We start from the raw sequence: 72,089 nt of genomic DNA on the forward strand, positions 1-72,089 counted from the left end.
CTTACATTGACAGAAAATGTACAAAAACTTGACCTGATTGAGCGAAATGAGATACATTTTTAAATTCAGATTGCAAAAAGCATATAAGAACCGTTGAGAAAACCTCGACCTCTGAAATGACGCAGACCAGTGTAATGAATCGATTAGAAAAATGGTTTTCCCTGATGTTTAATTCGACAGGACTATCAAACTATTACAAAATTAGGGCGTGAGGTCAGTGGAGAAAGCAAGTGAAATAATAACTACATTCAATGCACACAAATGAAACAATAATCACAAAAAATATATATAATTCCTCATGTTAATACACATCGATATTGTTTAACAAATCCACACTACAATTTATTTGTACGATCACAAAACAACCCCTTATTAGTAAATGGACTAACTCATGCACACGGTGGAACGGTGAGGTTTTCAAAATTAGAAATGTGTCAAAACACCTGTCCCATGCAAGGATGAAACAAAACTACTCCACTAATGCTAAAAAACAGAAAATAGCTCAACAGAAGGCAAAAACGATTGAAAAAAAAAAAATCACCTGAAATTAACTTTCTCGTTACACAAATGGCAGATCCAGAAAAGCATCTTTGGTCCAGCACTTATGGGGTGTGTCCCCTTACCAATCACCTTGGAGAGTGCTCACCAAGTGGCTTAAGCACTTAAGCAAGCATTCCAACAAAACAGTTAAGGAACGTCTGGCTTGGAAAGCTGATTGGTAATGGAACACCTTAACACGGCATTTTTTCCTAAGGGTGGGGGCAAGATCATAAGACATGGAAATTCCTCCAGATTTTGTGCTGTCCAGTCGAAAGCAACTTCGGCTAAGTGAGTGCGGGAATAACACCGAGTCCTCTTTTTGGGGAAAATACCACGGAGACCTCATGTTTGGGGGAAAAATAACACGGGAGTCGTTTTGAGGGGGGGGGGGAATAACACGCGAGTCCTTTTTTGGGGAGAAAATAGCACGGGAGTCCTTTTGGGGGTGGGGGGGGGGGGTTAACATGGAAGTCATTTTTTGGGGGGAGGGGGAATAACACGGGCATCCTTTTAGGGGAGCGGGGGGGGGGGACAGTTGAACTTTGTGCTTTTTGGGTGTTTTTGGCCCGAAAGGTTTTTTTTTGTGCCCAGGGCCCTAAGGAATCTTGATCAGCCTCTAATGGTGGCAACTTCCTGTTCTTCTGCTCATTGTTCTGCAATTCATTGTTCTAATCGACAGTCCAAAATCCCTCATTAATCATACTTCAGGTTCCCAAAGAACAAGGAATGGTCTAGATCTATACAATGTTATTATTATGTTTATACCTTACACCAAGCTCAGATCGAAAAGAAAACCAGACTCCCCTGATTTGCAACAAAGTGACCTTGACCTTCAAAATTTTATGCGCTGAAAGGGACCTCTATAGGCCTCTGATATGCGAAGTTACAAAAATTTCCAAGGATAACTGTGCTCTGCAGAGTGATTTATACATGATTACAGACAAAAAAAAACAAAAAAAACATATGAAGGTCAAGGCCGATCGCCACCAAAAATTAATCAGCTGAGCGCCAGACCATGAACTATATTACCATGAAGTTTGAAGACGATCCGATCAAAATTACTCAAAAAATAAGGGTTTCATCGACTCCCCTGATTTGCGACAAAGTGACCTTGACCTTTGACCATGACCTTCAAAATTTTATGCGCTGAAAGGGACCTCTATCGGCCTCTGATATGCGAAGTTACAAAAATTTCCAATGATAACTGTGCTCTGCAGAATTTTTTATCCGTGATTACAGACCAACAACAACAACAAAAAAAAAGAACATACAAGCTGACTAACATATCTTGCAAAAACTTTGTTTTGGCAAGATAAAAACAGTGAGATCACGCAGGAATGCTTATGTGGGATTGCGAGTGTGATCAAACTATGGGCATGACACAACAGACCCGATATATACAATTGTGGGCGTCCGCAGGGGAGGGCACGGTGGGGGGTCTCTGGCTCCACTGGACCTCTCCCCCTTTTCCTTTGCACTAAATGATGAAAAATAAAGATAGCAGGTCGTTTGGACCGACTTTTGCGTGTCACACAGTCCACTTTGAAACGCGATTTCAGTGTAAAATCTCACAAAATAATTGTGCAAGTTCCTTCTTATATACTTTAGTAAGCACCAATTAACTGAATTGTGGATTGCTGGTTACCTGTGTTGCAGAATTCTCAATAGATATGAATTGCTGTCATAGTGTCTGGTTTGTAGAAAGGCTCTTCCAAGAAGTGATGCTAAACACAACCAACATGTCCACCAAGTTTCTTCCAAATCCATCCATAACTTTTTGAGATATTATGCTTAATATCATTTTGACACTATCTCTCAATGGTCAAGAATCACTTGAAAAGTTCTCAGATCAGGATCCGGATTCAGATCTTCACCATAATTAAGCATTGCTGTCCTTGGCCGAACATACATAAAATATTTTTCAAAATGATTGCTTGAAAACTGTGGCCAAAAATTGTGACAGACAGACAGACCAACACACTTGGGGAAAAAAATTTTTTCGCCAAGCAAGAATACATGATCAACCAATACACTTGAAAAACCTTCAATTTTGGCAAGTAATAATGGAGCAGAATAACATGCTTGGCAAAACAAAATTTTGCCAAGTAATAAATAAGAAAGATGTCATGCAGAGCACGATACTCGCAAAGTCCATCAAACAAATTCGACCTTAAAAAATAATTAGTGGTTGAATTCAGTGACGTGAGATGCAAATCCTCTTCAAATTTCAATTCAATCAGATGAAAGTTGATGAATTTAGAAATACCACCCTTCGTTGTTGACCTCTGGACTATGTTGACCTCAAACAAAATTGATTGTTGAAGTCAATGACCTGAGATGCAAATAATCTTCAAATTTCAACTCAATCATATGAAAGTTGATGAATTTAGAAATTTGACAAAATGAATCGGCTTCTTGCCTACGACCAACTCTACCATTTTGTGAAGTTTCGTGAAGATCGGTTTCAAAATGTGACCTGTTGGTGATTGACATACAGACAAACAAACAAACAAACAAACAGACAGAACATCTAACCAAACAGATCAACATACTTTGTAAAGAAAAGTTTTTGCCAAATAACAAACAGACACGGGTGTTAGAATAGTCTCGCAACCCCTTTTTTGACTTACAAGTTTTTCAAAAAAAGTGGGGGTGGGGAAAAAAGCAGGACATAGGGGTGGTGCAGGGAGAGCGCAGGATTGCGAGGGGTGGGGGGGATGCGTACAGGGAGGTTGCAGGCACTGCAGCGGGTGCAGGATGGGGCGGATGCAGGACGTGGGGGGATGTGGGTAGGTAGGACGTGGGGGTGTGTGGGGAGAGCAAGATGCAGGGGATGCAGTGGAGGGTAGTGTGTGAGGCATGCAGGGAAAAGGGGCATGGGATGGAAGGACACTGAATTGGAGGACAAAGAGAAGGGGTCGGGGTTGGCATTTGCAAGATGGATACGTTTGGAAAATAAACTGTGTGAAGACGAGAAAGACAGCTTGATGAAAAATATGTGGGAGTAGTGTTCATGATAGAGAGAGATATGGAAAAGAAAGCATTTTAAAATTTAACGAGCGAAGTCGATCACGCGCCATCGCAAATCCCCACACTTCCCACCTTAAGGCCCCGTCACACCTTGACGTTTTAGCCAGCGTATGCCGACGTATGAAAAAATTGGCGAATACGCTGGCACACGTCGAATAAGTTATGGGTAAGTTTTGTATACGTTAAGAGCACGCTGAAGCACGCTGGCATACGTCATAGTATGCCGAGCTCGTCGACAAATTTTAAGCATGCTCAAAATTTTTGCGACGTATGCCAGTGAATGACTCATACGTTCCGCATACGCTGGCCATAAGTTGTAGGCACGTTATGCGATCGTTGACACATGTCGACACACGTTACTTGTAAGTTACTCATAAGTCAAAATACGTCGAGGTAATGTTTAGCGTGCCCGAAACTTATTTCTAACCTATGAGTAACGTGCTTTGAACCTATGTGTAACGTATCTGGTATGCATATTGACATATTTGACGTCTTCTGGACGCCCACAGAACTTACTGAACGTGTTTCTAACTTACAGCTACCGTATAATGGCGTATTGGCAGCGTTTAGGGGAATTGGTATATAAAAATGGGCTTCACAGGAGGAACCTGTCAGTGTTCCAGACTCCATGGTTTTTATTATTATTTTTTTTTTTATTCGGCATGACGGTGATGTTGACACTTCGATTTCTAGTGCGGTTATGATTTAAATCGTTGAGCGGCAGCCTATTAATAGGCTACGCCACGTGATCGTCGGCGATACGCTGCCACGCGCTATGCATAAGTTAGACTATCGTTGGGCATAGGCTGTGAACGCTGACAACACACGAAGCATTCGTTGGTATAAGTTATCTATAAGTTATCGAAACGTTCTGTGTACGTTACTAATGCATTATGCATACGTCCAACTTGTGATGAATACACCCAAAACTGAAAAAAAACATCAATAGTTCAGCATATGCCAGCGTTTTACATACATTTTGATACGTTGCCATACGCTGGCTAAAACGTCAAGGTGTGACAGGGCCCTTAAGCAAAGTTGAAAGATGGCAAAAACGTTTCACCAGGAATGACTCGATATCAAATGTTGAGTTTAAAAAAGTTCCATTTTGTACCGTGACCACAAGTCTCCACTTCCTGTGGCATGAACCAGGGGTAAAATCCCCCCCCCCCCCACAAAAACATTACATATTTCATGCATCCCCAATCTTGAATGTATATACAGTTTCATTAAGGGAAAAAATGTTTTAAAACGCTCCTGTAATTGTATGCTTTGGTATTTGACCTTTTGGCCCCACCATAGGGGGCGGGGCTAAAAATTATTCTGCTCTTGTACCTTTGTGCCATGTGGTAATCATGACCACCAAGTTTGGTGAATTTCTGCACAACCGTTTCGGAGATAACATGACGGATGGACAGACGGCGCCGATTAAAATATCTCCACATTTTTTTTTTCAAAAAGCTGGGGATAATTGAAAGCTTTTATTATAGGAAACAAATTATGTCATTTAGGAGGTATTGTAAATGGAAGGAATAAAGAATGAATGAAGGAAGGAAATCAATGATTTTTCTTTGGAGCTAATTTTTTTTTTTTTAGATATTAAACTCAAAAAAAAAATTCTAAAAAGGTTTTGCTTTTTTGAAGTGAAGAAAGTAAAATAAAACGGAACATTAAGAACTGTGGAAGGAGAACAATTTGGAGAAAAATCGAATGCAGCACATGTCAGATCAGAGACAGAATGGGCATGCTCACTATAACTGAGGCCTTGGAAGGGGGCATGCCACAAACACACAAGGCCACCAATTCGATAACACCCCAACAAGGTGTGGTTAAGACCCAGAAGTTGGACTGAAACACAATTAACAACACAGGGATTCTTCTTTGTTCGTATGCAGCACAAGGCTGCAGTGTAGCATAATTGGCTGAGGGTGTGGCTGTGCCACTGATGTGGTATCCTCTGTTGGTTAGGGCAGGAATTTGGAATTTGATCAGGGTGTTGGTGATGGCTCGCCTACTCTTCAAAAAAGACACCGTGGTATCTTTAACGTCTACCAGCTAATGCTAGCAGATGAGATTCCCGTTTAACGTCCATCTGAGGGACAGAACACATTGATGAATCACCCTGTCTGTGAAACACCAGGAAGACAGTTTATAGCCGAATCGGGATTCAAACCCAGACTAGACAGCCTAGAGGGGAGTATGCGTACCTATAGGCCACCTTGTCAGCGCAACACAGGGATGAAATGACAATATAAAGACGGATCCTATGCGGAAAACTCAGCTTTAATGATCTTCAAGGAAGCAGGTACGAATCAACATTCAACACACTCAGACCAGGAACTGGAAGTTTGGTGATAGGTCCATTATCCCCTTTGAGACAGGACTCCCAAAAACCGTATGCTCTGTGGCTGCACTCTCAATTCCAAACGCAGCAAAGTTTTGTGTTTATGATGTTAAAATTACCTTTAAATGCAAAAACATGCTTCAATCCTGCTATGTTTGTCTCCAATGCATCGGAAAATTCAACCATTTACCCACCGTCAGTTTGTTGGCCTTTTAACTTCCGCTAAACCACTCTTCCATGAGCCTCAATCTTGAATAGATGGGGGGGGGGGCGGGGGGGGACCAAAAAAAAAAACCCACTCCAAATATTTTACAAAAATATTATTAAACACAAACTGCATCTTACAACTGTTCCACCAATTGGACTACGCAAACCCACACCATTGCCAGACTCGAACAATACACATCAAAGAAACAATGAAAAAAAAATATATATATATATATATATATATATATATATATATATATATATATATATATATATATATATATATATATATATATATATATATATATATATATATATATATATATATGGGAATAAAACCATCATGCACATCTTACAAGTCTGAAACAAGATCTCCTCAAACCAGGACGATGCAGCTTCGGGTCAGACATTTCAACTTGAATACGGTAATCAAATGGAAATTTTCATACAGATTCAATCATAGTAGGCAATAAGGCGATCACAGAAATGGTACGTACACAAGACTTGTCTACAAAAGCAGTGAATGTGTCAAAAATTTGCACAATGAGCGTCTTGAGGAATGGCGAAAACAACATTCGTTTTTTTTTCTGGTTAAAACTACTTAAAGCGAATAACATTTAGTCACCCAGCTGGGGCCGAGGTTCAGGTATACTGTGGGTTTAATATCTATGTGAAGTGGAACACCTTTCCCTGGAGTGAAGAGCGAGGGGGTCTCAGTACTAGTCACTGAAACTTCCCGAAAGCTTTCCCAGTACACACGTTCATTGAGCTGATCACTGTACATTTCAAAATGGCCATGGGGTGACGTTTGTAGCACTACTTCTGCACTTCATCGAAGTCAAAAATAAAAAAAAGCAAGGCGCCTCTGTTTGTGAGCTTACAAAATGGATTCTGTAGAGATTATAAATTACTGACAAATCAAAAAAAAAAAATCACAAAAACAAACAAACAACTAAACGACACAATAAATCAAAACATACAGTTGTACTTTTATTCGAGTAAACAGTACTATAAACTCTGACTAAAATAAACTTGGAAGTTAGATTGTAAAATGCTAACTCACTGCAAATTATATAGTTACGACAGGAGCCCACTTGATGTCGACATCGTTCAGTCATCCGACTCTTCAGCCTAAAATGGCTCTACAATTTGGCTCTCATGGAAATTCAACGTTTCACTACAACGCACAAGGTTTATTGCGAATTGCTTTAAGTGATAAACTCTCCACAGCAATTACTTCCTCACCACAAATTTGGAATTGGCGTTGTTATTCATGAGTGGAAACATTGCTGCAGCATGCTTGCTTTCATGACATGTACGTGCGCAGAGTGCCTCGAACCAGGGATCGACAAATGGGACATTTCCGCAGGGAAGGCGATGACGCACAATCAAAGCAAACGACCAAATGTCCGCACGGGATGAAAACGACAGAAACTTCCTGGTCCATGCAAACCTTGCACATTCTTTCATCCTGGAGGCGCCTGAGCTCTTCCTCGGTGGACGAAGCTGTTGGAAAACAGAAAAAAAAAAAAAACATCAGTCTGGCAAAAGCAACAGCACCACTTTAGCAGAGAAATTCATGCCAGGTCATAATATGCTGTTCAGTATTTCGAGACAAATGCACAAAATGTTTAAAACACGTACAACAATCGTTGTTTTTTGAAGTCCTTGCTAGTGTATTCACCAGGCTCTGTTCTGCTTCTGAAGGAGAAAGGGTGCAACAAATAAACTAAATAAATGAATGAATGAGCGAATTGAAATAGAAACAATGAAATTATAATCGTCTGGCATAACAATCAGTATTGCATAGGGCAATGTCATCGCCGTGCAACACATGGCTGCAGGTTAGCAACGGTTCATGCAGTGGCAGAGCTGTGCTGCTGATGTAGGTTAGAGCAGAGATTTGGAATTTGTTGAGGGTGCTCGCGATAGCTCGCCTAATCTTTGTGAAGGACACCGTGGGATCTTTAACATTCACCAACTAATACTGGCAGATGGGTCCTCCAGTTTAATGTCCAACCGAGGAAAGGCACACATTGCTGTCCCACCCTGCCTGCGAATCACCAGTGTGACAGTTTCAAATGCAGGCTGAACAGCTCGGAGGTGAGTGCAGATTCCTCGAAGCTATTGTGCCAGCTGGAATACACAATCCATTTCATGTAACAGCTCCGAAGCTGGGAGGTCAGTTTGTGCAGCAGGATAGAAACATAAGATACACTTTGGTCCTTGATGTTTTTCAACAAAGAGCAGAGGCCAAAATAAGATGTTTTTCACTCCATCATAGTCACTCCCACAGCATTCATGAAGTGTGGCCCAAAAGTTTATCGGAAAAAAAACAAAAATGTTTTTAACCCTTACTTTCATTTTGATGATCAGTGACATTCATATCCTCCTCGGCAGCAATTAGGTCATTGATAAGCTCCTCCAGTGACGTGTATACAATGCCGGTGAGCAGGAACTTGCTATGGACCGTGGAATGCACAAAGTTGCGATCAAAGCCCATCTCCAACACACACTTCACCAGCGTGCTCTTCATGAGCTGTTCCGGTTGATCTACAGGACAAGGATATCCAATTACTACAACGGTGTCCTTATGCAACTGAATATCTTTTTTGTATAAAGAGTCAAGGTTCGTGGAAGAGCTTGTACAATGAACAGATTGGGATGCAACAGGAAAAAAGGTATAGGGGTGGAGGGGGAGGGGGAAAACACCAACAGTGCCGTAGAAGGACAAAATGGAGGAAGACTTGACAAACAATGGGTGTGGGGAGGAATGGGGTGGACATGATTGATGCAGAAGGAAACTCTCAGGAAGGAAAAATTGGAACTCATGAAGAAGGGGGGATTGAGGGGGTGTGTGTGTGTGGGGGGAGGAGGAGGGGGGGAGGGTTTAATGTGGATATAAAAGATCATGGTTTCAAATTGGGGACGATCTGAGATGGCAGTGAATAGCTGTTTTGAAGAATGAAATTGAAGAGGATGTGGCAGTTGATTCCACAGGCATGGCAAAAAAAAAGACGAAACAAATGAGGGGAGATGAGCAGTGATCCTGGATTTAGGTAATTTTACCAGAGGAAGGTTGATGCTGGACTGTGTGAGCCATGCAGAAACCTAGGGGTTGGGGGTGTGGGGGGGGGAGGGGGGACAAAGCACGGAAAGAGCAGAGGGTGCAAGACCAGAAAGGAGGCGGTAGAAATCAGAGACCACCAACTTGTCTGCGGTGGCAAAGTGATAGGCCCAGAGACGCAGCTTCAACATGTGAGATTCCAATGATCTTGAAGGTCTTGGTTTCCACGGTGTCAAGCTGAGCAAGATGTGAGGCAGGGAAGTCAGCCCAGAGGGGAAAGCAGTACTCCCTCAAGCTGCGGATGAAGGCTTGTAGGTGGATAGGAATTCAGGTCTGCCAAGGAAGCACATTGTATGACAGAGGATGCCCAGTGAGCGATTGGCTTTGGAGGCCAACTTTGAAATCTGGTTTGCCCAAGAAAGGTTCTAGCTGATAGTGAGACCCAGGAGTTTGAACATCCTGAAACTCCTGAAAAGGATTGTTAAGAAAGTGGATCGGAGGGTTTGCTAGACGGACCTTTCAGAGAGAGATCGTGAGAGTGTGTGGTTCATCAGGATTGAAAGACATACTCCAAGTGTTTTACGAGCTTATGATTTTGTCAAGGTCTGAAGAGAGGGAAGGGGCTGCAGCCTGCCTGTCTGAAGGATGAGGGATGTCCATGGCAGAGGGTGGAGTCATCAGCAAAAAGGAAAAAAGGGGATTTTGCAGATTCAGAGAGATAATTTATGAAGATCAGGAATAGGACTGGGCCCATAACACTAACTTTGGGCACTCCAGCCTTGACAGGGAGAGGAGATGAAAGGATTCCATTCAGAGCCACACGATGGCTACGAGAGTTCAGGAAATCAATATGCCATGCGTGGGGTTGTCCTTGGATGCCATAGGCAGACAGTTTGGAGAGCAAGACAGGATGCCAGACTGTGTTGAAAGCATGAAATGTCAGAGGGACAGCCCTGACGTGTCATTGAGGATCTCCATCCATTGTTGGGTGAGTAGAAGCAGCATGTCCAAGGTAAAGTAACCTGTTCTGATTCCAAATTGGTGATTCGAGATGAACCTGTTGGAGAAAAGGAAGTATTTCATATCAGCTGCGATGATGGATTCCATGATCTTGTTGATGACAAAGTAAGCTGAGAAGTCTGTAGTTAAGAAGATCAGTTTTTGCACCCTTTTTATATCATGCAGTGATGGTGGCAGATTTCCAAGCAGATGGTTTATGGCTTTATGCCTTATGGCCTAGGACAAATGATAGGGTGAAAAGGGAAAAGAGGGAATATGCACGAGCAGCAAAGCAGGTTTTTAGGACACTTGAGGTGATGCCGTCCAGTCTAGCAGCAGAATCAGTCGTAGGTTGACAGAACCTTATCTATCTTCTCGGGTGTAAAAGACACAGGGTCCAGGAGGAGTTGGGTGTGACTGGGAAGGATGGGCACCGAGAGTGAGGGGCTGGAGACACAAGATTTGGAAGCAAACACAAAATTGAGGCATTTGGCCTCATCACATGTGGAATCAGCTGTGGTACCAATTGAAGAGAGGGAAGGGCTGGAAGGGGAGCATACTCCCGACAGACTTAACAAGGTGCCACCATGTTTGAAAGGAGGGAGACAAGTTTGAAAGTTCATTCTTGAGGTCGGACAGATGTAGTTTCCTGGCTCTCCTGAGAGTAGAAATACACTTGTCGATATTTTGGAATGCACCAAGATTGCCTTCGGTCAGATTTGCCTTCCAGGAAGAGAAGGCAAGTTGTTTCAGAGCAACTGCCTCACCACAGGATTCAGCGTACCAATTGGCAGGAAGAAGGGTAGGATTATTGAAGATGAGATGGGATGAATCTGTGCATGAGAGACAGCATAAGAGAGTTTGTCATCAAAGGTTATGATGACACAGTGGGAAATGGGAAATGCCCCGGGGGTTGGTGAGATTGAAAAAAAATTGAATCTATACAGCCATGCATGGACATATCCCTGTGTCGTAAGAGGCGACCAGGGTTGCGTCAGGAAGGGCATCCGGCGTAAAACATGTGCCAAATCACGATGCGGATCATGCGGATGATTCGCTGTGGCGATCCCTAAAGGGAGCAGCCGAAAGAAGAAGAAAGACAGCCATGCATGGACAGACTATTCGATCAGCAAATGAATAACTGGGAGGTAATCTGGTTTCGAATAGATCAGATAATTGGGATTTGAGTGTGGCTGCAGCAGAGGGCACTCTTACCCATTGTTTGAAAAGAAATGGAAAGGTACGAACAGGAGTAGAAGTAGAAGTAGTTGAGGTAGAAGTAGTCTAAGTCTAAGTCTAAGTCTCAGTAGAAGAAGTAGTAGTAGAGGAAGAAGAAAAGGCGCTCTTACCAAGCGTAAGAGAAAGAACGAGCAAGAAAAAGAAGACTATTACCAATAGTAGGAACACTCTAAGATGAAAAGTTCTTACCCGCAGAGGTTGTGGCTTGGTGTCGAGTGCTTTGATCCCTTCCCATGCTTGCTGCCGAGTTCGCTTGAGACTGCAAACAACGAGTGACATTTCAATGTATGATACCAAAGAAAAATTTCATCACAATACGTGTGAATGTTCTCTGTACAAAAATCACTACAAAAGCAAGTTGCGTAAAAAAATAAAAATAAAAATAAAAACACCACAAGCAAAAGAGAAAAGTGAAAAAGGCAGATCTTGCAATAAAAGTGGAAGCAAAATGGCCTGAAAGCAATCACGCTCGGGTCTTACCAAAACTCGCATGAGGTTGGGGTATCTGCTCTGGACAGTCCTCACGTACGCCTGACCTTTCTCCTGTAGCACGAAACCACACCTGTAAAGGTATTAGGAAAGATCCAAATGTTAACAACAAAGTGAACCAGGAAATGATGAACTCCCTTAAAAAGGCACCGTGAACGAATCTCTTAAAGAATCTTCGTCTTAACTCCACGGTGATGATCCTTTTGGGCCGACACTGACAGGATGACCGAGAGCGATGCACATTCATCTCTAGGCCGTCTAGCATGGATTTGAATCCAGATCCAGGTCTAAACTGCTATGCCGGTGTTTCGCAAGCAGGGCGATTCATTGAGCCGTCCCTCCAAGAGTCATTAAATGCGTGTCCAGTCTGCCGGCATTAGTTAGTTGACGTTATGACCCCACGGTGTCCTTCATGAATAGTGGGCGAGTTATCGCTGGCACCATCAAAAACATTACAAATTCCTGCTGCATCTACTGCTGGGAAGGCAATGGCAAACCACTCGATATAACCCTTGCCAAGAAATTGCTTCGCTAGCACCGACACTCCGTAACAGAGCAAGATACATCAGAATCAGAAGTAGTATAATTTTGGTTCTGGTTCTGGTAAACTGGTTCATGAAGTACGAAAAGGAGTCGAGTATGCATACAAACATGACGACAATTCCATAAAACCAATCATGGAGATCGAGAGCTTTCCCAAAACTCGCCCACTCTATTAGCACAGAGTCGTGATAAATGTCTCGATTGCGGATGTAGATCTTCCCATGCCACGACCAAACCAAGGAATGACAATGGTACAAAACCATGCTCGTGAGGAAACTCCAACGGCACTGATCAAAGCGCGTTCAAAAAGAAGGGGAACTAACACACTGCGCAGGTGGGAGCATGGTCTAATACATTAATACGTCGTGCAGGTCCGCCGTCCATGTCCTGCATTTAACACATGTATGAGCTCATCAATGAGCCTTGGAGAGTTAAAAAAAAAAAAACATTTGGCACATTCACCTAATTGAGAGTGGTGTGTCAAAACGATTTAATCTTATTGAAATCATCTTTAAATACGAGTCGACTAACTGTACACCATTGTTTCTCTTCTTATTGGAAACTAGCAAAAGTATCTGTCCCCAGTGATGGGAAAAGTTTAATCTATCAATTTAAATTATTTCATGGACTTTAAAAAGGTTAATTGTGTTGCACTCCAAAAAAAATATTAAAAAATCCATCTTTTTCAATCAGACAAATTGGTCATCCTGTTTGCCAAAAATTGTTATATTGGTCACTTTGGCCTCACTTTGCAGCCTCCAAGGCCATGGCCACCATCGAACTAGAAGGCACTCTGTGCTCGTCATCCTCCACATGTTTTGATTTACCCGCTGATCACATCACGTGCCTTCTGGTTGAATGGTTTGCATTAGCGGGAACAATCATCTGGGTGGCAGATGGATGGTTGTACTTTGCGGATTATGCGGTTTTACCGTATGAGACGCAATCCATGGTGATGCTCACCATAAGTCAGGAGGTACGCCTGATGTATAAACGATGAATGTGGTCATCATTTGGTTGGATATTTATCGGTAAGCCATCCTGATGAGGACAAATAAGTCCGAAATGCGGATAGACGGCTCCGTTTGATGTTTAATTGATGTTGACCATGTAATCTTTGTCTGTTTGACAGAGCTGCCGGGCCGAGGCTACTGGGTTGGAGGTGATTCTTTGGTGTAGGACTATGTCCAATGGCAATTGGGGGAGTGCTCGTCACACTCCACATGTTTCGAGATATATATATATATATATATATATATATATATATATATATATATATATATATATATATATATATATATATATATATATATACATACTGTATATTAGACTCCTCCCATGGTATTCCAGCTGAAGAAGCTGCATAAAGCAACCATGAAAGGCTACCGAAGGTAAGCCCTCTGCTGTTTCAAACCCTTCCCAGAGTTCCTCCATAGCTGTAAAGACATGTATGCACTACTGATGAATGACTGTCTTTACATGTATGCACTATTTGTGTCTTTACATGTCTGTACTACTTGTGAACGTCTTTACAGCTGTGGAGAAACTCCCAGAAGGGTTTGAAACAGTAAAGGGCTTACCTTGTGTCATCTTTCATGGTTGCTTTATGCAGCTTTCTTCGGCTAGAAGAGCATGGGAGGAGTCAATTTATATGTACTGGCAGAGTACCCGCCGGAAGGGCGATCTTGTTCCAAGCATAAGTGTTCTTGTGACATATACCTTGATGTGGGCAGTGTATAGGCAACTGACAGCTCTGTGTTGGCGAAAAAAAAATAACCCGGTTACGTGCATGAAGCAAAAAATACCTACTTCGTATAATTCAAAATACCTCACTGCACTTGAAAACGTGTAGACAGGAATACTGTACTGTAAATGTTGGACTCTTGTAATACCCTCAACTCCCACCTGGAGGTGGTGCTACACGACACACATTTACATAGAGAATTTGCACCTGATGTATAAACGTTATGACCTTCATGAATAGTGGGCGAGTTATCGCAGGCTACCCAAGGTATCGCTGGCTGTAGAATTTGCACCGACACGAGATTATATATATATATATATATATATATATATATATATATATATATATATATATATATATATATATATATATATATATATATATATATATATAAAAATCAATGAACAGGAAACAAACATTTTCAATACATGTGGAAAGTTTATGGACCCAGACAGGGAATCACACCCAGGGTGTGGGCCCGTAATTTTTCCACATTAATAAATAAATATATATGCACTGCAGTGTTAATTTATAATACAATAGTTATTTGAATTTCAGTTGGTGTGGGGACCAAAAACACAAATATTATACAATCCAGGAATGCGCCAGCTTATCATCTTCAAATCACATTCCCCTTAAAAGAACCGCCTTGCTCATGCTGTTGAGGCCGCTCACCTTGGAAACCACTTTGTGTGTTCATGCCATGGGTCATCGCCAATTTCCCAATTCCTCAAACCCCCATCACAGAAGAAACATTTCACGTTGTCTGCAACACCTACCAAGGTAGAGACAAATAACAAAGGCTTAAAAAAAAATGTTCAAGTGCTCAGTCGCTGAACAAAAGGCCAGACTGCAATATTGGATATCTGAAGAGGAAATTCACATTTAAATTATTGCTTTCTACCATGGGGATCAAATCAACCAAGAGGATTGTGCAGAATGTGATATCCTTTGTGAGGCTGTCACTGGCCTTGGCAAATCACAATCACACACTTCGTTTTCTCTGGCTATTCACCGCAAGGTCGCACCATCGAAACTGAGGATGGATGGATGGTAATTGTAGCTACACAAAGACATCGTTCGTACCAGGTATAGAACAAGAGCTAGCAGCAGGAGGTGGTAAATATCACATTGAAGGCCAAATGGTTTGGTGCCAGATTCAGACAGAAATGTATCGAGTGAAAAGAAACAAAAAATAAACAAAAAAATAAACAAAAAAAACCACCTTTGTGTATCCTCCTGGGCAAGAGCTCGAAATAAAGTCTCAAAGAAAAACACCAACCCCCCCTCCCCCCCCACCCCATCCTTGAACCTTCCATCAAATATACTGCATTTATGACTTCACATCATACATCCAGTCCAACATTGTAGATTACAATAATTATTTACTATTTTTTTTGTACCGCGAACAAAGGAAAATAACATCAGATGTTCAAAGAAATAAAATTGGAATTGTTTACGAGCAATATTTGGTGATTTGCTCTCTTATAAGTTGTACCTCAAAATGATAAACATCAACATGATAAAGTAGGCATTTCAGGAAGCAAGGAGAAGTTGTTACAACAGATGGCATAACACAATCAACGAGAGAAACCGTTTTATTAACTCCACCAAGGAAGTTGGATGGAGGTTATGTATTCACCCCTGTCTATCTGTTTGTCTGTCTTTCTCTCTGAGCAGGATATCTGAAAAAGAAATGGATGGATTTAGACAAAATTTGGAGGACAGGTTTGGTGTGTGACAAGGACAAATTGATGAGATTTTGGTGACGATCCGAATACGGACCCAGCGACGAGAATTTTTTAATTTTAAAAAGGATTCTTCATAATTGAGAAATAGGGCCAAAGGTGTATATATATATATATGTATATATATATATATATATATATATACATATATATATATATATATATATATATATATATATATATATATATATATATATATATATATATATATATATATATATATATATATATATATAGCACAATATTTCAAAAAGATATGTACGGGTTATGACAAAACTTGATGGATTAATTGGGTTAGTGACAAGAACAAGCCGATTACATTTTGATTAAGGTCTGGATTCAGATCCGGCCTATCAGTGGATACAAAACGTAAACGGTTTACTTCCAATCATCAGCAAGGTCATGTAAGCCTTACTTTTCTCCAACAACCTAATCTCAGATCACCAATTTCACTTCAGACCAGGTCACTCCACCTTGGGCATGCTGCTTCTCCTCTCCCAACAATGGATGGAGGCCCTCAATGTCAGACATGAGATCAGAGCCGTCTCTGAACATATATCGAGCTTTTGATACAGTCTGGCATCCTGACTTGCTCTCCAAACTCTCTGCCTATGGCATCCAAGGCCAACTCTACACTTGGCTGATTGACTTCCTCTGCTCTCGTCACCAACGTGTGGCACTCAATGGAATCCTTTCATCTCCTATCTCTGGAGTGCCCCAAGGCAGTGTTCTGGGCCCAGTCCTATTCTTGATCTTCATGAGTGACCTCACTGACTCTGGAAAATCCTCTTTATCTATTTGCTGATGACTCCACCCTCCGCCGTGAAATCCCTCATCCATAAGACAGGCAGGCTTTAGCCTCTTCCCACTCTTCATACCTTAAGAAAATCACAAGATGGTCAAACACATTGAATTTGTCTTTCAATCCTGACAAATCTCACATTTTCACTCACTCTCTCTGGAAGGACCATCCTCCTATATACTCTCTCAACAATCCTTTTGAGGAAGTTTAGTGATAATTATAAATTCAAACTCCTAGGTCTCACTGTCAGCCATAATCTCTCTTGGGTAAATCACATTTCAAAGTTGGCCTCCAAAGCCAACCATCGACTGGGCATCCTTCCTTCGTACAAAGTACTTCCTTCCATTTTGCACACCTAAACTCCTTTTCACCTTCAAGGCTTTCATCCGCAGCTTGATGGAGTACTGCTCTTCCCCCTGTACTGGCTCCACCACCTCACATCTTGCTCAACTTGATGCTGTGGAAACTAAGTTCTTTAAGATTATTGGAATCTCCCATGATGAAGTTGAGTCTATGGGCCATTCAATTCACCATTGCAGACAGGTCAGTGATCTCTCCGCCTTCTACCACCTCCATTCTCATCTTGCACCCTCTGCTCTTTCCATGCTTTGTCTCCCCCCCCCCAAGTTTTCTGCAGTGCAGACACGGCCAATCATTAACCCCCTTCTAATTGAAACTCCTAAAATACAGAATCAATACCCACCTCCACTCATTTGTTCCCCGTTCCCACCCCCCCCAACCTGCAGAACAAACTTCCACATTCTATTCAATCTTATTCTTCCCTCAATATCTTCAAGACAGATGTTCACCACCATCTCAGATAGTCTCCAATCCAAAATCATGATCTTTCCTACCCTCGTTAACCCTCCCTCCCCACCCCACCCCACCCCAATGCCTCCACCTTAAAAATTTTCAGTTTTCTCTCCTGAGTTTCCTTCTGTGTCCATCTTGTCCTCTCCTGCCCCCCTCCCCATTGTTTGTCCAAGTCTGCCTCGATCTTGGCCTTCAACTCTGTTTAATATGGAGATAGGCAAACAAACAAACAAAAAAATTTGTTTAACACATTACAGCTACCCTCACGAGAAATTTTCTGCAGTCTGCAGACCCATACCAGGCATCAAGTTTGTTACTGTGACTTCAAATGAAACCTCCATTCGGCCATGTACCATTTCCCTCACTGTCAGGGTCTCCACACACCGGGTGGGGTGTGTTCCAAACACCAGATAAATTCCTGTTTTATAAAAACGGACAAGGGAAACGGCATTGTCTGCTGTTTCAGGGAGAAAACGCAGCTGTGCCAAATAAATGATGTGTTCAAGGTTATTTATAGATTTACCAGTGGGCCCGTTGGTCCATTGGACCAAATTGTCATTGGTCTTCATGGCCTTGTAGCATACCTGCCTGCTGTACTGCTTGAGCATCAACTTGCCTTGACACCAAGCCCAGATGAGCTTGGGCTAGGGTGGAGATGATATGTTCGTTATTATTATTACCGAATGATACTATTATTGTTCATATTATTAGCGCTAATTAATATTTGCTTTGTTATAATATTTTCATTATTATTTTTGTAATTAGAATGCCATGGCGTGGAAGGACATATTAAACTGCTCAATACACCTTGCTTAACATGGCGTGTTTAAAACATGGGAATTCTTCCAGGTTCTTTGTAGCTAATTAGCCTAATCAACTCAGGAGATGATGACGATCATTTGGTGCATCACATTCTACATCAGAACGCTCTAATATAACTCAACAAAAAACATCTCACTCACAAACACAAACACAAAAACACCTCATCAATTTATAATAGAAGACAAATAGAGATGTGCGCAAAGTAATCCAGGTAAGAAGGCCAACAGCAGACACTTCAAACACCTTTAACGATGGCAGCGTATCGAACAGATGAGTAGTGTGCATCACAACACAAACTCATGATCAGAATATAAAAGCTAGACATGTCAACTCGGGATTTGGCACAAAACTACCGAACTCCTCCTTTTGTTACGGCAAATGTCATGGCGAGCCGACGGATGCAGAACCGTCACATGTCGCAAAGAAGCAATGTGTGGATTGCATGGTTATACATAGCATTCCGGGTGGCAAGCAAAGCATGGAAATGTGAGGAGGAACCTGTGGTCTTGACTTTTGTTGTGGACAGAAATAGATTCTCGCGGAGGAATTAGTCGACAGAGGGTTCACAAACTGGGGATAAAAGCGGAACAGGAAGACAAACACATGGTTTATGAGTGGAGAGTGGCAGGAAGGAATGGAGAGTGGGGGTAGGGTGTGGGCACGAGGAAATGATGGCCTGTACTCTTGAAGGAATGAAGAGAGGAGCATGAGACACATGGAGCCCGCTCTACAAAAGAGAGAGGAAATGGATGAAGGAATGAGATGAGTGTTCAGCACATTCAACAATTATCCGAGCTTTTAAATGTCAATTGGGGAGGATAACCGGGTGCGGGATTCTGGATGATTCCACAACCATGGCTGGATGGGGGAGGACGGAGAGACGAGAGGGCAAAAGAAGCTAGACCAGAAGTGATGCGACATAAAACAGAATCCATCAATGTGCTTGCGGTGGGTGAGAAGAAAACCTTGGGACTCGGCCTGGTATTGCTTCCACTTATGAAGCAGATCAGAACACTTGTTGTAAACATTTCTCGGCTCATGAAGGAGCATGCCAATGCTTTCGCAAGAGATTAAGTAAATTAACAAACAAACAAAACACCGTTTCTGAACCTTACCCAAAGCAAACCATGGAAAATCATGGATATGGTTTGAAATGCACACATGTATGTTTTCCACTTTTATCCCAAATGATCTTCATGATTCTAGCTTTAGGTCTGGCGGATAGCTTAGAGGTATGCACACTCGTTCATGAGCTGTCTGGCCTGGATTTGAATCCTGATGCAGATATGAACTCCCATCCTGTTGTTCCATGAGCAGGGTGAGGCAACAGTGAGTACCCCATCCCAAGGAAGGACGTAAAACTCAGTGTCTCGTTAACCGGCATAAGCTGCTGGATGTTAAACATCCAGCAGAGTCTGTCGTGAAGAGGAGGCGAACCGTCACCGGCACCCTGAACAAATTACAAATTCGAGGGAATATTGCATCAGCAGAGCAACCACACTCCCAGAAATGATGAAAAACCACAGTCACGTGCTGCATACAAAATGAGGATTGTACATTGTGTGATAAGACCTCAGTCACATTTGCTCTACGGCGAGGATAAGGCAGCCGTACGCCCTCTGAATTGACAGAAACGTGCGGCGGCCGCAGAGAAACTGAGGTGGCCTTAGGGTGGCCCTATGCCGTTTGGCTATATTTTACAGGCCGTAGGGGCGCCGTGGAATAAAATCGCGGAGTTATAACTTTTTTCATTTCTATGCTCGCCGTAGCAATTAGACAAGCCAAGCTATGACGTAGATGCGTTCCACGTCGACCGTACGTAGGGCATGCGGTGGGCTTGCGTTTTCCGTGCGGCTGCCGTAAGCTCTTCTCAATGAAAAATGAATTTTCCAACCCCCAAAAAATTACGGCGGCCGCACTATTTACACGGTCGCCGTACGGTGGCCTTGCGGTCTGTGTGACTACCTGTGGGCAACTCAAGGTCGACGCACGGTTCCCTTACACCCGCCGTGCACCTACGTACGGCCTCCGTGGCAGTCTGCGTCGACCGTGCGTCCACCGTGCGCTACCGCTAGAGATCGGAGTATAGGTGTCTGCCTATACACAGTGGTGCCCCTAGAATCCGAATTTAATTCGTTCCAGGAGGCTGTTCGGATTGCGAAAAGTTCGGATTCAAAAAATATTTTCCCAATAAGAAATAATGGAAAGTGAATTAATCCGTTCGTGGACCCAAAGAAAACCCACTTTCAAGACACTTTAAACTGAAATTCCCCATGTTTAAGGTAAAATAGGATGAGTAAATGACCTTCGGTGGCGGTGTATTGTATGTAAACTGGTACAATCGCCACATCCAAAGGCCCACACAGGCTTGAGCTCCGGCCTGGGTTTCGATCGCTCGCGCACTCTGCGAGAGCGCTGCCCCCAGGGCAGCTCATCAAACATGATGCCCCCAGAACCACAATCACTTTCATCAAACGCATCGGGCTGATGTAATCATGGATATTCCAAATTACAACCGGTTTTGCTGTGAAATTCAATCCTTGCCCGACAGTCCGTCACACCACGTGATCGGATTGCTTATGTTGTTAATAATTAAATCACAAGAAGATTAAAAAAAAAATGAAGGTGAAAACACGAGGTAAGGCCTAAGTCAGATCTGGCTCGGCGCCCGGAGGGTCTACAAAATGTACGGACACTCGCAATTATAAAGTGGCAGCAGTATTTCTACGGTCACACAATGTAGCAGTCACACATGTTTTTATTTTTCGGGTAGCCGCACGGCGTGTTTATAAATTGTGGAGACCGAAAACGTGGGGGTGCCGTAATTTTTTGGGGGTTGGGAAAATTCATTTTTCATTAAGAAGAGCTTACGGCAGCCGCAAGGAAAACGCAAGCCCACCGTACGCCCAACATACGGTCAACGTGGAACACATCTACGTCATAGCTTGGCTTTGTCGAATTGCTACGGCGAGCGTAGAAAAGAAAAAAGTTATAACTCCGCAGTTATAATTCCACAGCACCTCTTCTTCTTCTTCTTCTTCTTTCGGTTGCTCCCGTGAGGGGTCGCCACAGCGGATCATCCGTATGATCCGCATAGTGATTTGGCACATGTTTTATGCCGGATGCCCTTCCTGACGCAACCCTGGTCGCCTCTTACGACACAGGGATATGGTACACCTATTTTAACCGGGGTATACACCGGCCCAGTATACTGGTACTCATTTCGCCGACCTCGGAAGGATGACAGGCTGAGTCAACCCCCTGGTGTATTAATTCAGTGGCCCAACGGGGCTTGAACTCAGGACCTCTTGGATCCCAAGCCGCTGCCCTAACCACTGCGCCAACACCAGGCTACATAATTCCACAGCGCCTCTACGGCCTGTAAAATATAGCCAAATGGCGTAGGGCCACCCTAAGGCCACCTCAGTTTCTCTGCGGCCGCCGCACGTTTCTGTCAATTCAGAGGGCGTACGGCCGCCTTATCCTCGTCGTAGAGCAAATGTGACTGAGTACTTCCACCAACGAACTGAATGAACAAAGCGCGAAGATGCGGGTCGAACAGGTGGGGGAGAGACGTAAACAAACATGAACGCTACGTTGTGTTCGGTTTTTTTAAATGTATTGGGTTTTTAGGGCCAAACTTTCTCGAAAAAAAATTGTTCGGATTCCAATTTGTTCAAACAGCTTGGCCATTAGGATTCTGTGGGACCACGGTATATTATAGTTATAGTATATTCAGTTATATATACTGGTATATTTTTATTTCAGTAAAAAAAAGGACTGGTATATATACCCACTCATTACCGTCCGTCTGGCCGCACTTTCGCCTTAGGCCCCCCCTGCGGTCGCCTTGCGGGCACCTTGAGGTCTCCTTGCATCTGCTTTGAAAATTATATTGCCGCCGCAGGGATGCCCTAAGGTCACCGTGCGAAATCAAATCAAAGACCGTACGGCACCCCACAATTTATAAACACGCCGTGTGGCTACCCGAATACTAAAAACATATGTGACTGCTACATTGTGAGACCGTGGAAATATTGCGGCCGCCGTAGAATTGCTAGTGGCCGCATATTTTGGAGACCCCACGTCAGCCGTGGCAAATGTGACCTAGGCCTAAGCAATATACAATATGCATACATACGTACCCACATCATGAGACTACTCAAATGTCTTCAGAGGTTCTGGAAGGTTTTAAAATCACTCTCGCTCAATCTACACACTGCACTCCACTACTTCCGTTGCAATGATTTGCATGTTTCCTACAGACCAAAAATGTGCATCTCAGACCACATGAGTCAAATGACACTGTTTGAATAAAAGTGACCTCAACATTCAAATGAGATTAAAGCTGAAATTTGTGCCTTTTCAGAACGCATTATGGTAGCATGTGATGATGATGTACAAATTACATACAAAGAGAATCAAATTGGGGAACCTTTCAGCCTACTCTTCAATCTTCGCTCAATTATCTCCTTTTTCTCCGATCCTCCACATCTACCTTTCCCCCCACCCCCGCCCTACCTGCACCATAACTATCTTTTTCTTCCCCTTCATTAGATCCCACCCCCCACCCATCACATGCGATCTTCCTGCAAAAATTAATTTTCTCTTCCATCTTCCCCTTTTCTGTTCCTTTCTTTGATTAATTTTTTTTAAATAAAGATTTGTTAAAATAATCCTCTCCCCTTGAATGGTTGAATTTGATTAATTTCCTTATTAAACGCACAAGTATTTATTAAATAGTTGATTATTTTGTCATTTGCACATGTTACCAAGTTTCAGCATTTCTTCCTTGTTTATGTTGTTCACCAATGTCTAGGAAGCTGTAAACGTTTGTGACTTTCATTGTACCCAGTTGTTCACAAATACCTTCTCTCCAGTATAATGGAGTCATCAGTGGATTTGGCATTAGTCCGTTACCGACCAAACCAAATTCGAACTCCAGAGCCCATCGCTGCCTCCAGACCTATCAACACACGATCCAATGATGAATCCTTGACGCACTCCGGTGGACCTCGGCGCCACCCCCGACGCACTCCGGTGGACCTCGGCGCCACCCTCGACGCACTCCGGTGGACCTCGGCGCCACCCTCGACGCACTCCGGTGGACCTCGGCGCCACCCTCGACGCACTCCGGTGGACCTCGGCGCCACCCTCGACGCACTCCGGTGGACCTCGGCGCCACCCTCGACGCACTCCGGTGGACCTCGGCGCCACCCTCGACGCACTCCGGTGGACCTCGGCGCCACCCTCGACGCACTCCGGTGGACCTCGGCGCCACCCTCGACGCACTCCGGTGGACCTCGGCGCCACCCTCGACGCACTCCGGTGGACCTCGGCGCCACCCTCGACGCACTCCGGTGGACCTCGGCGCCACCCTCGACGCACTCCGGTGGACCTCGGCGCCACCCTCGACGCACTCCGGTGGACCTCGGCGCCACCCTCGACGCACTCCGGTGGACCTCGGCGCCACCCTCGACGCACTCCGGTGGACCTCGGCGCCACCCTCGACGCACTCCGGTGGACCTCGGCGCCACCCTCGACGCACTCCGGTGGACCTCGGCGCCACCCTCGACGCACTCCGGTGGACCTCGGCGCCACCCTCGACGCACTCCGGTGGACCTCGGCGCCACCCTCGACGCACTCCGGTGGACCTCGGCGCCACCCTCGACGCACTCCGGTGGACCTCGGCGCCACCCTCGACGCACTCCGGTGGACCTCGGCGCCACCCTCGACGCACTCCGGTGGACCTCGGCTCCACCCTCGACGCACTTCGGTGGACCTCGGCTCCACCCTCGACGCACTTCGGTGGACCTCGGCGCCATCCGGTGGACCTCGGCGCGGACCTCGGCGCCATCCGGTGGACCTCGGCGCCATCCTCGGCGCCATCCGGTGGACCTCGGCGCCATCCTCGGCGCCATCCGGTGGACCTCGGCGCCATCCTCGGCGCCATCCGGTGGACCTCGGCGCCATCCTCGGCGCCATCCGGTGGACCTCGGCGCCATCCTCGGCGCCATCCGGTGGACCTCGGCGCCATCCTCGTCGCCATCCGGTGGACCTCGGCGCCATCCTCGTCGCCATCCGGTGGACCTCGGCGCCATCCTCGTCGCCATCCGGTGGACCTCGGCGCCATCCTCGTCGCCATCCGGTGGACCTCGGCGCCATCCTCGTCGCCATCCGGTGGACCTCGGCGCCATCCTCGTCGCCATCCGGTGGACCTCGGCGCCATCCTCGTCGCCATCCGGTGGACCTCGGCGCCATCCTCGTCGCCATCCGGTGGACCTCGGCGCCATCCTCGGCGCCATCCGGTGGACCTCGGCGCCATCCTCGGCGCCATCCGGTGGACCTCGGCGCCATCCTCGGCGCCATCCGGTGGACCTCGGCGCCATCCTCGGCGCCATCCGGTGGACCTCGGCGCCATCCTCGACGCCATCCGGTGGACCTCGGCGCCATCCTCGACGCCATCCGGTGGACCTCGGCGCCATCCTCGACGCACTTCGGTGGACCTCGGCGCCATCCTCGACGCACTTCGGTGGACCTCGGCGCCATCCTCGACGCACTTCGGTGGACCTCGGCGCCATCCTCGACGCACTTCGGTGGACCTCGGCGCCATCCTCGACGCACTTCGGTGGACCTCGGCGCCATCCTCGACGCACTTCGGTGGACCTCGGCGCCATCCTCGACGCACTTCGGTGGACCTCGGCGCCATCCTCGACGCACTTCGGTGGACCTCGGCGCCATCCTCGACGCACTTCGGTGGACCTCGGCGCCATCCTCGACGCACTTCGGTGGACCTCGGCGCCATCCTCGACGCACTTCGGTGGACCTCGGCGCCATCCTCGACGCACTTCGGTGGACCTCGGCGCCATCCTCGACGCACTTCGGTGGACCTCGGCGCCATCCTCGACGCACTTCGGTGGACCTCGGCGCCATCCTCGACGCACTTCGGTGGACCTCGGCGCCATCCTCGACGCACTTCGGTGGACCTCGGCGCCATCCTCGACGCACTTCGGTGGACCTCGGCGCCATCCTCGACGCACTTCGGTGGACCTCGGCGCCATCCTCGACGCACTTCGGTGGACCTCGGCGCCATCCTCGACGCACTTCGGTGGACCTCGGCGCCATCCTCGACGCACTTCGGTGGACCTCGACGCACTTCGGTGGACCTCGGCGCCATCCTCGACGCACTTCGGTGGACCTCGGCGCCATCCTCGACGCACTTCGGTGGACCTCGGCGCCATCCTCGACGCACTTCGGTGGACCTCGGCGCCATCCTCGACGCACTTCGGTGGACCTCGGCGCCATCCTCGACGCACTTCGGTGGACCTCGGCGCCATCCTCGACGCACTTCGGTGGACCTCGGCGCCATCCTCGACGCACTTCGGTGGACCTCGGCGCCATCCTCGACGCACTTCGGTGGACCTCGGTCCTTCTTTATTGCAAGTTTGCTTTGTGCAACTCTTGAACACATTAAATCCACACAGCATTCTATATATTTAAAAGAGTCAAACAATTGCTTACAATTATAGCCCTATAAAAATTTCACTCAAAACATATAAATTCCAACCTTGGAAATTGCTCGTACAGTGTTCAAAAGAAAAACTGTTTCTTCTATTAACAGTGAAACCAAACTACATTATCACCAGACTTGGTAGTGTTATGGTAAGAGCATCCGCACCAAGTCTGGGAGGTCGGCGGTTCAAACCCCGGCCGAGTCATACCAAAGACGAAAAATGGTACATGCTGCTTTCCGATTCCAGATCCTGGCACAAGCCACAGTCCCATCCTCAACTTCAACCCAATCCTACCTCTGTTCCCAACTCCCAACCTAACTGTAACCAGGTTCTTCTCCAAGTTCATGGATCCCCAAGGCAATTGTCTACTCTTTCCTGCCCTTAACCAGGACCATGGGTGTTTTGCCTGTGGTACAGAGTCTGCATTTTGTGTATATGACACTGCTCCGCTGAAGGGGAAAGAAGGGCAAAATGTTGCAGACGGAGGAATTGGACAAATAGAAATGCTCTTCACGTGCAATTATCTTGCTCTCGTGGGAAGTGGGAGGTGACCAAACTTTCCCACAAACAAAAGTGTCATGATATGGGATGATCTCAAAAAGAAGACAGTCATCAGGCTCCAGTTTTCTAACGAGGTGAAGGCAGTGAGGTTGAGACATGACAGGATTATGGACATCTTCGATTCTTTGATAAAAGTCTTCATCATCAGTAAAAATAAACACCAGCTGTATGTATGTGAACATTGAGAAATCCCAATCGTCCTCAGGACAGCATCTCAGATCATCCCCCATCCAAATCTATGACCTTTTCTACCCCCACCCCTACCCCAAGCCCACCTCCATCAAAATTTCTTTCCTGAGACTTTGCTTCTCCATCCATCTTTTCCACCCCATTTGTCCTTCCCCACCCCTCTTTCCTCCCCATACCCACTATTTGTCCAACTCTCCCTCTATTTTGCCCTTCAACTCTGCTGTTTGTGTCCCCCCCCCCCTCTCTCTCTACTGTTCCTGTTGTTCTGTTGCACCCTGATCTGTTCAGTGCACTACTACTAGCTCTTCCATAAGCCTGGACCTTGTATTCCAAAAAAAATTCTCCTTGGTTGACATCAATGCGGAGGAGGAAATTCCTCCTTGGGAATTGGAAAATGCCCCACCGAGTACGGTGAGAAAGGTGGGGCCATTATTGTGACGTCATTAGTACATGACTGCACGTCCCACAAGCTCAGTGGCTGTGTTTGTCTCATCTAATAATCTTGCGTTGTGTCATCGGTATGTCCATGTGCGTGCATGTGGTATAGCTCCACGATGAGCCTTCGATCCTGTAAATAATGAAGTAAATTTAAAAAATGGGACCTTACTTTTCTCAGATGTGAACAACTCAATAGAGATCAACACTAAAGTACACCAAGTGATTTAATTACCATACCTGTGTAATAGAATCCAGCGGAAGCGAGAGAGGAAGCTGAGATGTTGGCCTTTTTGGACCAACTAACAAAAGTGGCCAAGCGGACGTCAAACTGCTGCTTGTCTGGAGCATGAGGCTGATGGATACCCAGATGCAGGTCATCTGCACCAGCCCGTACCCTGTTGCCCGCACCTCTAGAATCCTGAAACAAACAAACAACAACAACAACAAAAAAAAAAAAAAATATATATATATATATATATATATATATATATATATATATATATATATATATATATAAAACACGTGACTCATAATGTATAAACATTAACAATTAATAAATTGCCTTTGTTAAAAACTTCAATGCACAAAGGCTCGTAATGTTTTCATTAAAAAGAGACAGAGCATTTCACAAAGAAATACGTGAAGTGCAATAACGAGGAGAGATCGCAGACCAGGCTTGAACTTGAACAGATATGATTACAAGGTTTATAGGATCGCAGGTTGCGAGACTAAGACAAGTACATGCAAATGTAACATTTCAGGTTAGACACCACGGGGATGTACATCGGTCAACCTTGACAAAGTCTCCTACAGTGAAACCACAAAGGACATGAGTTTTTCCATTAAAAACAGAATTAGTTACTTCCTGAACTTGCTTATCTTCCACTCACAGCAAAACCAAACAAAATGCCAGGAATTTTAGAAAGTATTAAAGGGGAAACTGCAATTCCAAACATTAACTGTGCGCAGATTCCAAGAGTTGACAATTAATTTCCAAGTGAATGCCCTCAAGGGGATTACCTATTAGGCAATGAATCATTAAATTGGAACACATGAGAAAAGAAAACAAGGTTCTAAAAAGTTGATAAAGATATTATTGCCCAATCAAAATGAACCGAGTGAGAAATCATCCAAAGAAAGGCTGCATAAGCATCCAAATCCAAAATGGCCTTCAATACTATTGCGAGCAAATAAAAAGAAACATAAACCTTTTAAAATCTCTAGTGTTGTTAACGACTAAAGAAATGGAAAACACACAAAGGACAGAAAATTCAGAAAAATGCTTCTTTTATTTAAATGGCTGCAGGTGGCATAATTTGCTGGGCATGCGGCTGTGCTTGCTGCAGGTAGTTTAACCCCAGGCCAGACAGCCAGAGGCGAGTCTTCGTACCTCTAGGCGATCTTACGAGCCCGTGAAAATGCTGTTTATCTTGCACTATTTACTGCAAACTGCAAAACGGAGTGGTGAGACATGGTAGAGACGTGAAGGAAGAAGTAGCTTCAGATAACGCGATCAAGTTTCCACCTGCACAGGTCCTCAGGTGAAGGACAAGCCACTGTTGAGCCACATATTGTTGGATAACAAGCGTTATTTATTAACAGTGATCTTGTGCTTTACTGTCCTGCACCTGATACACCAATGCGATCACCTAGTTTAGGACATATGTGCAAGAATAATGCATGGGCCCCTATAATAAGAGATTTGAAAGTAAGTGGCATCTTGAGTTTAAACTATACAGTAATATCTTGCTTAACGCTGCCCCATAGAATGCGGATTCATTAGAGAGTTCTTTTTCCTGGAGAAAATTTTAATAAAAAAATAACAATAATTAAATTAAATTAAGAAAATACATCACACACAGCTGCCACAATTGCTAGTACCATATGCACCTGCTCTGAGCTAATCAGCACTGTTTACTCCATCTTGGTTTTGCAGCAGGATGAACCTCCGGCTACATCGTCTCCCACCGCTGTCATGTTGGAAGAGTAGCAGAGTAGGAGTGACAGTAATTCTTGTTTTTATTGATGTTTGTACATGTTTTATAATTTGTTAATACTTACTGATGTTATTCTTATAATAATAATAATAATAATAATAATAATAATAATAAAATTGTTTCTACAATAATATTTACCATCTGTATTATAATTATTATTATTATTATTACCTCCGCCACCGAAGGTGAAGGATGTTATGTTTTCACCCCTTTCTGTCTGTTTGTTACTTGCAAAATCGAAGATTTTTCAAGTATATTGGTTACTGTCTTTGTCTGTCTGTCTGTCGCCTACAGGTTGTAATTTTAAACCGATCTTCACGAAACTTCACCACATGATAGAGTTTGTCAAAAGGAAGAAGCCGATTGTTTTTTTAGGTCAAAAGGTCACCATAGGCTAAAGGTCAACAACTTCGGTCAGATTTATAAAATCCTCCATTTTCATCTGATTGACTTGAAATTTGAAGAGGATTTATTTCAGGTCACTGAATTCAACCAGCCAAATATTTTTGAGGTCAACATCGACCAAAAGGTCAACATAGGACGAATTTCTAAAATTGTCAATTTTCATCTGATTGAATTGAAATTTGAAGAAGAGTTGCACATTTGGTCATTGAATTCAACCACTAATTATTTTTGAGGTCAAATTCGTTTTATGGATTTTGCAAGTATCGTGCTCTGCATGTCGTCTTCTTCTTGTTTGGTTATCTGTTTGTTTGTTTGTGTGCAAAGTATCTCAAAAAGCTGTGGACTGATCCGGATGAAATTTTGGACAGGTTGGGTGTGTGACAAGTAAGAATAGATTCGATTTTGGTGAAGAACCGGATCCAGATCTGAACACGGGAATTATTTAATTTTAAAAGTGATTCTTCACGATTGAGAGACAGGGCAAAAAACGATATAGTACTGTATAGCATGGAATTTCAAAAATGCATTGGGCCCAATATGTTCTCATGGATCAGGCATTACGTGGCAGAGGTACGCACTCTTCTGAATGCCCTTCTAGTTACGAGTGCTATTACCGATACCCCAATGAAACCCTGAAAGAAAGGGGAGAGGTCATCGATGCTCATATTTCATATGCACATTAAGTCTTGAACATCCCACCCCCTAATTTCCGACTGAAAAAGGAACAGTTTGAACCCCCCATCCCTGCTACTTACTCCGACCCGCTTCTCCCGACATTGTTGCACATGTACAAGGCAGGGAATTCCAAAACATCACTCACACCCCATTCAAGAAAGAAAGAAAAAAAATTCATATTGGGCACTTACAAGAGGAATGTTCCCAACATCAAGTCCACGAACAAATCTACAGCTTGGAAAACATCGACGATGCTCATCGATGGGACAGTCTGAGGGGTTCCAAGCCCTGAGGATTCCTTTGCAGACGAAACACTGTGTCCGATCATCCGTACCGACGTAGTAAAGTCCAGCAGTGGCCAGCTCCTCGATTGTGGGTTTGCCTTGTCTAGGCCATGACACAAAAGTTTTGAGGCGCGCTTCCTCACTGCACATTCCCGTATTTTCTGTTGGTATTCCACTCACTGGGTCAAACACTCGCTGACAACTGTTCTGCAGAAGCACCCGTTCCCTGGGCGGTTCGGTCAACACTTTTTGTTCCTGACTGGTACAATGGACACGACTCACGAAGCTGCATGTCGGTGATGCCTGCTTGTGCCTTTCCAAGATTTCGTCGTTATCTTTCAAGTTACCAATCTCGCAACCACAAGAAAAGCACTTCACGGTGTCATTGACACCCGTGGGGTAAAAGCCAGCACGCACGAGGTTCCTTATGAATAGCGGAGATTTTTTAGGGTAGCTCACAAATCGTCCCAACCGATAAATCTCCTGTGATAGATCTTCAGGAGGAACGACAGACATCATGCAACAGCCTGCAATGACATGAAGAAACCGTTTTACAAAAGCAAACAAACATGATGTATCATTCAAACTTTGCCAAGTAAATATCTAACTAAAAGCAGCCCCTTCAATGTTGGCTTTAAAATCTGTAATTTATCATGTAGGAAATAAGTCTGCAATCAAACCTGGCATTGTGAGTGGGTTATGGACTGAAGTTCACCAGAGGCACTCGACTCGAAGAAGTTAGACTGAGGAAGCACTTCCTTGTGGAAGCTGGATTTAAAACTGCCACAAATACGAACTGACTAAATTCTCATAACTAAACGATTACTCACTTGGCCCAAATTCTTTAAATACTTCTCATTTTGTAAGAATCACGAGTTTATTTTTGTTGGACATGCAATGGGAAACTGAAACAAGACCCACCGACGCACGGAAATTCTAACGAAATTTTGTGATTTATGGAAACATTTATCGATAATGGAAAAACCCATCACACTTTAACAAATCTCCCCTATTATGACACACTGAAATGCGCCAACATTTTAATACAACTGACCATCATTAACGATATTCAGAATCATACACCAAAACAAACTGCTCAACACACTTGTAAAACACTATCAGAAACCACAAAAAGCCACGTTCTTTATTCTAAGAATCTAAGGCAAGAAAAATATACCTCTCAGTCTAAAACACTCCTTACTGTACACACTCACAATTCAGGGTGTACTTCTATTTCACAATGATTCATGGTTAAAACATTCACGCATGTATGTGAAACACGCACAATTCACATTGTGTGGTGAAAACACAATGTGCTCATTCATGGCCAAAATATCACATAATGTCACTGGTAAGAAATGTGTAAGATTCCTGACGAGGTTCAACTTTAGTTGCTCCCAGTCATATTTTTTGTTTGTTTTACATCAATAGTAACCTGTGTTTTTTTTTGCTTTTTTATAAGAGGGGGTTTTCAGGGTCCAGTTTCCTCCACAGGCAGATCCAATTCTTCCTGCTCTGAGAGAGCAACCTCCAAAGCTAAGGATACATACAGTTCCAGATTCATCTCCTCTGACAGATATAAAAACCAAAGTTACTTATTTTTTATTTTAAAATTTAATTTAAAAAAAAGTACATTTATTTTTTATTTTAAAAAGAGGAGAAACGGTGTGGTGGGGTGGGAGTGGGAAAAAGTGAGATGAGGGAGGGGATGGTGGGATGGGAAGAGGGAGGGGAAGGGGTGGGTGGGAGGCCACAGAGAGGGGGGGGAGGAGTGGGGTGGGAGTCTGGGGGGAGGAGTGTGGTAAGAGGACGGAGGGAGTAGGTTGGGAGAAGGGAAAGGAAGGGAAGGGGTGGTAGGAGGTACTGCCGTTGCCGGGCAACGCCGGGTACCTTTGCTAGTAATCAATATAAAGAAGAAAATGTTTGTTTGTGTATTTATTTGCTTGTTTATGCATTTGAACCCTGCAGGAACCAATGTAACCAAACCTTGCATGACCTCTTCTTTCATCCAGAGGAAGGTCAAGGGCTATGTTTGGATAAAAATAAATAAATTTGAAAACGGATAATTGGCCTTCAGGCCTCGATTGGTCTTGTGCGAATACACTACCTGCGTTTTTTTTTTTTTTTTCTTGGAAGCAATCGAGTAAAACTTATTGTGAAGATCATGTTGAGGTTGTAGTGATTTGTCGGCAACAACAAAAATTTAATTATCATAGTGTTTACATGTGCGCTTGTTATTAAAAAGATTGCTTTACACAGGTTTATTATAACACTTCTATGTTCAGGCCTCGAGCGAATACGTTGCTTAGAGACTGCCGCAAATCAAGCAATACGTGTTGTGAAAATCATGTTGAGGTCAAATTATGTATCTTAGGGTCCTGAGCTCGAGCCCTGTTGGCCACCGAGTTAACACCAGGTGGGGTAGATTCAGCCCGTCATCCTTCCGAGGTCGGTAAAATGAGTGCCAGCTTGCTGGTATACTGTGTCGGAGTGGTGACCCGTCCAGGAATGTGCCCAATAGCCAAGGATGGATATCATGTATGCAAGCTAACAATGGAAACTGTGTATTCCCTTGGTACGTTTCTCTCTGACCTTTAATCCTCCCCAACTCTGTATGATCCATCTGTTGCTTTTTTAAACTTTAATCAACACACGATGAAGGATCAACACACAAACGTGCAAGATGAGCAGCCTCCAGGTCAGATGAAACTACAGAGCAGACGCGGGCTTAAGTTGAGGATAAACGTGCAAGACAAGCAGCCTCCAGGGCAGCATGTTGGGAATCCTTGTGAAGTATTCTGATACAAGTCCAAGATTGGAAATTCATACAAAACTATACGGCCAACATTCCCTAATTTGTCATCCAGGAAATACTTCAATACATATTGCATTGAATTTCCCTGGGCAACGCCAAGTACTTCAGCTAGTAATCAATATCTCCTGAACACTGTGATCCTCTCAACTTCAGGCCGGTAAACTTGCTTCTATAAAGTACGGTCATAGAATCCAATGTCACAGACAACAGTGAGCCTTTCATTTTCTTAAATGGCCTGATCTCTGACCATCAGTTTGGATTCAGTCCGAACTAACCAGTTTTTGATATGCTGGTCCTTCCTCTCAACAAAAGATGGAGGCGCCGGATCTCAAGCAAGAGGTCAGGCCGTATCTTGACATGCCATGCATCTGCTTGGAGAATACTAGAGCCACACTCTTCCTTTGTCCTACTGTTTTCTCATCACACCTCTTTTCCTGGCTTGTCGATTTCCTCCATTCATGCAATGAGCAGGTAGCTCTCAATGGAATAATTAACCTCCACCATTATCTCATATTGAGTGCTTCAAGGCAGCGTCTTGGGCCCAGTTATGTTCAAAGTATATATTAGTGACCTCCCCGACTTTACGCATGACTCCACATCATATCGTCCAGTTACACATCTTACTGACAAACCGGCAGCAGTGACCTACCTCTCTGCTTACTTAGAACACATCAGATTCAAAACTTGCATTCTTACCGTCTCTCTGGAAGAATCCTCAAAATAACACACCGAACAATTCCCACAATCAACCAGTTATTTTTCATGACAAATCTCTTTCATGAGTCTCTCAAATTTTCATGGCATCAGTTAAGACCTCTCCTTGGCAGACACATAGAGGTTGGACAAAAAAAAAATTGGAAACCTGTAAAAACGTGATATATTCATTAAGAGTAAGGAACCCCCCCCTCCCCCCACCCCCGCTTGCAGACAAGGCAGCATCAATCCGATACATGATGGACTGGTACGGGTTCTGTACATCCAATAGGAGTATTACACCATTCCTCAATCAGAAAAGCTTCAAGTTATTTGAGGTTGATTGGGGGAAGAAATCCGCTCCTGGCTTGTTCTCAAGAATTGACCAAAATGAATCAATTCTATTTAATCCTGGTGATTGAGCAAGCTGGGAAAGATGTTTTCCTTCACTCTCACTGTGTATTGGAGCATTATCATCTTGGAAAATGGCACCTCCTTCAGGAAACAAAGTTTGTATCATGGGATGCAATTGATCATCAAATATGGCATCATAGTCATTAGCAGCTACTCTCTCATGTTTTGGAATAATCAGGCCTAAGGATTTCCATGAGATTGCTGTCCAATTAGAGCCGACTCTATGCACAACTGCTGGTAGAAAGTTGTCGGGGATGTTGGCGTCCCTGGTCTGTCGCCAAAACATAGACACCACCATTTGATGGGATTAGGGTAAAGGAGTACTCATCTCACATTTCTCCACTGCTCCAAAGTCCAGTCCTCGTGTTCCCCGCACCACTTTTTGCGGGATAACGTATTTATTTTTATAATCAAGTATTTGTGTACGACCGCTCTCCCAGGAAACTCCATGTTGAGTAACTCACATCGAGTTGTTCTGATAGACGTCCGTTGGGTTAGTTTTGGATTCAGTTCTGCAGCCACTTTTTGTACCTGTTGTCCTGAGATTTTTAGTGATGTCAGGATGTCAGGTCAGGTTTAGGGTTTCAGCACCGACAGGCTTATCGCTGGACTTGGTATTCCAATGCTGATGGTGTGACAAAGGAGATTGACCATGTGCTCGTTGATGGTCGCTGGAGGATGATCCAGAACTGCATGGTCTACCGGAGTACTCAGTTCCTCAATACTGACCACAGGCTTGTTGTAGCAACTCTGAAGTTGCAGCATAAATCCAGGAGAATGTGACCATCGCAGCCGAGGCTGGATGTTGGCAAGCTCAAGGATGAGAGGGTAGCTGAGGAGTTTGTGAACAGGCTGAGGGAAGATTTGGGGAATCCTGAAGAGTTGTAGAGTGCCTTCAAGACCACCGTCCTTGATGATGCCAGTGGATGTCTTAGAACTCACCATAGGGTGAAGAAGAATTTTAACTCTCAGGAGACACTGGATATCATTGACCAGAATCACAGGACCAGGCTGAATGGCAGAGCTGAGCTGTTCAGGCAGCTGATGTGTAAAACCTGTATGTGCACTAATGGCGGACAAGGAGGCCTGTGTGCGAGGAATCTGTGAGGTGGTAGAGCATCACCAATGGTCAGGTGATTCTCATTCTGCTTACAGGAAAATTTGTGCATTGCGTTCCTCCAAGCCCATCCCACGGTGTACTGCAGTGAGAGCAGAGGGTGGTAGGCTCTTGACAGAGGAGTCCGAAGTGAAGGCCCGCTCAGCTGGTTACTTTGAGCGGCTGTACCAGCCTGATCCACCAGCTGTCGAATTGGATGCAAGGGGTGTTACAATCCCTGTTGCTGACCCTCTAATCAACTGTGGTGCACCTTCGTTTGTGGAAACACAGGCTGCGGTGAACCGGTTGAAATGGGATAAAGCTCCTGGGATCTGTGGCATCCCTGCTGAATCTCTCAAAGCTGGTGGAAATGCTGTACTCATGTCTTTGCATGCAGTTCTGTGCTCTGCCTGGAACACAGGCATCATCCCAACTGACTGGAAGAGAGTCCTTGTTGTCCCTCTCTGGAAAGGGAAGGGTGATCGTTAAGACGCTGCTCTCAGTGCTGGGCAAGGGCGTTGCTCAGATAATTCTTGATCAGGTTCGTCACCATCTGCTTGACCACCAGCATCCACAGCAGTCAGGCTTTACACCAAAGAGGTCAACGATTGACCATATCCTTGCTCTTCAGGTCCTCACCGAACGCAGATGAGAGTTTCGGCAGGGGCTGCTTGCAGCCTATGGTGATCTCTGCAAAGCGTTTCATTCAGTGAATCGGTAATCCCTCTGGAGGATTCTTGGTCTTCGTGGGGTGCCACCAAAACTGATCAATCTGATGTCTGAACTATACTCTGGTACTGAGCGTGCTGTGAAATGTCATGGTTCCATCTCTGACTTATTTCCAGTTGTTACTGGAGTACTTCAGGGGTGTGAACTGGCCCCCACACTTTTCAACACTTGTATGGACTGGATTCTGGGGAGGATGTCTGAGAGATCAAACTGCGGTGCATCGTTTGGGAATGTCAAGATCTCTGACCTTGATTTCATAGATGATGCCTTCATCTTTACGGACACTCTGAATATCCTTTTGGGGGCCCTCGAGGTGCTGAATGAGGAGTCACAGCTGCTGGGATTGCGTGTTTCCTGGGTCAAAACTAAGATCCAGGCTTTCATTGACATCTTGGCTGCTGCTATCCTGTCTGTACCTGTTTGTGGTGAGGATGTTGAGGCCACTGAGAGATTCACTTCCCTTGGCAGTGATATTCATGACTCTGCTGGCTGTGAGCCAGAGGTCAACAGACATCTGGGTCGGGCCTGGGGTGTCATGGATTCACTGGATCATAGGGTGTGGCGCTGCCGGTGCCTGTGTGGGAGGACGAAAGTCCGGGTCTTCAGGTCCTTGGTGCTTCCAGTCTTGCTCTATGGATGTGAGACGGAGACTTACTTACTTTGGTACCAGGTCTCTTCGGAGAATCCCTGGCTATCGCTGGTCAGACTTTGTGTCCAACGAGCGGTTGCTGAGAGAGACCCAAATGAGATTTGTTACCTTCATAGTCCGTGAGCATCAGCTGTGGCTGTATGGACATGTTGCTTGTTTTCCTGACGTTGATCCTGCTCACGAGATTCTCTCCACAAGGGAGCCTCGTGAGTGGAGGAGGCCAATGGGCCGACCACATCCCTTGTTGTTGCAGCAGGTCGATCAGCATCTCAAGGAGATGGGGATGGGCCAGGCATCTCCCTGGGGGATGGCCAGACGGAGGGCCCTGGGGTAACGGCAGAAAGTGGACGCAGCCACGCATCGCTCCGTCGCATGCTCCCATACCTGACCTGATTGTTAGTCGCAATTCTTAACACACATTTGTCCTGATTATACGGCTTACACTTGGGATCAATGTTAGAATTGAGTGGAGATGTTTTTCATTCTTTTTCCCACACCTTCAATGCTTTGGAGATTGTTCATCTCGATACCTTATGAGAGGTTTTGAAGCTTCAGTCACAGAACAACCAGGTCTGCAAACACCAACAACCTGTCCCTTGTCAAAGTCAGACAGGCCTCTCAATTTGGCAAATTCTATCTCGACAACTCCACAACAGAAAAAGGGCATTTATTATGTATAAAATCTCAAAAAAATTTTAAATAAGAATAAACATTATTATGTGGAATAATCGATCCACAAAAACCTCAAACATAAATCAGAAATTACATGCCATTTTTTCATGTGTTGCTTCTAATTTTCCAACTTCTGCATGTCAAAGCTTGTCTCCAAAGCCAGCCACAGACTGGGCATCTGCTGCCATGCAGTTCTTGGTAAATCTGAACCTTTCACAACCTAGAAGGCCTGTGTCTGCAGCTCAATGAAATACGTCCTGTTTTATGGGCTGACCCTGAAATTCATACCTGTCACTCCAAGTCATTGTGGAAAACAAATCTATCAACATAATTGGCATGTTCAACAAAGAAGCAGAAGGGGGACTAATCACAATATATATATATATATATATATATATATATATATATATATATATATATATATATATATATATATATATATATATATATATATAGATATATATTTTTTGTATACCTTGTCGAGGCTCGTGTAAAGCTAACACACAACGCACAGCAAGGTGGGCATGAGACAAGAGTGGCGGGAGTGGGAAGGACAAAACAGTGGGGAACAGAGACATGAGGAGATCTGTGGAAGGGAGAGGGATGGGGCGGGAACATGGGGAATACAAGATGGACATTACAGGGACTTTCAGGAAGTAAAGCAGGGAATTTGAAGGAGGTGGGCTAGGGTGGATTATCGGGGGTAGAAAAGATCAAGGATTTGGATGGGGGATGATAAGAGGTGGTGGTGAACAGCTGTTTTGAAGGCCTGGAGGGAAGAATGGGATTGAATAGAGTGAGGGAGTTTATGCCAAAGGTGGGGGAAAAAAGAGGAATGAAAGAGTGAAGGTGAGCAGTGATTCATGATTTTGGTAGTTTTACCAGAAGGGGGTTGTTGGCGGACCTTGAGCACCCTGCGGAAATGTGGTGGGGACACATCACAGAGAGAGCAGGGGGGCGAGGCTGGAGAGGAGACGGTAGAAGACAGAAAGACCACCGGCCAGCCTGCAGTGAGAGAGTGAGAGGCCCAAAGACTCAGCCTCATTGTGGGAGATGCCAATGATCCGAAATGCCTTGGTTTCCATAGCATGAAGCCAAGAAAGGTGGGAGGCAGGAGCACCAGCCCAGAGGGGATAGCAGTACTCCATCAGGCTGCGGATGAAAGCTTTGTAAGTGGTCAGGAGCTCAGGTGGGCCGAGGAAGGACTTTGCACGACGGACGATTCCCAGTCGGCGACTGGCTTTGGAGACAAGGTTTGAAATGTGGCTCCCCCAGGAAAGGTCATGGCAGATAGTGAGACCCAGAAGCTTGACAAAAAGAACTTCTTCCAGAGGATTGTTGAGAAAGTGGATGGGGGGGGGTCTAAACAGTCCTTTCGGAGAGACATAGTGAGAGTGTGAGATTTGTCTGGTTTGAAAGACATGTGCCACGTGTTGGACCAGTTTGTGATATTATCCAGATCTGCAGTGAGCGAAGAAGCTGCTGCTTGCTGGTCTGAGGGATGACCAATGGTACGGCAGAGGGTGGAGTCATCAGCAAAGAGATATAGAGGATTTTCCATAGAGTCGGAGAGATCATTGATGAAAATCAGAAAAAGAACAGGGCCCAGAACGCGCTACCTTGAGGAACTCCAGCCTGGGCAGGAAGAGGGGACGAAAGAACTCCATTTAGGGCCACACGTTGACTGCGACAGGAGAGGAAGTCTGCGAGCCATGAGTGGAGATGGCCTTGGATACGATAGGAAGAGAGTTTGGTGAGCAGGGCAGGTTGCCAAACCATGTTAAAAGCACGTGATATGTCCAGGGATACAGCTCGGATTTCCTGTCTGGCATTGAGGACCTCCATCCATTGTTGCGAGAGCAGAAGTAACATACCCAGGGTAGAGTGACGTGGTCTGAAACCAAATCGATGATCAGAAATCAAGCCATTGGAGAAGAGGAAGGATTTAATGTCTGAAGCGATGATGGATTCCATAACCTTGCTGATGATTGGGAGAAGGCTGATTGGTCTATAATTGCAGAGATGCCAACTTTTGGAAATCAGAATTAGGGAGGATTTGCAACCGACACCAAATAATGTGCGCGAAGCGCACATCTCGAGCGCGGAGCGCTTGACCCTTGCGGCGGGGTCCAGGGCCCGCCTTAGGGCCCTGGAAGCTCTGGGGTTCTAGACGCTCTCTAGTGCCCTCTGAGCCCTATTTTGGAGCATTTAACATGTTAAGAATTCCCACTTTTTGAACAAAAAAAGGGGAAAATTGTGCACTTTTTAATGTTACATGTATGTTAATATTAGTAAGTTAGGGGACAATCAAAGATTAACAAAAAGCTCAAAAGAAGCAATATTTTTCTTACCTTACTGGCTGGTACTACTGCTGCTTGCTTTTTCCATGGCAGCTTTGCTGAGTGACAGCTGTGTGGCTCTTTTAGCCCTTCTGATTATGTCTTTGCTGTATTCTCTCTGGTAGCAAGGGGTGTTATGAGCTAGTTTTTCAATTAAGAGAGCTTCGAGGGTTTTGACGCTCAAATTGGGACGAAATTCAGTATGATTCTTCCGTACAAGACTGAGTGCCCGCTCACATGATGCGTTCGAATGAGGAATGACCAAGATTCCCTTCATCACTTTGCTCAAATTAGGATACTTCTTGGCACCAGTGCAGGGATCTGTGAGCTGTGAAATCCGATGCCACTGCTCATCCACTCTCACTGTCTCAGTAGCAATTGTAGCTATGGAGGCGTCTGCCTGGTAGTGAGCGAATTCACTCTCAAGACTGTCTATGTCACTATCACCGCCACTGAACAGAAAGGGGAATTTCTTGATGAAAAACTCCACACAGTCAAACCCCACTTCTTGGTGTAGCTTAACATCCAGCACCTGAGCATGCTTGGCTAATTCATCATCTAGCGGCCAGGTTTTGAAGATGTAATTGCAGGCTTTCACATAATATGAGCGAACTGCACTGAAGAAACCTTGGATGTCTGACTCACTCAGAGTGAAGGTGGATTTCTTGAGACTCCTTTGTTCCCTTATATACAGTTTGGCATCGTTCCCAATCATGAGGTCCTCATCATTCTTCTGATGATTTCTGTCAGAGAAGGGTACATTTACCAGAGCAACCGATGACACCGATGGTTTCAAAAACCGTACGAAGATATCTTTCAGAAGACCATTCAATTCTCCGTGCAGGAGATGAATACAGGGTTCGTCTCTTTGGAGCAGAAGATTCCCCTTCTCAAAAAGCTTGTTAGCATATCGAAGGAAGAAACAATAGAGTTTTGTTTGTGGAGACAAGAACATCCTGTTGACACATTTTTCTCTAGATTCCTGCACAGTGTTTGAGGAAGATGCGCTTTTAGTTGTAGAACTCGTAATACACTTAGCCGCAGGGCGATCACACTTGCGTTTACTGCCAGCAGAAGAGGTCAGACTCGTAGTACCAGATCCAATTTTACGTTTGAGGAGAGAGCTTGAGGTAGGTGCAGCCAAGGAAGAAGACCTCTGATTCGAAGGTTTTGCTGAGCTTCTATCAAGTGATTTGGCAAAAGCAGAACTTAACTTGGGTCCTTCTTTGCCTGTAGATGGGACTATCACAGTCTTTCTCGACTCTGAAGGGATCTGCTTTGTAGATGAACGTGATGAAGGGCCGGTGATGCTACCTGCTCTCAGCATTGGTTTTGGTGCTGTCCCTGCTGTCTTCTTCGCCGCAGATACTGCAGTGGTAGTGGTGAATGCTGCTCCACTAGTGCTTGATCCTGCAGTGCCAGTACTGGCAGTAGATACAGTGCCGTCCTTCTTGCTCGTTGTTAGAGTCTTGGCTACAGTTGGTTGCATTTTTCTTCGTACTTCTTCTTTGAAGAAGAGGCGAAGTGGCTCCCACTGTTCAATCAGCCTGTCTAGGCACTGACCAAGGGACAGCCACCTTGTTGCGACATGCTTCAGAATCTTGTGTGTCGGGGCATCACAGAGTTCTTGCAGTGCTTTCACTCCTTTGACGCGTTTACTACTTTTGTCCAAGTAGTAGTAAATATCGATGAGAAAGTCATCTAATTCAATGGGTAAGGCCTGAGCCGCCTTCTTGGCCGTATTGTGCATCATATGGCAAGGGCATCCCATGATGTAGCACTCTGGATTTTGTTTGTGGATATAAGCAGCGACTCCTTTGTGCTTGCCCACCATGACAGAGGCATTATCAGCACAAAAGGAAACACAATTTCCCCACAGAATTTTCCTGTCACTGAACTCGTGATCAAGCAGTTTGAAAATGTTTTCTCCAGTGGAATCTTGTTTGCACGCAGGCAAACTTAGCAAACCTTGCTTCACAATCCCAGCGCTGTTGTCATAGTACGAAATCAGGACAGGATATAGCTGGGCCTCACCACTGTCATTGCTACCGTCTGTAGCTAGGCTAAATGGAGCTAGTCTAGCAATATCGGCAATAGATGAAGCAGTAACATTTGACAACTCACCAATTATTGCTGAAGTTTTTGTTCTTGCACATCCATACTTTGAAGCAACTTTTGAATCTGGAAACATCTTTTGAAATAGAGGTCCAGCATGATCTGAGACTGATATGGGCAAGTTATGTTCCACAATAAATCCACTAAAGAGAAGTTCCGCTCGGGTAACATCCTCTTCCTCGCTTGTCCCTTGTTTGGTGAAATAATTCAGAAGTGTACCGGTACTCGTGCTCGAAGATCTCTCCTTTGCAATGTCTGTGTGCCGTTTGCTTCCAACGTGCTTTCGAATATCATCGCGACCTCCGTGCTCAACTGAAATATCAACGCTGCATACTGTACAATACGCATGATGAATTCCTCTTTCAGACTTTCGAATACACGGGTATTGGAGACTGTATTCGGTCTTGTACTTCTGAGACCATTTATTGGTCTTCGTAAGCTTCTTTTCTGCCATTTCGTAATCAACATCGAGGGCTTGAAGCATCGGTAACTTCGAAGTCGATGTTCCACAGCTGCAGCGCGACTCGTAGAACTCTAGCGGCTGTTAAACGCCGCACGGTGGTCGCGACCGCCGGGCTGGTACGGGGCCCAGCTGCATGCAGTGAGCGTATCGCATGCATATACACTGTGCATACATACCGCATGCACTGTATTGCACACATACCGCATGCACTAAATCTCAGTGCATGATCGCATAAGCGAGATCCAGACCCAATGTTTCGCTGCTCCTCATTTGAATTTGCAATTTTTTACGTACAATTTGGTAGCAGCGAACGTTATGGAGTTACCACATGCTATACGTAGCAGACGATGCTTTTCATTCAATTCTCATACTAGTACATTCTGATTAGTGAACAGTGCAAAAATATCAAAATTTCGGGAGGATAAGGATAGTGATCGTAAGGGCGGGAGTTTGGGTGAATTTTCGGAAGCCTCCCGATGAAATCGGGAGGGTTGGCATCTGTGTAATTGCAGGGATCTGTTTTTGCACCTTTTTATGCAGGGCAGTGATGTTTGCTAATTTCCAAGCAGATGGCAGATGACCTTGAGCAAATGAGAAGGTGAATCGAATAGAGAGAGGGTGAGCAAGAACAGAAGAGCAGGTTTTTAGGACACGTGGGCTGATGCCGTCTGGACCGGTTGCAGAATCTGAGTCGAGGTTTGACAGCAAGCTCACCACCTTGTCAGGAGAAAAGGATACAGACTCCAGGGACAGTTGGGTGCGACTGGGTAAGGTGGGTAGAGAAAGCAATGGGTTTTGGACAAAAGATTTAGCTGCAAACACCGAGTTTAGGCATTCAGCCTTTCCACATGCGGTATCAGTAGTGCGGCCATTTGAGGTAAGGGAGGGGATGGAGGTGGAACATACACCAGAAACAGATTTGATTTGATGCCACCAGGATTTGAGGAGGGAGAGAGGTTTGAAAGTTCAGAATTGAGCTTAGAAAGATGTTGTTTTCTGGCTCTCCTGATATGAGGGTAGATACACACTTGTTTCGAGCTTTATGGAAGGAACTGAGATTACCATCAGTTGGGTTTGCTTTCCATGACGCAAAGGCAAGTTGTCTCAGGACAACTGCCTCACCACAAGCTTCAGTGAACCAAGGGCAGGAGAAAGGGTAGGACAACTGAAGATGAGAGGGGATAAATCTGTGCATGAGGGAGTGCAAGTTTCTTTGAAAGAATTCCCAGGATGAGTTGATGGTCGAGAAAGTAGCAATAGGAGACCAGTCTATAAGTTTGATGGCTGCTTGGAGACCCTGCCAGTCGGCTTGAGTGAAATGCCAGACTCGAGAGTGGTGAGGTGGTTCTCTGATAATAGCCAGAGAGATGTCCACTTTGACAAGGACGTGGTCAGAAGAACCGATTGGAGCGGTGGAAGAGCAGCAGATATTGTCAGGGAAATTTGTCAAAATTAGATCCAGAAGAGATGGAATACCATTGGTTGAGATCCTGGTCGGGAAGTTGACCGATTGAGTCAGTCCCAATGAGTCACAGAAAGCTTTTGCTGAGGAACCATGACAGGTGAGAGAGGTACCTACACCTCCCCATCTGGCATGATGACAATTGAACTCGCCACATATGAGGAAGAGAGAGTTTGGATGAGAAGATAGAAGTTGGTCCATGTTTTTGGATAGTGAGGTGTAGATGGAGTCATCACTGTTTGGTGGATGCTACAGTACACATATAAACATGAGGTGGGAGTGGAGGGGAAGCCGTAGCCAGAGGTATCCCTGGGGGTGTGGGGGAGTGAGGGCAGTGCATGGAGAGTGAGGAATAGAGTCGTTGATGAAGAGAGTAACTCCTCCACCAGGACGAGGCTCAGGTCTGTCATTCTGGAGGAGGAAGTATCCAGGGAGAGATACTTGGGAGTCAGAGACGTCTTGGGAGAGGAAAGTTTCTGTCAGGCAGATTATGTCTGGTTTGTCAGTGGCAACCTGTATGGGAAGATCTGAAAGGTTTGAGTGAAGGCCCTGGATATTTGAGGTCCACACTGTTAATGAAGAGGGAGGGGAGGGGGAGGGTAGGACAAGGGACGAGGGGGGGAGGGAAGGAGGGTTGTTGAAAGAGTGTGGGGGATTGCAGAATAGCGAGGGGAGGGGCCGGATGAGGAGGAGAAAAGGCTCTGTGGTGCTGAGGGAGAGGGGGGACAGGAGGGGGGGAAGAAGGCAGTTGAGGATTTGAGGAGGTGGAGTTAAGAGATGGAGGTGAGAGGGCAGTGGAAGGAGGCAGCTTTGTGGATGAGAGGTGGAGGGCAACTTTGAGAAGGATGAGTGAGGGGGGGGGTGAATGGTGGGAGAAAGGTGAGGGGGGAGTTTTTGAGAGAGGTGAGAGGGAGGCTTGGAGGGAGAAAAGTGTGGTAGTTGCTTTGAGAGGGAGGAGTGAGAGGGGTGATTTAGCACTGAAATTGGAAACTAGAACGGGCACTCGTAGAGCGCATACCTTCGCCGCAGCCACTAGTTACCTTTGTATTAAGTTGTCCACAACGCATCTCAATACAAATATGCATTTCGTGACCCCCATGACCTTTGACCCACAACCGCTACCTAGGGTGACAATAGTACTATACCTTGTGTCATTTCAGAAGATGGGGAATTGAACACTGAACAATTTGGAGTTAATTTGATGTAAATCGGAAACATATTAACTGTTTTCATCATGAAAAAATGATGTTGACCTTTTTGTGACCTTGACTTTTGATCCGATCGCTCCCAAAATCTAATGGATTTGTCCTTTCATGATGCCAAACAAATCCAAAACAATTAAAGCCTCTCTGCGTTTTTTTTTTTTTGCGTTAAGTTGTCCACAACGCTTTCTGATATAAATGTGAATTTGTGTGACCCCCTTGACCTTTGACCCCCAACCGCTGCCTTGGGTGACAAAAGTACTATACCATGTGTCATATTAGAGGATGGGGAATTTAATTTTGAACATTTTGGAGTTAATTTACTGTAAATCAAAACAAAATTGACAATTTAATCGCGAAAAAACTATTTTGACCTTTTTGTGACCTTGACCTTAACCTTTGATCCGATCGCTCCCAAAATCTAATTGATTTGTCCTCTCGTGATGCCAAACACATCCACAAAATTTCATGACAATCTGTGAAGTGGTTTTTGTGTAATGTTGTCCACAACGCTTCCCAATCAAAAACTCCATTTTCATGACCCCCTTGACCTTTGACTTCCACAGACTAACTAGTGTTGCAAACACTATACCATACGCTATATCAGTAGATCGGGATTTCAATACTGAACATGTTGGACTTAATTTGATGTAAATCGGAACAAAATTGACACTTTAATTGCAAAAAAACTATTTTGACCTTTTTGTGACCTTGACCTTGACCTTTGATCCGATCGCTCCCAAAAGCTTCGCCTGGCGTCCTTGAGTAACTGCACATCATCTCTGAAAATTTCATGCAAATCGGTCCCGCAGTTTTTGCGCAATGTTGTCCGCACACATATTTACAAAAATAAATACACAGGGGTCAATACAATACCTTCGTCAAACGAAGTTTGCGAAGGTAAAAAGAATGGTTGATGGAAAACGAACATTCATAGCAAACTGAGTTTTTTTTTTTTTAAGTTTTAGGTTAGAGATGCGATTAAACACGTTTCTTGATGGATGCAATAAAGACGAATTCAGAGAATGGAGAGAAGAAACGCTGGAACAGTTGGATTTTTTAGGCAAGGCATGAAGGAGAGGTCGAATTGAGAGCAGTGTGTTGAAATAGTAGAATAGTCGTGCATTATGATACAGTAAAGAGTACCACATGTGTGAAAGATGAAGATGACGCTTTATAAGAGATGGTTTTTATTATTATTATTGTTTGACAAAGTTTTCATCAGATTCGGTCATGGAAGTGTTGTCGAAAAAATCGTGAGGTGAATCGTGAAATTGGATCGATAAACGCAGGGGGTGTAAACAGATCACATGGTTATGGGAGAAGCATTTGGCTCTGGGAGGTGTATCGTAATGAAATTATTTATTTTAAATAAGGATCGCGTAACATTTGGAAAAAGGAAGGTTGAAGTAAAATCGTGGAAGTGTGGTGAGTTTGGACGGTAAACGCAGTGTGAAGCTGCTGGGTCGATGAAAAGTACCAGGAAGAGAGAGAGAGACATGTGGTTACAGGATGTGTTGAGATCGAAAGGATATAAGGAAGATTATTATTTTTTGATTTATTTTTGAAGAACAGGTAAGATTCGGGAATGGAAGGTTGTCGATTCGAAGAAATCGTTAAGGTAATGGCGAGAGAGGGTCAGTTCAGGAGAATAAGGATGGTGTGCCGGCAGGAGGAAGAAGAAGAGTATGAAGAAGAAGAAGAAGAAGAAGAAGAAGAAGAAGAAGAAGAAGAAAAATAGAGACTTGTGAGTGTGCATGGAGAAAGGTAGTTGTTTTTTTTTGGATTCAAGACAAAAAAATAGTGTTTAGTTGGGAGGGATGGGGGATGTTGGGAAAGTGGGGAAGATATAAATTGAAGGTAATGGGGAGAAAATACAAACAAACATGATCGTACACCGAGGGGGACGATGCGTATGCCTCAAGCACTTGGTAAAGCCGCTGTCACACCTTGACGATTTAGCCAGCGTATGCCGATTTATGAAAAATTTGTCTAAAACGCTGGCACACGTCGAATACGTTATGGGTACGTTTTGTATAGGTTAAGAGCATGCTGAATAACACTGCCATACATCGTAGTACGCTGGCTTTAAACGTTGTACTTTTGGGTTGTCCTCAAATTTTTGCATGTTTGAAATTTTACGACGTATGCCGGCGTATGACTCACACGTTCCACTACGCTGGCCATAAGTTGTAGGCACATTATGCGATTGTTGACACAAGTCGCACACGTTACTTGTAAGTTACTCATAAGTTGAAACACGTCGAGGTAATGTTTAGCGTACCCGACACTTATTTCAAACCAATGAGTAATGTTTTGTAAACACGTTACTTGAAAGTTCCTCATACATCGAACCACGTCAAAGTAATGTTTAGGGTACCCGTGACTTATTTATAACCTATGAGTAACGTGCTTGGGAATTATTTGTAAAGCATGTCCTACGCACAAATACGTATGTAGACTTATTTGACGTCTTCAGGACGACCACAGAACTTACTGAACGCGTTTCTAACTTACAGATACCGTATAATGGCGTATTGGCAGCGATTAGAGGAATTGGTATATAAAAAGGGGCTTCGCAGGAGGAACCCGTCTTTTTTTTAGACTTCGTGGTGAGTTCATGTCCATGTCATTCCGAGAGATGGAGGATACAGCAAGGCTGAGACGACAATACCTACCTGTCCTCCAACATCAACATGACCTCATCGAGTTGACACTGCACCAGTTGCGTGCCAATAGAGCCGGGAGAAGAAGATGTGAAAGGAGGAGAAGGAACTGGGTCAGACCATGGATCAGGAGGAGAAGGAACTGGGTCAGACCATGGATCAGGAGGCGACGCCATTACGGCATATATGACCAGCTCATGGTGGAACTCCGGAACGAGGACCATGCATCCTTCATCGACTTCCTGCAAATGCCCCCAGCGATGTTCGACGAGCTGCTAGCCAGAGTGGGTCCAAGGATAACCAAGCAGTACACCTTCTACAGGGATCCGATTGAGCATGGCATGAGGCTGGCACTGAGCCTGCTGCTGTTGGTGCCATGACTGCAGTGCTGTGGAAGCAATTTAAACTCGTTCAATGAAAACTATTTCAATTGCCGAGCACCAGCGTCCAAAAACAATAGGCGAGTGACAACCATTTATTTAAATCGTTCAGTGTAAATCATTTCAATAGTCGAGTGGAAGCGATTTAACTCGTTCAATGAAAACGATTTCAATTGCCGAGCACCAGCGTCAAAAAACAATAGGCGAGTGACAGGCATTTATTAAAAGTGAAGTTGCAGCCTATGAATAGAAAACCTCACGTAATCGTCGACGATACGCTGCCACGCTATGCATACGTTACACTATCGTTGGGCATAGGTTGTGGACGCCGAAAACACGCTAATCAATCGTTGGTATAACTTATCTATAAGTTATCGAAGAGTTCTGTGTTCATTACTAGTACATTATGCATTTGTCAAAGTCGTTTTGAATGCTTTAAAAACTGAAACAAAAAAAAATAGTTCATCGTGGGAATGAGAAAAAAAAATTAGCCGAAAAGAACATCGAACAATGGTGCAAAGTAGTCTTCTATTCATGGACGCAACGAGGATCCATCATCACCCACACCCTCCCCATCACGCTCACCTACTACGACTGACATGGACCTACTACTGACACGCTCACCTAATACTACTACTACTGATACGACTGACATTGACATCTACTCAACATGGAGGCTGGAACACTGACGGGTTCCTCGTGTGAAGCCCATTTGTATATACCAATTCCCCTAAACGTTGCCAAATCGCCATTATACGGTAGATGTAAGTTAGAAACACGTTCAATAAGTTCTGTGGTCATCCGGAAGCCGTCAATCAAATTCGTCTACATACGACAATGTGCGTTTGAGATACGTTACACATAGGTTCAAAGCACGTTACTCATAGGTTAAAAATTAAGTTTCGGGTATGCTAAACATTACCTCGACGTGTTTCGACTTATGAGTAACTTACTAGTAACGTGTGTCCGACGTGTGACAACTATCGCGGAGCGTGCCGAGAACTTATGCCAGCATATGCGGAACTTGTGAGCCATACGTTGAGTACGTCGTAAATTTTTCAGCATGCTTGAAATTTCACGACGTACTAGACGTACCACGGAATATGACAGCGTACTTCATTGTTTTTCAGCGTGCTCCGAACGTATACACAACTTACCCATACCGTATTCGACGTGTGCCAGCGTTTTAGACACATTTTTCATCGGTCGGCATACGCTGGCTAAATCGTCAAGGTGTGACTGCGATGTTGACACTTCCAATTTTCAGGCGGTTATGATTTAAATCGGCGTGCAGAAGCTTTTTAACAGAGAATGCCACGAGTTCGTTGGCGATACGTGCAGCGTGCTATGTCTAAGTTTAACTATCGTTGGGCATAGGTTGTGAACGCCGACAACAGGCTAAGCATTCGTTGGTACAAGTTATCTACAAGACAACGATACGTTCTGTGCCCGTTACTAATATGTTATGCATACGACCAACACGTTATGAATACGACCAAAACTTTAAAAAACCTCAAAACTTCAGCGTCCACCAACGTTTTACATACATTTTTATACGTTGCCATTGCTGGCTAAAATGTCAAGGTGTGACAGCGCCTTAATATAAGGTCAACAAAAACGCACAAAATAGCATGATTTTTGAAACAAAACCTAACTAGCACACAGTAACATGTTGGTAAGAAAATAAACAGTTAAAACGGGACAGATAACGACCGGAAACTTAACTTTGAGATCAACAGCAGAGAGCCCTGAAGGAGACCTGCCAACGCTCCAAACCCAGAACCGAAAGTGAATTTAGAGTGGACATTGGTCTCCACCAGGATTTTGCACGAAGTCTCTTCTTTCTGTGTTGGTGTTGGATGTGCTGAGTGACAACATCAGAGATGGAGACCTATGCGAGCTCCTATAAACAGATGACTTGGTCATGACAGCAGAATCAAAGGAAGAGCTACAGAGAAGTGTTGAATGGCAAGAGAGCTCAAGGATTGAGCTTTAATGCTGCAAAGACAGTCGGAAGACTGGAGCAGAGAGGGCCAAGATTTGAGATAGAAGAGGTGAAACAAGTGGATAAATTCAAATACCATGGCTCAGAGGGAGGTTGTGAAGTAGAAGTGTGGGACAGAGGGACAACAGCATGTACAAGGCGGAATGAGGTTCGTGGAGATGTTTGTGATCGAAGGATAGCGAGAAAATTTAATGTAATAATCTACAAGACCATTATTAGACTAATTACAATGTCTGGTGCAGAAACATGGGCTTTGAGAAAAAGGGAAGAGGACACAGATGAGAATGCTTCGGTGGAGTCTCAGAGTATCATGAAGGGAGCAGTTGAGGAATGATGAAATAGGAAAGAGAGCCTGAGTTGCAAGTATCAGAGAAACGATTAGAAAGACGAGGACAAGGTAGTTTGTGCAACTGATGAGGAAAAAGGATGAAGAACTAATCAAGAAAGAATGGAATGAGCCAAATAGAGAGAAAAGATAAAGATGAAGACAGATTACAGTGCAGGGATGTGGTGGGAAAAAAAAACTGAAGAGCATGTGATTGAGAGGAGATGCAGATGAGAGACGGGAATGGAGAAGGTAGATCTTAATATCCAACCCCTAACTATTGGTATTAAGGCCTAAGAAAGAAGAATGGGCCAACTGCTTTCTTATCAGAAACAGGTTTTTGGTCGACCTCTCATCAGGTCTCTCTCCTAATGCTGTCACCCACCCCCCTAATCGTACCAAAGTGACACACATTTTTTTCAGCAAGCCCCTAATTGTAAAACTTCAAAACCCCAGGCTCAAGGAGTTACCTACACAACCATGGTCCTCTTTTCTCCTGCATGTCAAACCAACTTCCTCAATATAGTCCAGGAGCTAGGTGACTTTTATTCAACATGGAAGGTGCAGATGTTTAAGGGTGCCAGTAGTGTAGAGTGGAGTTGGCAGATCCCAGAAACCCAATTCTTAAGTTGCACTAGTGGTGGGTGTGGTAGGTGGCACCACCCAAATCCAAGATGGCTGCCATCGATATAGGCTAAAACCAATATTGTCATACATCAAGTAATACTAGACCGATTCCAATGATCTTGGTATGCATTCTGATAGTTTTGGGTATGCCCAATCTAATGGAGAGGGTGTCATTATCCAAGGTCAATGTCATGAGATAAAGGTCAATATCATAGGTTTTTGGCCAATTTTATGGCTGTTTGACCTTGACCACTTGATTCAAGGTCAAATCTGATGGTATGAAATGATTCCCCAAATATGATTTCCTATTAGTGTCGAAAACATGCCTAAGCCCTCAGACCCATATTTAAAACATTACAGGGACTATTAAAAAAGGGGGGGGACCCATTCCCAGAAATGGAGGAATTCCCCCTTTAGTCCAAAAATAGTCAAATTTCCGATCTATTTTGCCCTAGATTTCTTATTTCCTCAAAAAACATTCCATTTTGTTAGTTATACATGTTCTTGGTACTGTTATGCATTATATTTATACATTATTTCATGTTGAAAGTCTTTAAAATGTTCAAAATCTAACCTTATTTGTTGTTCCCAAGTTGCTGGAACTCTGAATGACACTTGAATTTGTCAGAAATTTGTCACATGACATAAGGGGGGTGATCCCAAATCTATTTATAGCTTACTTTAATATGCCTATAACTATTTAAATACTTGTCTGAGAGCTTTGGTATGTATTGGGCACGAATAGGAAATCATGTATACATGGGGAATCATTCATGTCATCAGATTTGACCTTGAATCAATGGGTCAAGATCAAACAGGCATAAAATTGGCCAAAAACCTATGATATTGACCTTTATCTCATGGCATTGACCTTGGATGATAATGACACCCTCTCCATTAGATTTGGCATACCCAAAACTATCAGAATGCATACCAAGATCATTGGAATCGGCCTAGTATTACTTGATGTATGACAATATTGGTTTTAGCCGATATCGATGACAGCCATTTGGATTTGGGTGGCACCACCGACCACACCCACCACTGGCGCAACTTAAGAATTGGGTTTCTGGGATCTGCCAACCCAACTCTACACCACTGGCACCCTTAAACATCTGCACTTTCCATGTTGAATAAAAGTCACCAAGCTCCTGCTCCAATATGTTAAATGCTACTCCTCTCTATTCCTTGACAGCGCTCCCTCTCCCCCAATCACCTTATCTTACGCCAACCCCTTATCACTCCCCAAACTATTTGCAGGTTGCTGCATTTAGTTCCCTCTCCTTTCCTTTATCCTGTCTGTTTCTTCCTGTTGTGACCACATGTTGTCCCACTGTCAAAGTGTTGCCTTCAACCCACTGTCACATCACTAATCCATGACCCGATATTTCATACCAATCAGACCCCCTTAGAGCCCAATTGTTTTTTTTTTTAATGCCATGAACAAACTTTAGACATCATGGAGGATGAAGGTTGTGGTCAAGTTTCATCAAAATTGTGTGTGTGTGGTTTTGGAGAGAACAAACACCTATTTTGGAGGACTCAAACCCCCTTCAGATCCTCAAGACCCTGAATTTATTTTTTATGCTGTGAACAAACTTTGGTACATCACAGGTGATGAAGGTTGTGTTCAAGTTTCATTGAAATTGTGTGTGTGGTTTCAGAGAAGAGAGAAATACACCTTCGATACACCTTCGTTAGGCATCAGATATGAAGCTTATGGCCAAGTTTCATCAAAACGTGTGTGGTTCAAGCGATAATGACTGGTGTTTACGGACTGACTCACTGACTCACCTATGGGCACTTCTCAAAGAAGTCCAGGTGAGCTAAAATTGGAATTGGAAAAAAAAAAAGACAAAATGAATGGGGGAAGGCAACACCAAACAACCCTGAATAATCACTGCAGAGGGACAACATTTTTCCCCCCATAAAGCTGTTCTTCACAATAGTTGGACTCATTCATTGAACAGTAACACCTCTGCATGTAAACCTGTGTGCAAACAACACACGCGCACGACACACGCGCACGACACGACACACGCGCACGACACGACACACGCGCACGACACGACACACGCGCACGACACGACACACGCGCACGACACGACGCGCACGACACACACGCACGACACACACACACACACACACACACACACACACACACACACACACACACACACACACACACACACACACTTCAGGAGACTGTTCCTCAGAACAAACATTGATTAAACAACAATGGCTGAAAGTTATTCATCTTCACAACCTCAACTAGAGGGGGAGCACTCGGAAGAGTGCAAAACCTCCGCCGCCAATACTGCTGGGTCACTTAAATGAACCTGATATCCTATTCATTGTAGGTCAAAACGGATCAGACTCTACTGAACCACGATTGAATAAACTAAACAAGATCGACGCGCATGTACAAATGCCAAAAAAAAAAAAAAATTTTTTTTGAAAAAAGTTGCAAAATTTGTTTTTTTTCCTCCAACAAATTTTTTTGGGGGTTGGAAATCACTGAAAACATGAATAAATGCAAAAAAAAACAAAAATTCAAATATTTTTCAAAAATATTTTTGAAAAAAAGTTGCAAATTTTTTTTTTCTCTAACAATTTTTTTTTTTGGGTTGGAAATATCGTAAAACATGGAGAAATGCAAAACAAAAATTCAAATATTTTTTTCAAAATGGCCGCCATTGCGGCCATATTGGACTTTGGAACAAGTCCAAAATCTAATGGCATGATCCTTGGACCATACCTTATCCCCCCACCAAGTTTCGTCGAAATCCGTCCAGGAGTTTTTCCGTAATACTGTTCACAAACAAACAAACAAACAAACAAACAAAGAGACAGGGGTTAAAACAGTAACCTCTGTCCATCTTCGATGGCGGAGGTTAATAACTCGGAAACGAGTCACCACTCCCCCCCCTCCTCCACGCGCAACCACCCCCCTCCTCCACGCGCAACCACCCCCCATTCCTCCAGGCGCAACCACCCCCATTCCTCCACGCGCAACCACCCCCATTCCTCCACGCGCAACCACCCCCATTCCTCCACGCGCAACCACCCCCATTCCTCCACGCGCAACCACCCCCATCCCTCCACGCGCAACCACCCCCATCCCTCCACGCGCAACCACCCCCCATCCCTCCACGCGCAACCACCCCCCATCCCTCCACGCGCAACCACCCCCATCCCTCCACGCGCAACCACCCCCATCCTCCCCGCGCAACCCCGCCCCATTCCTCCCCGCGCAACCACCCCCATTCCTCCACGCGCAACCACCCCCATTCCTCCACGCGCAACCCCGCCCCATTCCTCCCCGCGCAACCCCGCCCCATTCCTCCCCGCGCAACCCCGCCCCATTCCTCCCCGCGCAACCCCGCCCCATTCCTCCCCGCGCAACCCCGCCCCATTCCTCCCCGCGCAACCCCGCCCCATTCCTCCCCGCGCAACCCCGCCCCATTCCTCCCCGCGCAACCACTCCCCTTCCTCCATGTACCACCACCCCCACTTCCTCGAGCAACAACCACCCCCTCCTCCACGCGCAACCACCCCCTCCTCCACGCGCAACCACCCCCTCCTCCACGCGCAACCACCCCCCTCCTCCACGCGCAACCACCCCCCTCCTCCACGCGCAACCACCCCCTCCTCCACGCGCAACCACCCCCATTCCTCCCCGCGCAACCCCGCCCCATTCCTCCCCGCGCAACCACCTCCCTTCCTCCACGCGCAACCACCCCCTCCTCCACGCGCAACCACCCCCCTCCTCCACGCGCAACCACCCCCCTCCTCCACGCGCAACCACCCCCCTCCTCCACGCGCAACCACCCCCCTCCTCCACGCGCAACCACCCCCCTCCTCCACGCGCAACCACCCCCTCCTCCACGCGCAACCACCCCCTCCTCCACGCGCAACCACCCCCTCCTCCACGCGCAACCACCCCCTCCTCCACGCGCAACCACCCCCTCCTCCACGCGCAACCACCCCCTCCTCCACGCGCAACCACCCCCTCCTCCACGCGCAACCACCCCCCCTCCTCCACGCGCAACCACCCCCCTCCTCCACGCGCAACCACCCCCTCCTCCACGCGCAACCACCCCCCTCCTCCACGCGCAACCACCCCCCTCCTCCACGCGCAACCACCCCCCTCCTCCACGCGCAACCACCCCCCTCCTCCACGCGCAACCACCCCCTCCTCCACGCGCAACCACCCCCCTCCTCCACGCGCAACCACCCCCTCCTCCACGCGCAACCACCCCCCTCCTCCACGCGCAACCACCCCCCCTCCTCCACGCGCAACCCTCCCCTCCTCCACGCGCAACCACCCCCTCCTCCACGCGCAACCACCCCCCTCCTCCACGCGCAACCCTCCCCCTCCTCCTCCACGCGCAACCCTCCCCTCCTCCTCCACGCGCAACCCTCCCCTCCTCCTCCACGCGCAACCCTCCCCCTCCTCCTCCACGCGCAACCCTCCCCCTCCTCCTCCACGCGCAACCCTCCCCTCCTCCTCCACGCGCAACCCTCCCCTCCTCCTCCACGCGCAACCCTCCCCCTCCTCCACGCGCAACCCTCCCTCCTCCACGCGCAAGCCTCCTCCTCCACGCGCAAGCCTCCCCTCCTCCACGCGCAAGCCTCCCCTCCTCCACGCGCAACCCTCCCCCTCCTCCACGCGCAATCCTCCCCTCCTCCACGCGCAACCACCCCCTCCTCCACGCGCAACCACCCCCTCCTCCACGCGCAACCACCCCCTCCTCCACGCGCAACCACCCCCTCCTCCACGCGCAACCACCCCCCCTCCTCCACGCGCAACCACCCCCTCCTCCACGCGCAACCACCCCCCTCCTCCACGCGCAACCACCCCCTCCTCCACGCGCAACCACCCCCCTCCTCCACGCGCAACCACCCCCTCCTCCACGCGCAACCACCCCCTCCTCCACGCGCAACCACCCCCCTCCTCCACGCGCAACCACCCCCTCCTCCACGCGCAACCACCCCCTCCTCCACGCGCAACCACCCCCTCCTCCACGCGCAACCACCCCCCTCCTCCACGCGCAACCACCCCCTCCTCCACGCGCAACCACCCCCTCCTCCACGCGCAACCACCCCCCTCCTCCACGCGCAACCACCCCCTCCTCCACGCGCAACCACCCCCCTCCTCCACGCGCAACCACCCCCCTCCTCCACGCGCAACCACCCCCTCCTCCACGCGCAACCACCCCCCTCCTCCACGCGCAACCACTCCCCTTCCTCCACACACAACCACTCCCCTTCCTCCACGCACAACCACCCCCATTCCTCCACGCACAACCACCCCCATTCCTCCACGCGCAACCCCTGCCCCCATTCCTCCACGCACGACCACTCTCCTTCCTCCACGCACAACCACCCCCCCTTCCTCCACGCACAACCACTTCCCCTTCCTCCACGCACAACCACCCCCTTCCTCCACGTACCACCACCTAACCTTCACGCCTACACATTCCCAACGGACGCCACAACTCACCAACAAACGCTCTCCATGCAGCGCTCATTCCCAATAACATCATCGTCCCACCACCACCGTCATTCACACTCTCACATCATCTCTTGTTTATCATCCCCAGGGATTTCCACGTCATCTTTCCGGCATCAATAACAAGAACGTCAACATGATGTTTAACTCCGTGAATCAAACTAACCATTAATAAACCCGTTCATAAACATTAATAAGAAACAGATGCACACCAAGGAAGAACGAACGGGGAACGAAGACCCTAAAAGGGAACAAATAGAAAGAGAACGAACGTACTTCCGTGAAACGCCTCCACACCCAGAGATTTCCCAGAATGCAACGGCTTCCTTACACGTCATAACAACAACAACAACAACAGTAACAGCGCCAGCATGCACGACGGGCCAAATGTCCTGTACAGAGCTTCAGTTTCGTTCTATTTTAAAGAATCCCGAGTACAGTTTGACGAGAACCAGTAATATTTTACAAACGTACAGCGAAGATCGCCATGGTAACCTGCGATTCACCCTTGGCCCGTGATCCATTGATGGCCAGGCCCATGTTTTGTTTGGACCACCGCGTGATCTTGACGTTCAACATTTAGTGACCGAGTGCGAATTAGTTTGATCCATAAAACTCAACATCATGAAAATCGGAGAAAAATTATTCAAGTTCATGTCGAAAAAGTGTTTTTAGTTAATTAGGTCACAATTCGAAAGAAGTAGGTCAAGGACACGAATCAAACATCAGGTGCACACCACTTAAGTGCAGGTACGCTGTTATGATGTAACAGCATCTTGGTAGGCCGAGGGGTCTTCGAGATTCCGCAATGGCAAAATTGATCGATGACAAAAAAAACAACTTGTTTTTCTTTTGTTTTCGTTTTTCCAGACCGCCATTTGACCTTGACCTTTAACCCGGAGGGGTACGATGTACTCTCAGCGTGGATGCGCCTTACTCTCGGCTATCTGGAGATGGCAATTTTGTTCAGATCGGGCATGCCCGAGTGGAGTTTGGTGAAAAATGTTAAAATGTCTATAATTGGGTCATGTCAAAATGTCGACGACCTTAAAAAAAATAGGTCAAGGTCAAAAAAAAGGTAAAAAAAAAAAAAAACGAAACTGTGGTTGAACACAGGAAAACCAAGAATTGCACAACCGAAACAACAGGTTCCTTTACATAACCATTGGTGTTTGTTTTCACTTTTGTTTTCACTAAGATTACAAAACACGAAGGAAAACGAAAACACCCTTTTACAAAGCACTCAACACAAAGCTCGACATTCATGTGAGAGTTTGTTGTTTTCTCATTGGTGGTGGTCGTATGGCAGCTTAGCTGCCGGGGTAGCTATCATTTATTGAGGCGCAACTGTGTCGCTGATGCAGTGCCCCTCTACCAGTATACACACTGAAACTGGTACTCATTTCGCCGACCTCGGAAGGATGACAGGCTGAGTCAACCCCCTGGTGTATTAATGCAGCGGCCGATTGGGTTTGAACTCAGGACCCGAGGATCCCAAGCCGCCACCCTAACCACTGAGCCAACACCAGGCTTTGTGTGTGTGTGTGTGTGTGTGTGTGTGTGTGTGTGTGTGTGTGTGTGTGTGTGTGTGTGTGTGTGTGTGTGTGTGTGTGTGTGTGTGTGTGTGTGTGTGTGTGTGAGTGATACAGAGAGATATGGAGACATCAATCACGCCAAAACTGCCTGGCCAATTGCCACTAAACTTGGCACATGGACCAAGTTCGACCTAATGGTGAATATGGGCTACTTGGTTTCATCTGTCATGGCGGGGGTTCGGGAGGTAAGGTCGACAAAAATTCTCGATGTCAATGTGTATTGTGTAGCGCCACCTGGTGGTGGTGGCAGAGGGTATTACAAGACAGGTGTGGAGATAACTTGCATTTTTGCACTGCACACGCCCCCAGAGTGAGAAGCCCCAAAGCCAACCATCACTAATCACGGGAGGGAGGGGAACGGGGGGGTGGGGGGCAGGGAGTCTGGAGGGTGTTTAAGGGGTGTGTTTGGAGTCCAGAGAGAGAGAGAAAGATGGAGAGAAAGAGAGAAAGAGATACTATTTGTCCATCTTGTGATTCATGTCAATGTCTGAATAGAGGGAAGATGCCTGCCCGTGCCCCTGTCTGAAGGATGAGGGATGTCACGCAAAGGGTGACGTCATCAGCAAATAGATCAAGGGGATTTTCCAGTCAGAGACATCATTGATGAAAATTAGGAATCGGACTGGGCCCAGAACACTGCCTTTGGGCATTCCAGCCTTGACAGGGAGAGGAGATGAAAGGATTCCGTTGAGAGCCACACGTTGACTACGAGAGTAGAAATCAGTAAGCCATGTAGGCCATGCTACACTCCCCTCTATCTTTTCATCCCGTGGCTGCTACTCGAGAACTTAACAATCGTCTGGCGATTGGTACTTTTTGGCATTCTGAACAGGATGTGCTGCTGCGGCACGTGCTTCCACACCTGACCTGAACACGACGGTCAGTGTATACATTGTGACAAAGTGGAACAAAGGGGTTGTTAGAAAGTACTGCTCTGCATATGTGCATGAACGTGCCCCCGCCATAAATGTTTTCATGCAATGTGTTGATGTCATGTTGGTATAGTGCAAGCCTGTAATTCTTACCTCTTTTTCTGATGATTTATATTTTCCATCGGAAAGGAAAGGTACTTCCAGCTTCTGGTTCAAGGGAGTGAGACTGATATTGGTGGAATTGTGGAGAAAAACGACCAAAATTCAAGATGGCAGCGCCAGTTAATTTCACAATTTCTTGATTTATCCTGAAATATGGAGTGTATTCTCCACATATGTTCGGACGAGACATCTTTCAATGTTTCAAAGTTCACTGAGAAATGTTGGGAGAAGGTGAAAGTCTGTGCGGAGCACTGGAAACGCCTAGATGGAACGGAAAAAGATGTTCCGGAGCAGCACGCTAGTGTGTACTAGGTGCGGTGGGACGCAAGAAGCACGCGGGCCGCCATCTACTCCACTTTATTGCGCGACCAGAAGCACAGTCTTACCACCCCTAGCGGGCGAGGCATGATATACGAAAACCCAATCACGTGACACAGCACACTCCTCCCCCCGTAAAATGACCCGTCACATAACGAACGGATAATCACAACATGACCATCGGAAACCCATCAACACTCATAATCCTCCAAGTACCGCGGCCGCACCCTGACCCGCCTCGGACGGGCAGCGCCACCAGACAGTCCAGGCTCAGATGCCTCCCGGCTCGGTCGAGGTGACACCCTCGCCGGACTCGCACTTTCCGCAACACCAGCTACCCCTGACTGCCCAGCCTGCTCGACGTCCCCGGGTAGGACGGCATCAGGCGAAGACCCCCTCGGCGCCGGCCCAGCCAGTCCCGGCGATACAACGTCAGGTGCCGGCGAGACTACCGATGGGGGCCCCGCAACGCTCGGCTCGGGGAGGTGTGGGGGGGGGGGTGACGCTGAACAGCGATCATGCATCTGGTCCACGTGCCGCTTCCACACATCCCCACCATCAGTCCGTACCATGCAATTCGCCGGCCCTAGCACCACAGAGACCACCGCCGGCACCCATTTGGAACCGTGGAAATAATCGCGAACCATTACCCGCTGCCCCACCTCGAAGCTGCGCAGCCGCGTCGGACGCGACATTGCCCCACTCCCCGACCCTCCAGGTCGCAGCAAATCCAGCCTGGACCGCAAAGCCCATCCATAGAGACGAATGGCAGGCGAATCACCCGTGACAGGATGAACTGCGTTCCTATAATGGAGCAAAAAGACATCGACTACCGTCTGCACAGGTGCAACACCCCCCCTGTGCAAAGCCCGCTTCAACATCTTGACAAACGACTCAGCTTGGCCATTCGTCTCAGGATGATACGGTGCGGACCTTAGATGTCGAATACCATTCTGGCGCATAAACTCATCAAATACACCCGCGATGAACTGCGGACCATTATCAGAGACCAGGATCTCCGGCAACCCTTTATTAGCAAAGATCGTCCGCAGCTTCTCTACTGTAATGTTTGCTGAAGTATGCTGCATTACCACAACCTCCGGCCATTTAGAGAATGCATCAATCACAATCAAAAACATCTTGCCATTCACCGGTCCTGCAAAATCTACATGGACCCTCTGCCAAGCTCGGTCTGGCACAGGCCAGAGACCCGAAGCTCGACGCGGGTTATCAGCATCTGTCTGGCACGTGGCGCAACGCTTAACCAACTGCTCAATGTCTTTGTCCAACCCCGGCCACCACAACAGGCTACGAGCAAGACTCTTGGTCTTCACGATGCCCAGGTGACTGACATGCAGTTCTTCCAAACACCGCTGCCTGAACCTCGGTGGAATCACGGTCCTCATTCCCCACATTATGCACCGTTGGACCAACGACAGCTCCGCTGCGCGTGACGTGAAAGGTTGAAATGCCGGTGTCGAAGGCAGATCGCTCCAATTCCCCGTAGAAATCGCCTGGACGACACGGGCAAGCACCGGATCACGAGCCGACTCCACCGCAACCTCCTGGCCATGACCGGCCCGCTTTGGACCTGGTCCAGCGCGAACACATCGACCCGGTCGCCCAACTCAGACGCAGCTGGACCCTCCGCACACGGCAAGCGTGAGAGCCCGTCGCAGTTAGCATGCTTCTCGGTGCTTCGGAACTGAATATCATAATCGTAAGCACCCAGAAACAGACACCACCACTGTATTCGCGCGGCTGCTACCACCGGCACCGCGCGTTCGGGTCTCAGGATGAATTGAAGCGGTTTGTGATCCGTCTGTAAAGTGAAATGCCGCCCCAGCAGATATTGATGAAACCTCCGCACACCCCAGACGAGGCTGAGAGCCTCCCGCTCAATCTGGGCATATCCGCGCTCTGCTGTGGACAGGGTTCGGGATGCAAAACAAACAGGCCGCTCGGAACCATCGTCCATCCTGTGGGAGAGCACTGCCCCGATGCCATATGCAGAGCTGTCGCATGCCAATAGGAGCGGACGCGCAGGCTCGTAGTGCACGAGGACCGTATCCTCTGTGAGCAGCCGCTTGACGCGGTCGAACGACGCTTGGTGTGCAGGCCCCCAAACCCAGCGCTCGTCCTTCTTGAGCAACCGCGTCAACGGCGCAAGTTGTGAGCTGAGCCCGCGCACGAACCTTTGGTAATACTGGGCCATGCCAATGAACGAGCGCAGCTGCGTCTTGTCGCGAGGTGGTGGCATGTGCTGAATCGCCTCCACCTTCCGAGGACCTTTCAACAGCCCCTCCGGCGTGATGATGTGCCCGAGGTATTCCAAGCACTGCTTGAAGAACGCGCACTTGTCCCTGTTTAAGCGCAGGCCGCACGCTTCTAGCTTCGTCAGCACTCGGGCAATGTTCGCCAGATGCTCGTCCGCCGTTTTTCCCGCAATGAGTACATCGTCCAGGTAGGTCTGAGCGGGCAGGCCAATGCAAACCTGATCCATAGCTTTCTGCCACAAAGCTGGGGCCGAAGCAATCCCAAAACAGAGTCGGGTATATCGATAGAGTCCTTGACACGTGTTGATTGTTAAAAGCTCGCTACTCCCGGGATCCATCGGCAGGTGAAAATATGCATCACGCAGGTCTAGCTTCGTGAAGTATCGACTCCCCGCCAATCGCGCATATATTTCATCGATTGACGGCAATGGATATTGCTCCACGCTGTGCCCCGGGTTAACTGTGGATTTGAAGTCCCCGCACAATCAGACGTCCCCATTCCGTTTCAGCACCGTGACAACCGGGGTGGCCCAATCCGAGCATGACACCCGTTCGATCACTCCACAGGCCTCTAGCCTATCCAGTTCACCCTTGACCTTGTCCCGCAGGGCATACGGCACCGGACGCGGTTTACAAAACCGAGGAACCACCCCCCCTTCAAGAAGAGTTTCGCCTCCATGCCCTTGAGTTTTCCAAGGACGTCTCTAAACAACCTTTGATGTCTCTGAAGAATCTCCTCCGACTGATCCTCCCACTGGCTCGGCACGGGTTGCACAAGGTGAACTGCGGCCCAGTCTAGCCTGATGCGGGTCATCCAATCTCGGCCGAGAAGAGACGGCCCCCTCCCCCGTACGACGTACACCCGAAGCGTGGCGACCTGGCCTTGGTACCGCACAGACACGTCTGCCATCCCGACTGGCGTTATCTTCTCGCGGGTGTACGTGAACAGCGCGAGGTTTGACCTGATAAGCTTCAAGCCGTTGAGTCTACGCGCGGTCTGTTCGCCGATGAGCGACACCGCTGCCCCCGTATCGACCTGGAACGTGATCGGCGTTTCGTTCACTTCGACTTCCACCATCATCGGGCGCGCCGTCGTCGGGCCAACTGAACACAGGCTCAACAACGGCCGCTGGTTCCGCCCCGAGTCGCGTTGCACATCGCCGTCCATGACTTTAACGGTGGCCGAAGCCCCACGGCACACACGCGCCAAATGACCCACCTTGTGACAATTCAAACACACGATGCCTTTATACAGGCATGCACGGCGCAGGTGTCGACCTCCACATCCCAAGCATGTCCGCGGGGTCACGCCGCTGCACGCGTGGCCGCGCGGCGACGTCCGACCCGCATCGAAGGTCATGCGCGCGTTCCGGGGTGCTCGAGACCCCGCGTGGCCGGTGGTGGCTCGAACATCCCCGCGAGTCTGCTCAACCGCCATGTGTGCTTTCATTTTCTCCACAATGTCCCGAAACGCCAGCCCGTCATCCCGGGGCCTGTTCGGTGCCACTAAATCACCCAGCAGCCGATAATGCTCCGGCGAAAGCGAAGCGAGCAAGATCGACTTCTGCTTGCTCTCGTCGACCACATCGTTCGCGTGGAAATAGCATTCCAATTGCTCCGAAAACAATTCGAAGTCGTCCCCGTCGAAAACGGGCATAAGTCCGTATGCACCCATCCTCGTCAGCCAACTAGTGTGTACTAGGTGCGGTGGGACGCAAGAAGCACGCGGGCCGCCATCTACTCCGCTTTATTGCGCGACCAGAAACACAGTCTTACCACCCCTAGCGGGCGAGGCATGATATACGAAAACCCAATCACGTGACACAGCACACACACGAGTATTTGGTCACAGAAATTGACTGCTTTGGTGTCTTCCACATATGGATATCACAGATAATGTCAAGCCTGATGTTGGCTTAGCGGTTAGGGTGGCTGGCTTGGGATATTAGGGTCCTGAGTTCAAATCCTGCTCAGCTGTTGAATGAATACCAGGTGGTAAAATGAGTGCCAGCATGCTGGTATCCTGTGTCGGAGTGGCGACCCGTCCAGGATTGTGCCCATTTGCCAAGGAGACTGCTGAAGCAGCACCAACGCTCTGCACAGAGTATGGTCCCAATCTCCTCCATCTCCTCCTGGTGTTGGCTTCGTGGTTAGGGTGGCTGGCTTGGGATCTTAGGGTCCTGTGTTCGAGCCCCACCGGCCGCTGAATTAACACCAGGTTGGGTTGAATCAGCGTGTCAGCGAAATGAGTACCAATGCACTGGTAGAAGGGCACAGCATCAGCGGCACAACCATGCCCCAACAAAATGATAGCAACCCCGCAGCCAATCTGCCATCCACAAGTATAAGACAGAAAATGTTATGCACGATTCACAAATAAAGAGTCGATTGCCAGAACAGAGGAGAGAAGAGGCTCTCAAAATCAAAATTGGTGCAAGAGGATGAGGAGCCTCAACCCTCGTCGGAGGGAGAAGTTGTTGAACACCAAAGAAAACATTACGGTCAAGTAGTGCAGCCAGTAGTGAACTGAAATGGCAGGAGCCTCCAAAGAGGTCAGCTCATATTCCATCTCCTATCTGCATAATTTGCAGAATGAAAGAGCACATATTCCGAGCTGCTGAAGTCAAAGGGTGGAGGAGCTCCTTGTGAGCCAACGGCCATCCATAGCTAGTGCCCAACTGTGTCTGCGGACGTCCTCCTGCAGTTGGGTTACTTTTTTCTTAGGAGGTTGGTGGTAGGATTTGCACTCTGGCCACTGTAAAACCCTTCATTCCGCAAAACACACAAACGCAAAAAAATCTGAAAACCCACTCCGTGGGAGTACCTCCTGTGCAGCTTCCCTTCGCAGGGCAGCTCACCGGATGGCGGGATTGGGGCAAAACCTTCGGGACCCCCAATCTTTGATGAAAGGAGGGAAACCACGGGGTAACCTCCCTGGGTCAGATTGCGGGAGAGTGTGTCGGAGTGGTGCTGAGGTGTCGTCCACCAGATAGCGGTCTCCTTGGGTTAACCTGAGGCGGTCCCTTCGGGTGGGTGCCTGGAATGTCCTATCCCTAAGAGAGGATGATCACCTGTCTCTGTTATCATCTGAGCTCAAGCGTTTGGACATCGGTATTGCAGCTCTCTCTGAGGTTCGGAGACCGGATTGCGGCAAGATAATGGTAGGTGGTTACACCTACTATTGGTCTGGTCGCTCTGATGGTTACCATACTCAAGGACTTGCTGTAGCTGTGTCCAATAAGCTGACCCCAATGATAATTGAGGTAACACCGGTCAATGAGCGTATTATGAGACTAAGGATTCGTCACCCCTTAGGTGTCATTTCCCTGGTCTCTGTCGATGCACCGACTGAGGCGAGTGACCTCACCGTGAAGGACACATTCTACGCCACGCTCGAGTCTGTAGTTGATCAGTGCCCCAGACGAGATACACTTCTAGTCTTGGGGGATTTCAATGCATCGACTGGAACTGATAGGGATGGTTATGAGACGTGTGTTAGTCCCCATGGGTCAGGAAGTATGAATCAGAATAGGACGAAGTTCCTTGACTTTGCAAGAAGTCATGGACTTAGGATGGCCGGTTCATGGTTTCAGCGCCCACAAGCTCATCGATGGACTTGGTACTCCAACGCTGGCAGTGTGGCAAAGGAGACAATGTCCTCGTTGATGGTCGCTGGAGGATGATCCAGAACTGCAGGGTCTACCGGAGTGCTCAGTTCCTCAATACTGACCACCGGCTTGTTGTAGCAACTCTAAAGCTGCACCTCAAATCCTGGAGAATGGTACCATCCCAGCCTAGGCTGGATGTTGGCAAGCTCAAGGATGAGAGAGTAGCTGAGGAGTTTGCGAACAGGCTGAGTGGACATTTGGGGTGCCTGGGTGCATTGGGGGGTCTTGAAGAGTTATGGATTACCTTCAAGACCACCGTCTTTGATGTTGCCGGTGGATGTCTTGGAACTCACCGCAGGGCAAAGAAGAATTTTGTCTCTTAAGGGACACTGGATACCATTGACCAGAGTTGCAGGGCCAGGCTGAATGGCAGAGCTGAGCTGTTCAGGGAGCTGAGGCGTAAAACTGTACGTGCACTAAGGGTGGACAAGGAGGTCTATGTGCGAGGAATCTGTGAGGGGGTAGAGCATCACCTGTGGACAGGTGATTCTCGTCCCGCTTACAGGGGAATTCACGCATTGCGTTCATCCAAGCCCATCCCTCGGAGCACTGCAGTTAGAGCAGAGAGTGGTAGGCTCTTAACAGAGGAGTCTGAAGTGAAGGCCCGCTGGGCCGGTTACTTTGAGCGGTTGTACCAGGCTGATCCACCAGCTGTCGAATTGGACGTCAATGGTGTTACAATCCCTGTTGCTGACCCTCCAATCAATTGTGGTCCACCTTCGCTTGTGGAAACACGGGCTGTGGTGAACCGGTTGAAAGAGGGTAAAGCTCCAGGGATCTGTGGCATCCATGCTGAACTTCTCAAGGCTGGTGGAAATGCTGCACTCGTGTGGTTGCATGCAGTTTTGTGCTCTGGCTGGAACACAGGCATCATCCCAACTGATTGGAAGAGGGGCCTTGTTGTCCCTCTCTGGAAAGGGAAGGGCGATCGCCAAGACTGCAACAACTACCGAGGGGTGATGTTGCTCTCAGTGCCGGGCAAGGTCTTTGCTCGGATAATTCTTGATAGGGTTCGCCACCATCTGCTTGAACACCAGCGTCCAGAGCAGTCAGGCTTTACACCAAAGAGGTCAACGATTGACCGTATCCTTGCTCTTCGTGTCCTCACCGAACACAGACGAGAGTTTCAGCAGGGTCTGCTTGCAGCCTATGTTGATCTCTGTAAAGCGTTCGATTCAGTGAATCGGGATGCCCTCTGGAGGATTCTTGGTCTTTGTGGGGTGCCACCAAAACTGATTGATCTGATGTCTGAACTCTATTCTGGTACTGAGAGTGCTGTGAAGTGTGGTGGTGTACCATCTCTGACTTATTTCCAGTTGTTACTGGAGTTTGTCAGGGGTGTGTTCTGGCCCCCACACTTTTCAGCACTTGTATGGACTGGATTCTCGGGAGGATGTCGGAAAGATCAAGCTGTTCTGCATCGTTTGGGAATGTCAAGATCTCGGACCTTGATTTCGCAGATGATGCAGTCATCTTTGCGGAGACTTTATATATCCTTTTGGGGGCCCTCGAGGTGCTGAATGAGGAGTCGGAGCCGCTGGGATTACGGGTTTCTTGGGTCAAAACTAAGATCCAGGCTTTCAATGACATCTTGGATGCTGCTGTCCTGTCTGTGTCTGTTTGTGGTGAGGATGTTGAGGTCATGGAGAGATTCACTTACCTTGGCAGTGATATTCATGTCTCTGCTGGCTGTGAGTCAGAGGTCAATAGACGTCTGGGTCGGGCCTGGGGATTCATGGATTCACTGGATCATGGGGTGTGGCGCTGCCGGTACCTGTGCGGGAGGACGAAAGTCTGAGTCTTCAGGTCCTTGGTGCTTCCAGTCTTGCTCTATGGATGCGAGACTTGGACTCTGACCAAGGATCTGAGACGGAGACTTATTTACTTTGGTACCAGATCTCTTCGGAGAATCCTTAGCTATCGCTGGTCAGATTTTGTGTCCAACGAGCGGTTGCTGAGAGAGACTCGGATGAGATTTGTTACCTGCATGGTCCGTGAGCGTCAGTTGCGGCTGTATGGACATGTGGCTCGTTTTCCTGACGCTGATCCTGCTCACCAGATTCTCTCAGCGAGGGAGTCTTGTGAGTGGAGGAGGCCAATGGGCCGACCACGTGCCTCGTGGTTGCAGCAGGTTGACCAGCATCTCAAGGAGATGGGGATGGGCCTGGCATCTGCCTTGGGTAAGGCCAGACGGAGGCCCCTGGAGTACCGGCGGAAAGTGGACGCAGCAACGCGCTGTTCTGGCACATGCTCCCATACCTGACCTGACCTGAAGTCAGAAAGCGGGATCACCTTGTTCCAGCTGAGACCTTCGATGGAGGTGATCTTTCAACCGTCTTAACGATCATTTCCAGATACCTTCCAATTGTATGTATCTCTGACAGTAACTGAATTCAATGGATCACAGATTCAGTTTGATCCATAAGTCAATCTCACACAATAATTTTCCACCTCAACATGACAGCTCAGATATGCTGCCGAATTAAAGAATGATGAGGACAGCCTACGACAAATCAGGGGCAGAGGTTGTGTAGAGCTAGATGTCACGTTCCACAGAGAGTGCTACTGTCAATACACACTGTGTGTATAACAAGGACACCACACATAGGCGAGTGTTAGATATATAAATCAATTGAAGACCGGTTGTATCAAGCTTCTGATGTTTGCACAGGGAAGCTTCATATCTGAGTCTGTAATTTAGTGAACATTCTAAATATAAAATTCAGGAGAAACAAGTAACATTCATCGATCTATTATATCAGGCGACCATATTTTTTTTTTCTTCCTATTAACACGTCTTCAGCTGTTAAGCTCCAGATTTCTCAGTTTGAGTGGGCTTTTAACACACTCTGTAGCACTGTTATCAAACCAATGAACAGAACAGAAGCCCATACACCCTCACATACAAAGGGCAAACAATCAAGTCGCAATTCTTCGAAGATCCCTCAACGCTGAAATTTGCGAACCCGACCCAAATGGCCACGGGTGGTTCGTGTCTGATGATGTTGTTGTTATATAAGCACACTGGCATCTTACTGCCAATTAATGGTTGCTTGGCACTGTTGCTTTAGGACAACTGCACTGGTTTACGGTGCCCCCACCATTTTGTTATCCATCCACTGGGACCACACTCTCTGCAGAGCGTTGGTGCTGCCTAAGCAGTCTCCTTGGCTATTGGGCACAACCCTGGACGGGTCACCACTCCGACACAGTATACCATAAAGCTGACACTCATTTTGAGAAAATCGACGTGATGTGCACGATTAAAGAAGTGAGTTTGACTCTATTTAGCTATACAGCCATGTCCTGTCTCGAACACAACATTTCGCAAGGAAGATGGCTGAAATTTCTCTCACACCGCCTCCTCCCTACCTCACTCTGCCAGGTGAGCCTCCGGTGCTGTGGACTCACGAGATTCGCTCCTTTACAACTTATAGCATTGCGCTCAGCTTGGAAAATGTGAGTGATGAAAAAAAAAAGCTTTGCTGCTCCATTGCCTGGGTGTAGAGGGCCAGCGGATATTTGGACACTGGGCACTGTTAACACATTCACTATGACGGTGACTCTTCTCAAAACACACTTCTCAGCCACACAGAGTGTTCTTCTCCAGCGGTTTCTCTTCAGGCAGCGTCAACAACTGCCGAGTGAGTCAGTACAGCAGTATGTTGCAAACTTGAGAGGATTAGTTAGCACCTGTAAATTCAGGGCCTTGGGAGATGAGATGATCAGGGACTTGCTCATAGAAAAAACGTTGAGTATTAGAAGAGCGCGAGAGACTTTAAAAAGAACCGGATGATTTACCGCTTTCTAAAGCTGTGGAAATTGCATTTCAAGTTGAGTCCGCTGCCGAGTGCACAGCTCGGCTCGCTGCTTTGCAGACGCCCTCCACAGCCACGTAGCAGGCAGCGCAGACGTTTCAGCAACCTGATGACACAGACCTGACCACAGCAGCGACTCGTGCACCCTCGAGAGCGCTGTGGGAATTGTGGCTCTGCTTTCTATGCTATAAGGGTACCTGATTTCCCTGCATATGGGCAGATATGCAGAAACTGTGGGAAATTTAATCATTTTGTCAGTGTTTCGTTCTGGCCCTGCCACATCGCCAGCATTACAAAGGCCTCAATCTCCACACGCAACGCCCACCATTATACAGTATACACAATGTGTGCTCCAGTCTGGTGACTTTCAAGACATACACCGTTCAGCTGGGTGATGTGTGTGTACCTCTGCTATTGGACACAGGGGCTCCAATATCTCTGCTCAACCTGGACACTTGTAAATGATTTTTCACCCACCTGCCACTGCAGTAACTCTTCACTGCCCTCTGCGGTTATGGCGGATCTAAAATCGGCATAATGGACACCATCCAACTGCTTGTGCTACAGCAACAAGCACTTAACTGCGTTCTCATTCCACATAGCCCGTCATGGTGCCAACCTCCTGGGCCTTGACCTCTTCACGGGTCTAGGTTTCTCCCTAATGGATGCCAGTGGGTCAGCGGTCCTGCAGGTCGCCTCCCCGTGGCAACAGAAATGGCCCACGCTGTTTAACGGACTGGGCTGTCTCACCAAGATCACCCACCAGCCCCTCCTAGTCTCAACGATGACCCCAGTCATTCAGCCACTGTGCCTCATCCTGCTCGCTCGACATGATGGGGTGGCTGCTGTACTCAAGCTCCTGTTGGAAGCTGGAATTATTGAACCAGTCAATGCGGCCCCTTGGATCTCCAACCTGGTGGTTAGCAGGAAAAAAGTCGGGAGGACTGCATATATGTGTGGACCTTTGTGGAATAAACAGAGCTGTCACCCCAGACAAATACTCTCTACCCAGATCTGAGGAACTGACCACCCAGTTCCATGGCTTCACAGTGTTTTCATTCACCGGGGCTATCTCCAGGTGCCCCTCCACCCCAAAGCAAAAGCTGGCTTTTGTCGGCCTGCCGGCTGATGCCTGTCCAGGTTACCTACCGGACTTCACGTCCACCTTCTACACCTGAACTTTCCAAACGGGGGGGGGGGAAAGTGTTATATATCCATACACTGGCATGTTACGTCAGCACTGCGAGCTCATGGTTGCTCGGCACTGTTGCTTTACGACAACTATACTAGTTTACAGTGCTCCTACTGGTTGACGGCGCCCCTGCCATTTTGAGATAGCCGACGTGATGTGCAAGATTAAAGAAGTGAGTTTGACTGCACTTGCCTATGCAGTCATGTCCTGTGTCTAACACAACAGTTGTCTCCATCTGTTGGATGACAGAACTTGGCACCACCCAAACTCCTCAAAAGTAATTCATGTGGTTGCCAGAAGACCAAATGTTCCTGCCGATTGAATGGTGTTTCATGGCCCGACCTCTGCGCAAGACACTCACTTCCACAGCACAGCCAGCATCAGCACATGTGAAGGATTACACACGCATACATGTTTTCAGCACATGTGAAAGATTACACACACGTACATGTTTTCAACACATGTGAAAGATTACACACACAGTGAAAGTGAAAGCTGGATCCAGTGAAACCCTTACTCCGGCAGCCAATCTCTCGAACAGGCAATCGGAGATGTACTCACGCCTTTGATGCATTAACAGCCCTCAGGGCATCGACAACAGGCATGAATGCCCTTGCATTCCATCTCTGAAAGCTGCTTTGGCCAGACATGTTTTTGATAGAGCATATGTAACACGAGCATCTTCCTCATTGGTGCGCATCTGATGGGGGCAGGTGCAGCATTGGGGTTGTGGAGAAATCACCACATTGTTTCATATGATGGTCAAAGTGCCCTCATCCCAATCTCTTGGTGCGAGTGCAGTGAGTGAGCGCCCCTGCTCACGTGCAAACGTTCATTTGTACTGTGTGGGTATTTGCAAAGCATTGTCCCTCATGATGAATGTGTGAGTGCAGGGAAGGAAGAATGTGGGAAGATAATTCAACTGGTCCAAAGGATTAATTGTCTATGGTGAGGGACAGATGAACAGGTGGTTGGTGGTGAATAATAAAATAATGAAGTTGGATGAATAAAAGAATGAAGTGAAAGAACTAATGAATAAATTAAGAATCAAATGAACGGTGAGGGAGATGGATAGAGACGGACCAAAAGACGAGAATAAACCGACTGCGAGGTTGAAGGAAAGACCAAGGGGATGAAAGCGGGATTGTTGAATTGAGGTTTAGTGAAGTGGATTGTTGGTGGATTTTGGAGATTAAATGCAGGGAAAGAAGGGGAAGACCACACTGGGGGTACACAAACAAACGTCAATGCATTCCCCCCACTCCCAAACCACTGCACAAAGGACAAAGGTCTACTTACCACATCAACTTATGAAATAACTCATTCTCTGGAATCCTAAGTGTATATGAATGCTCTCCCCTGGGATACATATCCCAAACCTTAACAATATATTCCCCTTGACCACTAGATATTTGTGAAGTTTCACATCGATTGATGAAGCGGTTCAAGATAATTACCTTTTTTAAGACTTTCATTCAATCCAATGTGGCTGACACGCAATGTGACCTATTAATTTTTTTGTGAACACCCTGGTATCCCCAAGGCTTGGGGAACGTGTGTGAAGTTTCCCC

The 72,089-nt window shown here is 46.8% G+C and overlaps 1 protein-coding gene across 17 annotated transcripts; it reads right to left on the reverse strand.

Moving 5' to 3' along the window:
* Nucleotides 1–5,834: 5,834 nt before the first annotated feature.
* On the reverse strand, nt 5,835–56,974 carry LOC147011392 (baculoviral IAP repeat-containing protein 7-like). 17 transcript variants are annotated; one of them, XM_085857671.1, is made up of 10 exons: nt 56,894–56,974; nt 52,897–52,928; nt 30,358–30,977; nt 27,327–27,507; nt 14,878–14,977; nt 11,907–11,988; nt 11,616–11,685; nt 8,480–8,674; nt 7,766–7,822; nt 5,835–7,627 (listed from the first exon to the last, which is right to left on the reverse strand). In XM_085857671.1, the coding sequence occupies exons 3-10, from the start codon at nt 30,967–30,969 to the stop codon at nt 7,428–7,430; spliced, it is 1,497 nt and encodes a 498-aa protein (XP_085713797.1). In that variant the 5' UTR covers nt 30,970–30,977; nt 52,897–52,928; nt 56,894–56,974; the 3' UTR covers nt 5,835–7,427. The 17 variants fall into 17 exon arrangements, with proteins under 17 accessions (XP_085713797.1, XP_085713799.1, XP_085713798.1 ...); XM_085857673.1 differs by having other exon boundaries at nt 56,830–56,909; XM_085857672.1 differs by lacking the exon at nt 56,894–56,974 and adding an exon at nt 56,784–56,890.
* Nucleotides 56,975–72,089: the final 15,115 nt, after the last annotated feature.

The sequence above is a fragment of the Eptatretus burgeri genome, chromosome 15 (assembly GCF_056783735.1).
Source record: "Eptatretus burgeri isolate ZD-2024b chromosome 15, Ebu_testis_v1, whole genome shotgun sequence".
NCBI classification, from domain to species: Eukaryota; Metazoa; Chordata; class Myxini; order Myxiniformes; family Myxinidae; genus Eptatretus; species Eptatretus burgeri.

Coding starts and splice junctions, on each gene's coding strand:
- LOC147011392 (XM_085857666.1), bottom strand. CDS start 42,456: ATGCTTCAAGCCCTCGATGTTGATTACGAAATGGCAGAAAAGAAGCTT.